This window comes from Hoplias malabaricus, chromosome 17, assembly GCF_029633855.1.
Source record: "Hoplias malabaricus isolate fHopMal1 chromosome 17, fHopMal1.hap1, whole genome shotgun sequence".
NCBI classification, from domain to species: Eukaryota; Metazoa; Chordata; class Actinopteri; order Characiformes; family Erythrinidae; genus Hoplias; species Hoplias malabaricus.
In genome coordinates, this window is record NC_089816.1 from 28708091 (window position 1) to 28780179 (window position 72089).

The window sequence follows — 72089 nt, forward strand, 5'->3', positions numbered from 1 at the left end:
GGTCTTTGTGTTCACACTGCCGTTTAAGATCTATTACAACGTCAGACGCAACTGGCCATTTGGAGACTGGCTCTGTAAGGTCTCTGGAGGAGCCTTCATCACAAACATCTATGGTAGCATGCTCTTCCTCACCTGCATCAGTGTGGACCGCTTCCTGGCCATTGTTTATCCCTTCCGTTCGCGCTCCATACGCACCCGCCGCAATGCTGGCATTGTGTGTGTTCTGATTTGGCTGCTTATCTTGGGTGGAGGTATGTCAGTGACTTTCTTCTCAGCCACCAACCGTGCCAAATCCAGCACAACTTGCTTCGAGGGCTTCTCTCAGAAAACGTGGAAGACATACCTGTCCAAGATCACCATCTTCATTGAAGTAGTGGGATTCCTTATTCCTTTGCTCATCAACCTGGCCTGCTCATCCATGGTGCTACGAACATTGCGCAAGCCTGCGACACTCTGCCAAATTGGCACTAACAAGGAACGTGTGCTCCGCATGATTGTGGTGCATCTGGCCATTTTCATTGTATGCTTTGTGCCTTATAACTCAGTTCTTTTCGTGTATGCCATGGTGCGCACTCAAGCCCTGGCTAGCTGTTGGCTTGAAAGACTGGCACGAACTCTGTACCCTATAACACTATGCGTGGCCACCTTCAACTGCTGCTTTGACCCAGTGGTCTACTACTTCACCTCAGAGTCCTTTCAGAAGTCACTAACCACTGGAAAGTGTCAAACTAAGCAGGACATCTCACTGCGCAGCGAAGTACCTGGGTCTAGCAAAGAGAGCACCAACCCAGAAACAATTGAAAATAATACACTGTCCAGCAATGGAAAAGAACAGATTACAGTGACTCAGTTTTGAGCAGGGTGAAGTGGGACCGTGCTTTGCATAATATACACAGCAGCTTCAGTTTGCGAGTCAAGGGGGGCATTGTTAAGTTCTGTAACATGGCCTTAGCCCCTAAGGATTATGCTCAGTCAGTGGAAATTATTGGAATTTGGACTTTTCTGTCCACACATGGACGTGGAACCTCTTTCGCCAAGAGGCTTATTATTGTTTTTATTTTGTCTGTTCAGGTCTGGTCCAACACTGTCTCTCAGTTTAGGGAACAAACACGTGCTTATTAACGAGATTCCTTTAGTCATGGCACAGTGCCCAGGGCCGCATCACTGTGTCTGTGTAAAGTTGCACCTAGGGTGTGGATAATTATATTTAGCCTTTCAGCAAAATACTGTCATGGTCCTAAAGATTCAGGTCTTCTACAATCAAAATAATTTAGAAATAAAATTAACTACGTAGCATTCCTAACTTAACTGATAGAAATTGTCACTGGACAAGGTTAACTGTTTAAAATTCTTGGTGTGTGCATGCACACATAAATGCACTGAGCTGCAGTAATGTTTCTTATTTTTATTTTTTTGGATGTGCCAGATTTTTATCAGCTCCTAACAAAGCAGCACTTTTATATATTACCTGCCTATTACTGTAGACTCTGCATGATAGGTGATTAAAATGCTTAAGACATGCATTTTTCTCTTCTTTATTGCTTGAAGCACAAATGCTTGAAGATCATATGTCTATTGGTTGCATTTTAAAATCCCTGATTGTAGAGGCGCTAAGCTAACATGACTATGATTTAACACAACAGCTGCAAAAGGGGCCATCAGGATTCAAGCTGTTCACAGGCTTAGGCATACCCATCTGTGCACAACCCAAAACTAGGTGAAAACTAAGAGGTTTAAGGGTTCACAGAGGGGCCACATAGAAGTGATCATGCAATCAGATCCGACTGGCTCCTATGAGTATGTATTAAGGATTGGAAAAGCAAGACTTTGCCTTGTAGAAAGTCTGGTGTTTTCTTGGCCAAATGCTTTTTGTAACTACAGCAATGGGTCATTGTCTCCTTCTGAAAAAGTGTGTTCTAGCTTAATCATGGTCAGGTCTTGGGAGCTGTTTTAATTCTCTTAAATATGTAGTTCCAGGCCCTTTCTGGCACGTAACCCCCATTAGATTAGCGAGCCCACTCTGTCTGAGTCTCGTTCAGTTTGTTTTTGAGCCAAAGCCCTGGAGCCACAAGCGAGACACTGAGATGTCTGGAAAACCATCAGGTTAAACATATGTTTTTAAATTAAATGTACACATTTACGTGGTGAAGCCAGTGTAGCATTAAATGAAGAAAATTGTTTTATACTTCTGTACTGACAGCAGAGCTTAGAGAACAATTGGCGGTGAGGAACACATTCCACACAGTGCTGTAGTGGTCAGTGTTTATATAGTAACCCAGTAGCAGCTCTTCCTCATATTTGACTGGCACTGGCATCTGCATGAAAGAATCGGTACATCGTAAGCAAACTGAGTTACAGCGTTATTCTGACACACTACACTAACGGGAATATGAGCTTAAGAGTGGGAATCACATAACAGCTGTACAGGGGGCTTAAGAACAGCCAGTGTGGCTTTGGAGGAGCAGCACTAGTGTTAGGGTCCTGAGAATATGTGGTAGACAGACCGGAAGAGGAAGCAAGATGATCAGAGGCCAGTGGAAACACACAAGGGACAGGGTGACCCAGGCTTAGCTGGAGGGCTTGCGAGGGCCAAAGGTTGAAGGAATCAGGTTTGTAGCACACAAGGAGATATGTGGCTTCAATATGTTCCTTATGTCCTGTTGGTATTAGGATTTTTGTTGAATTTCAAGACAGATAAGCACTTCCTTGTGGCTGATTCTTGAGATGCACAGTGAAAACTCATTCGGTATTTTAATAAAGTATTTGCTTAAACACCTTTTTTCCATACACCTGTATGATGCTGAAAGTATTCGTAAACAAATATCTGTCATCATACATCCTTATAAAATATTAACAATAATAACTGTACAGGGTGGGCCATTTATATGGATACACCTTAATAAATTGGGAAAGGTTGGTGATATTAACTTCCTGTTTGTGGCGCATTAGTATATGGGAGGGGGGAAACTTTTCAAGATGGGTGTTGACCATGGTGGCCATTTTGAAGTCGGCCATTTTGGATCCAACTTTTGTTTTTTCAATGGGAAGAGGGTCATGTGACACATCAAACTAATTGGGAATTTCACAAGAAAAACAATGGTGTGGTTGGTTTTAAAGTAATTTTTTATTCTTTATTCTTTCATGAGTTATTTACAAGTTTCTGACCACTTATAAAAAGTGTTTAAAGTGCTGCCCATTGTGTAGGCTTGTCAATGCAACCCTCTTCTCCCACTCTTCACACACTGATAGCAACACCGCAGGAGAAATGCTAGCACAGGGTTCCAGTATCCGTAGTTTCAGGTGCTGCACATCTCGTATCTTCACAGCATAGATAATTGCCTTCAGATGACCCCAAAGATAAAAGTCTAAGGGGGTCAGATCGGGAGACCTTGGGGGCCATTCAACTGGCCCACGACGACCAATGCACTTTCCAGGAAACTCTTCATCTAGGAATGCTGACACCCATAATGTGGTGGTGCACCATCTTGCTGGAAAAACTCAGGGAACGGGCCAGCTTCAGTGCATAAAGAGGAAAACACATCATCGTGTAGCAATTTCACATATCCAGTAGCCTTGAGGTTTCCATTGATGAAGAATGGCCCCACTATCTTTGTGCCCCATATACCACACTATACCATCAAAATGTGCAGCACCTGAAACTACGGATACTGGAGGCCTGTGCTAGCATTTCTCCTGCGGTGTTGCTATCAGTGTGTGAAGTGTAAGAAGAGGGTTGCATTGACAATCCAACACAATGGGCAGCATTTTGAACACATTTTATAAGTGGTCAGACACTTGTAAATAACTCATGAAAGAATGAACTTCAAAATGGCCGCCATGGTCACCACCTTGAAAAGTTTCCCCCCTCCCATATACTAATGTGCCACAAACAGGAAGTTAATATCACCAACCATTCCCATTTTATTAAGGTGTATCCATATAAATGGCCCACCCTGTATATATCATTTTACATTTAACAGCATGAACTTATTATTATTCACAATGGCTTTAAGACAGCTTAAAGGAATACTAGGTAAGATTTAGGTTGCTTGCCTCTGGTGCTCCCCCTAGTCATTTAAGAGCACTGTACTGAAATCAGTAGGGAGGGGATGGGGGTCGTTTCCTACCCTCCTCCAAAAGTTACATAGTGCAGTTATTGCAGTGCAGAGCTCAGAGTACAATGACTGTGGCTCTGTTCGTATTACAAGTCAGTGAAGCATCATAATGATTTTAAAGCTGTAATTTTAACAGTGGCGGTTCCTGCGAAATCTCTCAGATGGGCTACTGTTGGGATAACTGCTAAGGTGACTTATTCACTAGACAATTTGGGTATCTGCATACACAGTAAATTCACCAGTGTTAAATCAACACAACACAAACAGTGTTAATTTAATCCTGGTGAATTTACTGTGTACTGTACAGTAATTGTGGAGAGCTCAGGAGTTCATTATAAAGGTCTTCTTTAATAAAGTTATTTGCCTCTAGAGCAAATCAACAATTAGCTGTAGTCATAAACAAATACATTGTCAATGAGCCGCCCTCACAGATATTTTGAAGAGAGATTGGCTTCATCACTACTCATATTAAATCCTTTACATTTATCGCACATTTTATTTTAGGTGCAGGAGTTCCAGAATAAAGAGTATTGTGAAGTTTACGGAAGTCGTACTGATACTGACTGCTCTCTCTACACAGCTCTGGCTGCTCTGGGTATCCGTACAGGGTTGTGCCCAAAACTAATCAGTGCCCTATTCACTATATACTGCACTACATAGTGAGCAATGTAGGGAATAGAGTAGGGGGCCATTTGGAACATGCCTAACCTTGTATATGACAAAAGTATGTTGGGGCGAGCTCACCATCACTGATGGCTCTGCAGCTCGAAAAAGAAAGCCTTAACATGACCCACTGAGAATGTACTGATGGCTCTGCAGCTCGAAAAAGAAAGCCTTAACATGACAGTTTATGAAAGGGTTCTGGGACAATTTTCCAGCCTCTTGAAATTGCCCAAAAATAGAGGCGGGACTATATGGAACAAACCTAACACTGATTGGACTGGTACTTAGAGGTGGGGAAAAGAGTCTGGCAGAGCTTGGTTAATACAGATCCATGGGTTTTCACTGTAGTACAATGAAAAAAAATAATAATAATAAATCCTCCCTTTCCCATTGGTGGTGTGTCACGCCATCGCCCTAATGAACAAACCCCATTACCTGAACTGAAAGGTACAAATATTAACAAGTGTTCCTTTAAGGCAATATAAATTTTACATATCCATTATAAGACATTATAATTAAGGTAAACCTTGTCATTCCATTATGTCTGTGTTTTTTATATCATATCAACTCTATGGTTCAGTCCTTACCTGAGCTGGGAACTGAAGCTTAGCCCTGGGTGTGAAGAGCAGTGGAATATGTACTTTTTCTCAGCTAGACAATTATGTATAGTTTGTATTTAGGCATTAGGCCACTGACCCTGTTGCTTCATGTCTTTGGAATAATACATATTTCTCACACATCAGTCCTGAAACATACTGACAACACCCTTTCTGTCATCCTGAGATACTTACTCACTTTACATCCACTTTATTGATTTTTGAAATACATTCTCTTATAGGCATAGACATTGCAACAGCAGAGATTCATGTCTGAAAGTCAATTACACAGCTGCAAAGTAGTGAATGCACAACCATTATGGCATTTTCTGAAGTACACTATAGTGCCAAGAGGCAAAATTTATGTCTGCTGAAGAAAACATGCTCAAGCAGTTTTAGTATTTATTGTAAGCTTACATTTGTACAGGAATGGATAAATTAAGCTTTGAAATAATTTCAAAGGCAACTATTACCTACAACTTGATTAATGTTGTTCTCTGCTGCACACTCTACTCAGTTTCAGTTGAAGTGGTTGGTGATTGTGAGCCACCAGGGTTGCCAGGTCCAGTCTAAACAATGCTTAAACCCACCCACAGCTAAAACAAACAAATGTGATATTTTTTTTTTCTTTTCTGTGCAGTAAACGTTGATTTATTTGGAATTGTTAGAACAAACAAAAAGATCCCTTCTGTGTGTGTGTGTTTGTAGCTTAATCATATCTCTTGGAAGTCCAGTATTTACAGTTGCATTATATGTTCAAATGTTTATAGACAACTCTTATAAATAGAGAGACACAAGTGTTTAAGTATATAGGCACAGCTTGTATGATCTCCTTAGGAAAGCATGAAATGAAGTGCATGTGGAGCAACGACACATGAATTTATCACCAGTGCCAAGCATGAGTTAGGGTAGTATGAAGCCCAAAGGCTCTGCACTATTGAAGTAGCAGAACTGCGCCCTCTGGTACCTTTGGCACCGGCTGGAGTGGCATTGGGTATCCATATCTAATCACTCATCAGTACTTGAGCTCAGAAATGTTCCCACTCATTAAATACTCACAGAATTATTGCAATATCTAGTGCAAAGACTGGAACATCTTGTGTAAAGTTTTGGAAGAGCCAAGGCTCTTACTGCAGCAAAGCATAACAAAGTCCATATAAACACACTTCATTTCAGAAGACAGGTTGAAAAACAAGTGACCAAAAACTTTTCGCCACATAGTATAAGATCCAATACCATTATTTAATTAGTTTTGGAGCAGAATCAAACAGTGGTGTGCAAAAACAAAATGAGAGCTGATCCTGTGTTATTCCATCTATAAAAAATAATTAAATCATATATAAAATAACTGACTTTGACTATTGGATATGTGTTTTTTTATTTATTCTAATGCTAGATTGTGTTTTTCTACTGGTACGGCACATTTGCTGCCTGTCTGCCTTGGGGCTTTAAGGTTTTAAAAGTAGGACACAGAAACATTATCATTTCTACTGTCTGGAGTCACAATTCTTTTGGTGGATGCAATTTTGCTTTCAAGAAAAACCCAAATAACCACCTTTTGTAATCTCATCATTTTCACCTGAAAAGTGAATTTTCAAACCAGCTAGGTTAAGATGGGAAACTACCAACTTGGCAACCATTAATCATTGATGACTTCTTCTGTCAGAATGTGCCTGTATAACCTGTAGTTACAGCTCTTGATTGCCCTCTAGTGGCGAGAGTCATTATTATTCAGTAAATGTGAAAAGGCAGTAACAGCAAACATCAGTAGATGGTGTTGTTTACCAGCAGTAAATCAAGAAAATAAAAGGAGTGTTTCCACCATCCATTATCTGTAACCGCTTATCCAATTTAGGGTCGCGGGGGGTCCAGAGCCTACCTGGAATCATCGTGCGCAAGGCGGGAATACACCCTGGAGGGGGACGCCAGTCCTTCACAGGGCAACACAGACACACACACATTCACACACTTTCGAGTCGCCAATCCACCTGCAACATGTGTTTTTGGACTGTGGGAGGAAACCGGAGCACCCGGAGGAAACCCACGCGGACACGGGGAGAACACACCAACTCCTCACAGACAGTCACCCGGAGCGGGAATCGAACCCACAACCTCCATGTCCCTAGTGCTGTGTGACTGCGACACTACCTGCTGCACCACCGTGCCATCCTCCATCGTCCATAGAAATCCAATGTTAATTATATTTAACTATATTTTAAATGTATTTGTTTTTTTGTTTTTTTAAACACAAGAGCTGTTGTTATCTTGAGAATTATTGTTTTGTTATCTTGAGATAACAGAAAAATTAAGCCCATACATCAATTCATTTTCTGTTACTGCTTCATCATAATCAGATGTGTTCGAAACCTTCACACATACTCACCCACTCACACTAGTGCAAAGTTGTGCACAGCTGTTGGACAAAGTGTTTGCAGACTCTGGTAGGAAACCCTGTTGCACCTCCACGCCAAAAAAGACAACTGAGGTTTTGTCTTTACATAGACACTGGACTTTACTCAGAGTTATGTAAAAACGAGCACCTTAACCATGCTGAATGATGTGTGATCTATTCATTCTATGATTTAATGTAGTAATAAGTGGAAATATGACTGCAGATGCCCGCCAAGCAGCACCTCATTTACATATCATTTACATTAAGCACTTGACTGTGAATGAATCACGTGCACTGCTTCTTCTGCTGACCAATCATTATAGTGTTAAAATGACAAAAGTAAAATAAGGAAATCAGGGTGTTTTTTTCCTTCTCAGCATCGTTAAACTGTTAAACTTAAAACTGTATACATTAATGTAAGCTATGTGTTGACTGTAGAGTATGCTGCATATAAATTGTAGGGAATGAATAGCAAAAAGTGAAAGTTGCATGTGCACAATTTATGATCAGATGCAATTCTGAAGAATGAATAAGGGCCACTAAGACTATAATCCTTCAACAACAGAGAAAGGCCAGAATTCTACAGCTACAAGAATGGCAAAAAATGTCAGTTTGATTGTTTGAATTTGAACAGGGATTGAACAGGTTTATTAATATCACAAAGAGTAGCTGTAAAAACAAATAGAGCTGTATTGTTTGGATGTCTCATCTATAAATTGAAACTAAGATATTTGGATATCTGTTTTATTTAAGATTTTATATGTTGTAAATGTCCACATTGTGGACTTACCTGTGTTTCATCCATAAGTACCAGAATAACTCAACATTACTGATGTATTACAGTGGATTTACATTATCCAAAATGTCTTACAAATATTAAAGTAAAGTATTTTGCTGTCACACAGCTCCAGGGACCTGGAGGCTGTGGGTTCGAGCCCTGCTCCGCTTCACTCTCTCCGGTTGATTGAGTGTTCTCCCTGTATCCGTGTGGGTTACCTCCGGGTACTCCTTTTACCTCCCATGGTCCAAAAACACACTGGTATGTTGCCTGGCGACTCCATAGGTGTGAGGGTAGGAGTGAATGTGTACAAGCAGAGAAATCTTTCATATTGTAAGGTCTCCTTCATCTGAAGATCAGAAGATGACTTATTAACGTGATCAAATGTTCACAGCAATATTCTGTTATGTAGTTTGAAGCCTTCCTAGAAGAATAGGGGCTGATTATTATTATTATTATTATTATTTAATGCTGCTATTAATTTTAGAAGAAGCATTTAGTGAGAGCGGGTGTATACAAATGTCTAGTAATGAACAGTAGTGCACGTTTGAGTGGGTTACGAAATGAGTTTTGAGAAGTTGAACGTTTGCTGAAATTACCCACACAGCAGGTTAGAACCAAAACATTTCTTTGGTATGAGGGAATTCCAGGATCCTCTGACGTCTGTAGCAGACCACTGATACCATATATTTATATTTAGCTAACTGAATCTTCCACTACTTCCTCCTTACAAAATTATTTGGCAGATATCACTACACTGTTAACTTTCAAACAAGTTTTTCCAAAGTTGCAAAAAAAACAACAGTTTTTTGGACAGATATCTGAGTATCAACAAGGACATTAATCACTAAATAAGATTTTCACAGTGTTACATAGTAAATGTTTACGAGACCAAGAGTGGTCCGCACGATGGTGCGGCAGTTAGTGTTGCAGTCACAGAGCTCCAGGGACCTGGCGGTTGTAGGTTGAAGTCCCGTTCCAGGTGATTGTCTGTGAGGAGTTTGGTGTGTTCTCCCTGTGTCTGCGTGGGTTTTCTCTGGTTTCCTCCCATGGTCCTAAACACGTGTTGGTAGGTGGATTGGCGACTCAAAAGTGTCCGTAGGTGTGAAGTTATGAGTGTGTGCTGCCCTGTGAAGGACTGGGGGTGTTTCCTCTTTTGCGCTCAGTGATTCCGCGACCCTGAACTGGATAAGGGCTTACAGACAATGAATGAATGAATTAACTTCTTTAAGTGGGAAACTCCCATATATGCATATTAAAACTACTGAGCAATAGCAAAGAAACTTGCAGCTCCAAGCTATTTTGCAAGAGAAGGAATTATATTCTTATCTATTAATACTGATGGAAAAACCCCTCTCTACACAGCAAAATCACCAGTGTTAGATCAACACTATTAGTTAGTGTAATCAAAGTTTAAATCTATGCTTAAAAAAACAATGATAATTCAAAATCAAGTTTTTTTTTTTCACACAATGGGCTCAAATCTGACTCTTTGATTTTATTATGGGCATTAAAAATATGATGTCCTTATGTAGTACATTCACAACTGTCATTTACACAGTATCAACAGTATCTTCAAATCTTCATGGCCAGACAAAAACCTTGACAGATAAACCACGTTTTTGAGCTGCCAGTGGACATCCACAGCTCCTAACTCTTTAGAAATAATAATAAAAAAACCTAAAGCATTTATTTTAGCACTAATTGTGACCACATTTGCTTTACATACATCCTGTTGATGTCAGTGTAATTCACTGAAGCTGAACAGTTTTGGGGTGGCACCCTTCTTATTCTTGCTTATTGTGTCATTCTAGAAATTACAGAGAAATGTGCAATGGACAAAACACATTCTTCAGCAGTTTACTGGCGGGGAATATTAATGAGAGGAAAAAACAGAATGGCTCAATGATTTCAAGTTTACTTAATGGTTTATTAGTTTACTAAAATTTTACTAAACGGAGTACTGGACTTTATTGACCCTGTTATTAAAACTGGATGAAACAAAACTGTGTTTGGAGGACACTTTCCTTGGTTGGATGACTCAGAATTACTGTTATGATTTCCAGGAAGTGAAGATCACAGCTTGATGGCAGTGCAGGTAGCAGGTAGTGACTGTCAGTGAGGAGTTTGGTGTGATCTTCCTGTGTCCGCATGGGTTTCCTCCAGGTGCTCAGGTTTCCTCCCACAGTCCAAACACACATGGTGGTAGGTGGATTGGCGACTCAAAAGTATCCATAAGTGTCAGTGCATGAGGGAATGTGTGTGTGTGTGTGTGTGTGCGCGTGTGTCCAGGTAGGTTCCGAACCCACCGTGACCTTGAACTGGATAAGCAGTTACAGACAATGAATTAATAATGAATTAATAAATGTTCATTCATTCATCCATTATCTGTAAGCGCTTATCCAATTTAGGGTCGCGGTGGGTCCAGAGCCTACCTGGAATCATTGGGCGCAAGGCGGGAATACACCCTGGAGGGGGCGCCAGTCCTTCACAGGGCAACACAGACACACACATTCACTCACACACTCACACCTACGGACACTTTTGAGTCGCCAATCCACCTGCAACGTGTGTTTTTGGACTGTGGGAGGAAACCCGAGCACCCGGAGGAAACCCACGCAGACACGGGGAGAACACACCAACTCCTCACAGACAGTCACCCGGAGCGGGAATCGAACCCACAACCTCCAGGCCCCTGGAGCTGTGTGACTGCGACACTACCTGCTGCACCACCGTGCCGCCCTTAATAAATGTTACTTCATTTTATTTTATTATCTTAATTTTATTATTTATTTATTTATTTATTTCTACATGTTTTTCACAGTTATTATACATTCATTAATTTTCTGTACTTTCTGTATTCTGTATAGGGCCGTGTTTATTTTCCAGGGCCTATCTGGAACAATTTGGTGCACTGGATTGTGGGAGAAAACGGGAGCACGGGGAGGAAACCTAAAAAGGCCCCGACCTCCTCACAGACAGTGATCTGAGACAAGGATTGAACACACAATCCCAAGGACCCTGGAAGTGTGTGACAATGACACTACAATGACACTAGTGCCACCATGCTGCCCATTTCAGTCAACTTCCTTATCACACACTCTGCCAGCAGCCTCAGAAGCGGTGAAAGTGAACATGTTCACATGAGACACGAGGCAAGTCTTTTCAAAAAGCCACTAATGCCACACCACTGAACACTTCAGTGCATTGAAAGAGAAAACAAACTTCAGCCGACCGAAGCCTATGCTAACTAGATGTAAATTAGGTTAATTGTGTCTACAACTGAAGAATTATCACCGCAAAACTGTTAGAATGGAGAAATGGGCTTAGAAACAGAACTATACACAATGTTAAAATGCAAAGGTAATGTCCTCACAGGTTCCTCATAGTGACATACACAATGGTCACACTCACTCTTGCCCAAGGCCATAGTCAACATTCGGCCACTTCCACAATGACAGAAGAACAGAATTTTATTTTGTAATTGTTTTTTATTTTTAACCATAAAACCTGCCATTGTGTCTGGTTTATACAATGCTCAAAGAATAAAGGGAACACTAAAATAACACATCCTAGATCTCAATGGATGAAATATTCCAGTTGAAAATCTTAATTCATTGCATAGTGGAATGTGTTTACAACAAAATAACAATAAAAATGGTCAATGTAAATCAAAATTATTATCCCATGGACCTCTGGATTTGGAATCATACTCAAAATAAAAGTGGAAAATTAAATTAAAGGCTCTGGACTCTCCCTTAGAGACAGGGTTAGGAGCTCGGACATCCGGGAGAGACTCGGAGTGGAGCCGCTGCTCCTCCACGTCGAGAGGAGCCAGTTGAGGTGGTTCAGGCATCTGGTCCGGATGCCTCCTGGTGAGGTGTTCCGGGCATGTCCAACGGGGAGGAGGTCCCGGGGCAGACCAAGAACACGCTGGAGAGACTACATGTCTCGACTGGCCTGGGAACACCTCGGTATACCCCCGGAGGAGCTGGAAGCGATGGCTGGGGAGAGGGAGGTCTGGGTTCCTTTGCTCCGACTGCTCCGGATAAGCGGTGGATAATGGATGGATGGATGGATAAATTAAAGGCTGATCAAACTTCAGTGGAAATTCCTCAAGACAAGTTAAAATGAGGCTCAGTAGTGTGTGTGGCCTGTATGACCTCCCTACAACGCCTGGGCAGGCTCCTGATGAGGCGACGGATGTTCTCCTGAGGGATCTCATCCTAGACCTGGATTAAAGCATCAGTCAACTCCTGGACAGTCTGTGGTGCAACATGGTGTTGGTGGAAGGAACGGGACATGATGTATCAGATGTTTGGATTCGCTTGGATTCAGGTCTGGGCCAGTCCATAGCAACAATGCCTTCATCATGCAGGAACTGCTGACACACTTCAGCCACATGAGGCCTAGCATTGTCATGCATCAGAAGGAACCTAGGGCCAACTGCACCAGCATATGGTCTCACAATGGGTCTGAGGATCTCATCCCAGTACCAAATGGCAGTCAGGGTACCTCTGGCTAGTACATGGAGGGCTGTGCGGCCCTCCAAAGAAATGCCTCCCCACACCATTACTGACCCACTGCCAAACCAGTTGTGCTGGATGATGTTGCAGGCAGCAGAACGTTTTCCACAGCATCTCCAGACTCTGTCACGTGGTCAGTGTGAACCTACTCTCATCCGTGAAGAGCCCAGGGCACCAAAGGCGAATCTGCCAATCTGTTCTCTGCCAAATGCCAAGCACCCTGGATGGTGTTGGGCTGTAAGTACAAAATTAGTGTACTTAAAGTACAAATTAGTAACAATTTTTCAATATCACAATAACTTTATATATATATAACTTTTGTAATAGAGAATAGAGCCTCAGTGGCTGCTACGCCAGGCCCACTGTTGGTTTATTGGACAAAACCTCTGAATCACTCTGCAACAGCTTCTTCCCACAAGCCACCAGACTCAACTCCAGACCTGACAGACTTCTCCATACACACACACAAACATTCACCAACTTAATGTGATAAGCAATATTTGCACTTACCCTACTACCTCACACTGCGACCCTGGACTCCTGTTGCACATTTACCTGTGAATTGTTGCACACTGCATATTTTGCACCTTACCTCTTGCACTGAATTACTATTCTGTGGCTGCTACCATGACGACTGCTGTGAAGATCTTCTACAGATAACATTGCACATATTGTCTGCATTTACTTTCCCTGTCCTTATCTGTGTATCTTGACTTTGTACATATATTTGTGCACTTGTACAATGCCTCCCCACACCATTACTGACCCACTGCCAAACTGGCCGTGCTGGATGATGTTGCAGGCAGCAGAACGTTCTCCACAGCATCTCCAGACCCTGTCACGTCTGTCACATGCTCAGTGTGAACCTCCTCTCATCCGTGAAGAGCACAGGGCACCAAGGGCAATCTTGGTGTTTTCTGCCAAATGCCAATCACCTTGAACGGTGTTGGGCTGTAAGTACAAGCCCCACTTGTGGACATCAAGCCCTCATACCACCCTCATGGAGTCTGTTGCACATATACCTGTGCATTGTTGCACACTGCATATTTTGCAGATTACCTATTGCACTGAATTACTATTCTGTGTCTCCTACCATGAAGACTGCTGTGAAGAACTTCTACAGATAACATTGCACATATTGTCTGCATTGTACTTTCCCTGTCCTTATCTGTGTATCTTGACTTTGTACTTATCTTTGTGCACGTGTACAATGCCTCCCCACACCATTACTGACCCACTGCCAAACCGGTAGTGCTGGATGATGTTGCAGGCAGCAGAAGGTTCTCCACAGTGTCTCCGCTTACTTGTACTGTGAGAGTCCATCCCAGCCATCCAGAGAGCAAATTGTTGTTTTTAGATCTTAGGACTCCCAGATTTTGATAGCTGAGACATCACTAGGGATTAAAGTGGTGATCTCCTGGAGACTGCTGCACTTTTGGGACTATAGGGCTGTGTCTTTAAATATTTGTAAGGCACTGCACTGATCCAATAGCAGGTATTCGTGAAGATCAGCAAAAAGTGATGGCTGGGATATTGGAGGGAACAAGAATGAATCCAAACCAAATGGGTGACAAATGTCCATTCTATTAATCATGAAATTTTCACACAATGTTAGGGATGGCTGCTGTGTCAAACTGTATACTAAAATACTAAAATGGAGACATGCTTTTCACTGGACAGTGACATTTGATAAGAAAAAATGTCTTGCCATTTCAATTGTCATTATTTTAGATATGTATTCAAATGGAGAAAATGTTACAGACATTTTCCAAAATTTTAAAGACCCCTCTACTCAGCTTTTCCATCAGACAAATTCAGTACTTGGTACCTGAAACCAGGCTCTTTTTTAGTACCTTCTCACTCTGTGGATCCAATCGATCTGAGTAGGGGCTAAACCATGACATGTAAATCTTGTGAAGTGCTCACTGGCCAGAGAGACTGTTAATCACAACAACATGCCGACAATTACCACAAACTCACTATTTGAAAAATCTCTAAGCGAGAGTAGAGATCACATTCACTTTTCATCTGACTCACAAAAGCAGCTCATACAATTACGCTGAGGCCATTTGAATTGGTACAAATTGTGCTTGACACATTAAACAACAAATAATGCAACAGCTACCGCTGTTGTGGTTTTGAAGGCCAGCGGTTCCAATTTCAGACAGTGTTTTATGATGTCACTGGCTACATTTCGAAAGAAAGCCTCTGTAGTAGAAAACAAGCAGGGTACCAGAGTCCAAACAGCAATTACAGATGGGTAGAGCAGAGCAAAAGTGCCATTAGTGAACTCAGCTATTTTGAGGTGCACCTGTGAAATTGAGATGCTCCAGAGCAGCTGCATATGGGCTTAAGATCACCACACTGTGGCAAATGTGAGCTAGATGGGTATAAAAGCCTGGCAAGGTATAGACAGGAAACCATGGCCTATTGGTTAGAGAAGAGGGCTTAGGACTAGAATGGTTTTGGGATGACTGCTCATCGCTTCTGGTGTGTTCACTGCACATACTGCACCAGTATGTGTTTGAGTGTGTGTGTGTGTGTGCGTATGTGTGTTTTTACTGCAATAGATGGAAGCGGAAGACATATTGTGTTGTACAATGACAAATAATTGCACAAAAATAAAATTTGTTGCGAAAGAATGGAACTTTGTTCTTTAAAGCGATGGAGCTCCAGCCAAACAAATGTATACCATTATTTGTGACAATTTAGCATTTTACAGATCTGAAACCAGCAGGTATATGGTGATATAATTTTAACAAATAATAGCCTGGTGTGAGAGATACTAGCTAAGAAATAAAATGCAAAGGAATATATTACATATATTACACTCCAGGGACCTGAAGGTTGTGGGTTCAAATCCTGCTGCAGGTGACTGTCTGTGAGGAGTTTGGTGTGTTCTCCCCGTGTCTGCGAGGGTTTCCTCCAGGTGCTCCGGTTTCCTCCCACAGGCCAAAAACACATGTTGGTAGGTGGATTGGCGACTCAAAAGTGTCCGTGTGTGAGTGTGTGAGTGAATGTGTGAGTGTGTGTCGCACTGCAAAGGACCAGCGGCCTGTCGAGGTTGGGTTCCTGCCAGTGATTCTGGGTAGGCTCCGGACCCACCGCGGCCCTAACTGGATAAGTGGTTTCAGACAATGAATGAATAAAGAACCATTTTTGCAAATATATTTAAAAGGGGTAAAGGATGGCATCTATTAAAGTTGATACTACCACATGGTATGGCAGAACTCCTACTATTCCTATGGCACTTATATAAAAATCCTATTATTACAGAACTGATTACTGAAATCCTTTTCCACCGAAATAACTTTATTTGGGCCTATAAGAACCTTGGTGATTTTCAGCGAACCCGCCCGCGTTTACACCAATTTTAGTGGAACTGAAGATATGTCACAGAATACGTCATCAACGGACGGGAGTAGACAGAAGTTAGAAGATGGCGGAACGTATAGTCAATCTGCGAGCATTGTGCGGTGGTTACAGACTTTTGTTTTTCTCCAAAAATTGAAAATGGAATAACTTTTGGTGATTAAAATATGCAGAAGACTACACTGTACGCTCTTCGTGGGTGTCGCCATTGCTCCTTGCTTCTGTACAACTAGACACGCCGACAGATGTCGTCACGGTTTGTGATTATAAACCTAATATTCTTTGGTTCCCGCTGCAAACAAACTTACAGTAATAATTAGTAAATCATTAAGTAATAAATCAATAAATAACTTTTAGGAACAACTACGAAACTGACATTTAATTTATGAGCAAATACAGCTTGTTACCATGATATTACTAAAGTATTATCCATTTAATCAATCCTTAATTAATCCTTTAATACCTTATCACCTGTAATTTGCTATTAAACATACAAGCCTTTTCTCAGCATATCCCTCTAGAAATAGACATTAATGTGAGAACACAAATGGCATTCAAAGATAGAGAACTAAAGCAACATGGAAATAACATGAAAAAGTCTAGTGACTGGGGTGTCACCGCAAAGGTTCCCAGTGAAGGAGGTCAAGGAAATACAACATGCCAAGTTCAACAATCAAAAGTTTGTTCAGCGCAGTTTCTAAGCAAGCAACTCACGAATAACTCCTGGTAATGTATAAAATACAGTACTCTCACAAAGTAAACTTCTGTTTTACAGAATTGACAACATTTTCAAAAAATAAAAAATAAAAAATCACCCTTCAGTAAGACCCATCAAGCCTCCAAACTTCCTCTCTGTGCTCTCTATGGGGAAAATTCCAAAAGTAAAAATAGGAAATTAAAGAGAGTCGGACACCGCATGGTTTAACGCTTTTGGAAACCACTGTAAAACAGGATTAACAAAACTATGTGACACGTATATAAGCCCTTAATGAAAACAGACATGGTTATTAAACACAAACACCACTTCAACTCATCTCAACGTTATTATAACGACGCAACAAGACCTTTTCACTTAAGCACTGCTATTCATCAGGGCATATAGTTTCTGACTCATGACGTGTTTGTATATCCTTTTCCAATGACATGACCCAGGGACAATCCATAAAATTCAGATTTTATTTAATGCTATTTTCCTCATAAAGTTTTAGTATACAAACATACTATGGTCAGAAAAATGTTACTCCACGTTCTGCGTTACACTACTGCTCCTGCTGGATAAAGCACCTAATGCCCTCCTCCCCAGGACAGAATAATGGAGTTTAGATTTTCTTCACAGGAATCTTAATCAATATTTGGGAAACTGCCATTCTTCTTCTTACAAAAGTATTAAATAATGTAACAACTTGCACAAAGTATTAAACATAATACAGTATGGCTCTTACAGTTATGGTGCAAGTTCCTTCCAGAGAACACACTTCTGCTGAATCATGGGTGATACACTGTTTTTACCAAACGCATTTTACCAAAACACATGACATGACGCCTCAATGTCACCTGACTTCAGAATGGACAAATGGACCCCAATATAAGCCGTTATATACAGTATGTCCATATAGTTTTCATAGCTTATATATTTCTATGTAAATTGTCATAACAAGCTTATTATTGCAACAAAACTCTGCACACACCTGCGCAACACACACAAACATGCCATCAACATGTCAATGGTGAAAATGACACACTACCAATATATTATATTATAATAAGTGTTGGGTCCTGTGGGAGGCCTGGCCAATGAAGGACCGGGTAAAAAAGGGGCTAACAATGTATGCAGAGCAACAATCTGTAATTGCTGATCTGTAACTACAAACTGCACCAATATGGTAAGAGATGCTGTTATTGGAACACTAGGTAGTATTTTCAACCTTAAAATAACAGCTTCAAAATAAAAAAATTGCGATGTTTCATTGACCAGTAATAGGGCGAAGAACTGCAGAAACTGCACTTGTAACATCTAGAGAGTGTAGGAAACCACTTGAAGTGAGAGGACTAACAGATATTATTGGATGAATCATTTAAGAAATGTTTTATCATCTCATTCCATATATTTTCTGGGATTCTGTTGAATTATGTGAAGAATCATTAACTATGATTATCATCTTTCTTTCATTGCCTTGATCTTTTAAAAAACCAAAGCTGCCAGTCAGGTTCTAGGAATAGGAAAGTCATAACTATTTATAAGCCTTCTTGGGCTCGGCTCTAATATCACACCTCAGACTCCAATATAGCTACAATGTGTGGTACGTACATAAACAAAGCAGTAACCAGTTCGACAGTTTTAGAGGCATGTCACATGGCAGCATTTGAAGACCAAACTCTCAAGTGCCCTGGAGGAGGTGCAGCAAAGGCATATGTGTGTTGCCTGAAGGTGTGTTCTGTTGTGCAGTTTCTCAGCAGTCTAGTTTCTGAAGTGAATGGAGATCCACATTTGCTTAGTTATGGTCTTTTGCACTTGTACATGTACCACAGTGGTTTTCTCTGCTGCTGTTCCAACACAAGACTAACACAACATCAAACACAGACACACTCAGAGCTAAAAAGGGGCTACTTCCTCTTCACTCTGAGAAAAAAAAAAAACAGGAGTGTACAGAGAACAACTCAGCATTTGACACAGCGTTTCCAGCTCTGGAAGTCACCAAACAGACACCTGCAGACTCCAGGTAAGGGCTTTCACAACACATAAAAGCAATATTTTGTCTGCTTCTCTAGACTTTGTTTATTGTGGCTTGCTGTGTATGTAGGCAAATTTGCAAACTTGACAAACTTGCTTGAGGCACAACTGTTTTTCAAGCGTTCTTCAGGAAAGTCGCTAGTTTTTTACAGAACCTTGAACACTGTACAATCAACCCTGTGTCTGGTTACATGGTTCTCTGACAGAAAATCGGACACAAGAGCTTGTTTAAAGAATGGTTCAGTATACAAAATATGGTTCAATACGGTCAATGCTTTGTAAACACCTTATTCGTAAAACAATATTTCCGCTTAGGTTGTTTATTCCTTATTGCTGCAGTAAAGAACTTTCTGTGAGGATTTTATTGAGTCGCAGCTATAGTCAGTCACAGGTCAATAGTGATGTTGGATGAGCAGTTCTGAATCCAGCTCAAAGGTATACCACTGTAGAAGACATTTGGCATTGGAGATGGCATATAACTTTACACTTTTCTCTGGGAACTACAAAACGATTCGTGCATGTGAACATCTATGGTGACATTGAAGGTATAAACAAAGAGCTTAGTTTCATACGTTGTGTCTAAACACAGTGTGGCAGAGAAAACAACCCTTCTCTGCTTATTAAAAAAATATGTGAGAACAAAACACATGCACTTTTATCAGTGGCATTTCTTCAGATATGAATCGAAATATGTATGCTTAAAAAGTATCATTTTTCACGTGCGGTGACCACTGTTTTTTTTCCAATGACAAATGCAACTTCATAAAATCTCTCTGTCTAAAAAACAGGTGGCTCCATTTTGATTTGAGCTACATTTTACTACACCATTTCAACACTGGAGATTTCCTTTGTGCTCTAGTAAGATTTCATGAAGAATGTGCCCATAGTAATGCTCCAATACGACTTGGAAATGACTTTGCACATTAGAACTATGAGATATTTTTTTCTTTTCTTCAGTAAAACTGCCATTTTGGAGATACTTTGTTTTTCTGTAGACAGTGATGGAATGTTGGCTCAAGCTCATCAGCCCAAGATCTCTGCTTCAGTGGTGCATGAATGCAATCTTATTTATCTTAATGTAAATGAAATATAATGCACCGCACTGGTTCTATTCCTATAAGTTTTGAACAAAAATTAGATAGTGCAGATTAAGGACTGGTTTGAGAAATATATGCATTAATGTGCAAAGGTTTGGACACTTTTTCTTGTTTTGTTAATTTGCTGCATTAAAGTGAACATATCTTTTATAAACTTAAATATTGAATATTTGGGAAATGGTTATTGCACACCTTTTATGTAGGAACACTGAGATTATGCATTGAAATAAATAGTATATTATGAAATATTATAAAATACCCCCCACCCCTACCCCTCAATGTATTATATACATATCCAGCATGTAAACATTTCAAAGGTGGTGTGCTTACATTCTCTCAGAAAAAGGAAAAACATAAATATTTGATTGGACCAAGGGCTCCAAATATGTTTGTATCTGCTGAATATGCATAAACAATTAATTTTTGTGAACACAATCAGAATAAATAATTGTTGATACCAATCCTGCACAACCTGGCTTTGGGAGGGATATTTTTGCAGTTGACTTTCCTTTGCAGTAACAATTCAGACAGAAGCATGCCGCAGAAGCATTAACTCATCTGAACTTGTTAAAATCTGTGGGGCATATATGCAGAGCATGATTTCCTTCCCTACTGCACAGAAAAGACATAACATTCAAATAAACCAACCAGTTGAATGCTAGAACCAAAATATGAAAACAATTTCAGACCATACTCTGAGAAAAAAAAGATACCTCTTTGGCACAAACAGTGTATGAACTGAGAAATGGAATAAAAAAGCAACAATGCAAAATAAACCTATGCTCACCCAAATTTCTTCTGAAATGAAAGGCATTACTAGGGAATGTGCTGTACTCTTTGGTAAGGGTTAATACTAGTTGTTGGAAACAATCAATTCTATCATAAATCAATGGTATTCATCTTTAAGAAAATTAGAGAAGTCTTCAACTGTTGGATCAATTGCTAATCAGTTGAATCAGTGCTAATCCAGTTCATCCAAGAAGTCTTGGATGGAGCTCCATATCTCTTTTGCAGAGAGCAAAGTTTCACTGCTTCAAAGCCCAATTCAATTTTGGCTTTGTACCCCTCAAACCATGATCGGTAATGGGTGTAATCAGTGAATTAATCTTTCAACTGTGCATGCAGGGCTTATATAAGATCCCTAGAAAGCCAAAAAAATAAATGGCATGTTTTGGAGCTAAGTTCACTATTGTCAATGCCAAGTGTGAGACAGAAGTGTGTAAAGCCCTCCAGCACTAGGTTTTGGAACAATGGAATTTCACACTGTGACATGATGAGGTACTATAAGGAATACTTAGAGCAGGGGTTCTGAGCCAGAGTAAATCATCCACCATCAATAACTGACATCACATACCATCGCTGTCCAATTAAAATCACGTATTTCTTCATGTAAATCTTCTTAACTTTCAATGGACCTCAATGTAAAAAGATTTTATTTCAAGTAATTTGGAGCATTTCTGTCATTTTTATTCATCATGATCTAACATAATAAGCGTTTACTACTGTGAAAGGGAAACAGACATGTTGAATGAATATGTATTCAGAAATATTTGACCATATGATGTACGGTATATCACATCTTGAATCTCCCCAGCAGTGTTTTCCTCCTACCTGTGCACTCTTGCATATGTTATGCTCTTTTGCTAACCGCAACATAACCCGTTCCCCTTCCCCCTCCATCTCAGCACAGGAAGGGAGTTGGTACTTGTAAAATATGTATTGGGCTTTGGGTGAATGGCAGGAACCCCGTTTGCACCGTGGTTCTCCAGATAAGAGAAAATATCTGTTGATTCCCAACCGCATCCTGTTGTCATTACTGGAAAGCCCAGCGAAAGCAGTCAGCTCATGTTGAAGAGTGTAAATCATGCACAACAGCTCTGGTTGTAAGGGTTTATCAGATTTTTTTTCTAACTGACGTAGTTTTACAACTAGATGTATGTACAAGTGTGTGTGTAAAAGATGGTCTGGTAATTTAGCACTTATACATGTGCATTCCAGAAACCTATTGCTAATGTACAGTTGTGTGTATATGCTTATGGAGATAAGTGAAGAAGTACTGTAAGTTTAAAAAAAAGGTAGTTAATTTGTACAGCAAACAAACTTAACTAAACAAATGTAATTAAGTTTTTCTTTATTACGTTTAACACAAACAAGAATATATTTAGAGGTGGCATGCAGTGTCCACATCTTTAAAAGCATCAGCTTTGAAGCTGAAAAGTGAAAAGTGCACATATATATTTTTATACCGTCTGGCATTCATTTAGACTTCTAAAAACATACCAGTGCAGTCTAAAAGTTGCGTACTATTTCCTTCCACCTTAAAAAATTTAGTTTTTCTAAGTGCTAAATTGAGTTCTTAGAAGTATCAGTTCCAGGTAAAAAAAAAAAAAACACCACAACATTTACACAATCACACTAATAATCACACCATTATATTTAATCTTTTCATTACACCGTAAACAGTGAAGCAGTTACAGGCGCCTGGACAAATCTACCGCATATTTTAAGGTGAAACCAAGCTTCAAGCTGAAGTATAAACAGCTACGTTTGCTCCTTTTTCTTCTATTCCACTTTAAGGACTGCAGCTGTAGCAGAATTCAACAAATGCTGACTTGGATGCTAATCACAAAGATAATTTTGTTAAAACTGTTTATTTATATATTGTTTTTGGAATTAACATTGTTTGTTTACACCTCATTTTGTTCTGTGTTTGGCTGTTTATTCTTAAGCTGAAAAAGGAGGGAGGGTACTAGTGGAGAGTCAGGTGCAATGGTCAAAAAGTGGTCACATTTTGGCTCTGAATTCAGGTAGGAGGGCCCTTTATCGCAATTTCCCTTAGGGCCTCAGGAAAGTCTGGACCGGTTCTGAGTAGAAGTAGTAGTAGTAATAGTATAAAAAACCCAATAAATATTATTATTAAAACATGATTTAGAAGAATGGTGTATAAAATCACTTATTAGTCATTTACTCATTAATTTTCACATTACTAGTATTACTTACTTAACTAGTAGTTAACACTACTATGTGTAATGCTCCCATTTGTTGAATATCACAATTTAAGAGCATCAAACATCATAACAGCTCAAAAAAAAAAATAAACCCTGTCAATTTCAAGATCAATACATTAACGGAATTATTCGGAAATTAGTTTTTTTTTCTCATTAAAAGTGAACATTACATTTCAGGTGAAAAAGATTTAATATATGAACCCTATCTAATTTGCAAATGATTTTCTTGTGCATCTAAGTAACTACAGGTAAATATTTGAGCATAAATAAACATATTGCTGAGTAACCAAAGCACTGAAAAGAAGGTGAAAGCTTAAGGTGTTTGCACGGACTGCAGCCGCAGCGATCAAACACTATGCTGACATGTCATGAGTAAAAAATTAGTAGTTGTGGTGAGGAACCACAAACACCATCATTCTTCGCAGGAGCTTTAAGAGTGCGTCACAAGTGTTGCATAGTGTTATGTTTGTATTTATACACAGCAACACAGAAGATGAGATTAAAAATGAATCATCTGTCACCTTTCCATTAATCTCTATATTACTATGGGCTAAATCGCCTCTCTACCATTAAAATGTATTATATGCCTTCGTTGCTATTTACCTAACAATAATGGCAGTGTGTTATTCTCTAATGAATCTTTTCATTTTAGCATCAGAACCATGTTGCGTTTATAGAACTAGGCAAATTCCATGAGACCAACAACAGCAAAATCAGTGCTAAACACATTTAACCGCCAAATGCATAAAAGTTTAAAAATCCTTTTCAGTATTTACTGTCTTTTCAGTATTTACTGTCCTACAGCTTTATTGCAGCTACCATTCATTTCTGGAGGCTTGATTTCAGTTTTTAAAATAAGCCTTCAGGGATGTACTTTAATCATCTCATAATTCAGGTATTAGAAAGCACATTAAAACTGGACTCTGGGGAATCCATTGCAGCTTCTTTGTCTGATTGTTTGCTTACACATCTTTTTATAGCCATGGCATTTTTTTGTCTAGAAGCATGTAGAGAAACGTGGATTTTACTGATTTTATTTATTTATTTTTGGAAAAGCAGTAGAAGAACTTGATTTTCTCTTGTCTCTCAAAACCACAAGTTTTAAGGAAACCTAGTCCTTCCTAACTTTTGTGTGTAGCTAATCTGTTAAACTGATTTGAATATCTATTAAATTCGTTTCCCTCTAGACAATTTGGTGCCAGCAGTTGCTTTTAAGGGGTGTTTTGGTGTTCAATACTGACAGTCGTAATCTGAGATAATCAGAGGTCTTTTGGTTGGGACATTTGTCAGTTTAAAGCTGCAAGGACAGGTCATATATATGCTCATATTAGTCAACTGCTGAATTGATGAGTAATGATCAATTGATTGAGATGATTAATGAGTTAAAGTCAATTTAAAACAAATAGGCTTCACTGCTCATAAGATTAAAAAGTAAAGTATGTGCACTGCTGGAGCAGATGAATGAATAAATATGCAAATGAACATGGTATGTTTCAATGTAGGACATTCTGTTTTTATTCTTTTTTTTTCTTTTTTGGCAGTTACTGAATTTCAGAGCATTGCATGAGAGGCCAATGACTTAACTACTGAGCCCACAAGGAACTGAGAGCACCAACTACACACCGTCTGTTTTGGCAGTGCATGACTGTGTTTTTCTGCAGACATTTGCACTAGTAGATGAGAGGGCTGACATTAATGTCTCAGTTTGGAAGCAAATGACATACTTTAAAGTAAATGTCCACGTACCATCATGTGCATGTATGTGCTCGATTATTTATTCGCCTGTGTCCTTATTGCATAAGGAATTTATTTTACTGTATATTCATATATACAGTTTATTATGAACAAAGACAAAATATACAAACCAGAAAGAAGAAAACACAAGAAAAAAGCCAAACATTTAAGCAACGAAAACCCAGAACGATAGCAGAGAATATAGAACTGAAACTAAAAGTACAAACTGAGACAGAACAACCTAAGGTATGAACAACAAACAAAAGATAAACCCTTAAAAAATGATAAGAGACTGGCTAAGGGCAAGACAAGACAGGCACAGATCTCTAAGGACAACCTGAAACAAGCAAAAGTGATTTAAACAAGAAAGAATGAAAAACATGTAGCTCAATTTTTTATTTTTCATTCGAGCGCAGCTGTCCTTCACAGTGTGTGAATGGTTTATGATGAATTACTTGTAATACAATCTTTCATGAATTTAATATATATATATATAAATTGAGGATGGCTCTCCAGTGTGTTGAAACTGGGCTAATGTATTTATGAAGCCTCTGTATATGGGTTGAGAAAAAAAAACAAAACAAAAAGAGAAACAGGTCCCAGCCTAGGCTTTCTCTCTCTGCTCACAGCAACGAAAATGGATCTGGTGGACAATATTGGCTTATTTTTGCAGTTTCAGGTTACTTATGTGAAAAAGTCTCCAAATTCAGGACAGAACTAACTGCATAAAAGTAAACAGACCACAAATGCTACAAAACTAAACAACTTGAGTTACAAATAAGTAAAAACTTACAGACCAGTTAAATTCAGCCACTTACAAACAACAACAAAAAAGAAAACTCTTTTTCCCCTCAAACATACCGTTCCACCTTAAAGACTCAGAGCCTCTGAATGTAAACAGTATAGAGAACAGAGAGAACGGTTTCCCCACAATTGTATACGTTCTCTTTAAGGATGGATAAGAGAGCTTGAGAACAGAGGATGGCCAGTTCAATTCCTAAAACTGGCAGAAAAAAATAAAAATTAAGCAAGCCACCTAACCCCCAGACTGCACTCTGGATGCAGGAGTGGGTTGGCCCACTCTGCAGTAGCCCACTGCTCCGGTAGTGTGTGTGTTCACTGCCCCTAATGTGTGTGAAGATTTGCTCACTAGTATGTGTTAGTGTGGTTAAACGGTTGGGTTAAATTTCCCTATATGAACCAATAAAAGGTGATTATTCATCATCATCTTCTAATACAGAAGCATTAAACATCACAACATGCTTGGAGAAGGCTACTGTCAGGTAATACAGGCCTTGTGGGCTGATATGACCAGAATCATCTAATAATGCCCTCTTGGACTCGTGGCTGTTTTGTCAAAGATAAGGGGTTGTAATCCTAAAAAGTGTTTTAAATCAACGTAGCACAACTTCTTTTGCTCCTACAGCAACAGGAAAATGACCATAAGCTTATCAAAATGAAATTGTCCAATGTATGATGCTAAATAGCTGCTCTGTATTCCAGTTACTGTTCCTGAAGAGCTCTGATAAATGAAGCAGGAGTGCCATGATGAATGCCTCATGCCTGGGGGCCAACACGTCCTGCAGCTCTCCACCACCACATAACTGCTCTTACAACATGACAGCATGGGAGGAAAGTATGAATAAACTGTACACCTGCTTCTACCTGTTCATCTTTATCCCAGGCTTAATTGGGAACAGCATTGCTCTCTGGGTGCTCTGCCGCTTCATAAGGTGATAAAACACACACCCACACACACACACATATATATATATATATATATATATATATATACACACACACATATACAATGCAATTTTAAAACTATAATTTTTCTTACTTTGTTCTCTTACGCAATGTGCTGAAAATGTCCTTTCTTAATTTTTTTCAATCAGATTTGCAAGAAGGCAGTTTTCATAATGCAATGTCTGCAGTTTCTTTTAAAGCCTACATCATCACTTTAACAAGTTTTAAGTAAAAACATTTTACCAAAATATACACCCTCATGCTGTGAACCTGTGAAATAAATTAAACCCTGTATATTAATCTAAAGAAAACCATTTAGATTTACACTGCAGTTGTTGTATTGCTCGGACAAACTGCAAAAATGTATTTCCTTCAATTTATTTCTAGGCCTAGATTGATGTTTCTTCCTCAGTAATAGTGAGATTTGAACCTTTTCTTTCTCAGAGTGAATTTGTTGTACACAGAATCTGTATTTCTGTTGGATGAGTCTTTTTGACTTGTAAGCATCTTCTGGTAAGTGTTGAGGATATGGGCTTTGTATTGTACACCCACCTACTTTAGAAATGACTGGAAACTTTCAGTAGGCGTTCTGGAAACCATTCTCGCTCAAAGTATGCCAGATACACTTCTCTTTCTGAAATGGCTCACATGAGCCATGTACCTGTGGGCTACAGCAATAGCATTGTAGCCCTGACCGTTTATTGTTATTTTTTTTATATATATTTATCCATTGGTCTGTATCTCATCACCAAAATAACACAATGAGGAATAACTTAGTAAAACATTACCCTGTATTATCTCACCAAAGTAGTGAAGCAAAGTGTGTAAACTTGATTCCAAAAATCACTGAGGAATCAAACAAGAAAATAGTAATTTACTATTTAGATAAAATCAACCTTCAAAATTAACCAATAAAACATTCTCCTTTTGAAAGCCCACTGCACCAACAAATAGAATTTATTATTCATATTGGGTGACCTGGGGAAGGGGAAGTTGCTAAGTACAAATGGAGTGAAAAACCGAACTATTTAACTAAAACCTGAAACCAAAAATACAAAATTCAAATTCTTAACAATTTTACTAAAAGACTCACAGTCAAACATAGGCTACAATACACACCATAACATCCTGTTATCTGGCTATATTTAAGAACTGTACTGTAATTTTAGGTGTAATTAATTAAAGCACTTATTAACAGATGTGCCCCATTGGTCAGGACTATGGGGAAAGATTGACAAATGTCAGTTTGTTTCTTCTCTTCTCTGTTACAGCAAGAAGACCAAAGCCATCATCTTCATGATCAATTTGGCTACGGCAGACCTGGCCCATGTCCTGTCCTTGCCCCTACGGATCTATTATTACTTAACCCACAACTGGCCATTCGGACAGGGCATGTGCCTGCTGTGCTTCTATCTGAAGTATCTGAACATGTACGCCAGCATCGCTTTCCTGGTGTGCATCAGCATGCAGCGGTGCAACTTCCTCATGCATCCATTCTGCGCCAAAAGCTGGAAGCGCCGCTATGACGTCCGGATAAGTGCGGCTGTATGGATCGTGGTGGGTCTCTGCTGCTCCCCCTTCATCCTGATGAGGATCAAACCATCATCTGAAAACACACAAAACATGACATGCTTCAAAGACTTGCCCATGCGGAGGCTGAGCCTGAGCATCACTGTGACCATGATTGCCTTTGGGGAGCTCCTGGGCTTTGTGATTCCGTTGACCATCATCGGCTTCTGCTCCTACTTAATCGTCCGCTCCTTGCAGCAGAGCACCCACACCAAAAACTCAGTCAATGACAAGAAACGTGCTCTCCGTATGGTCCTGGTCTGCACTGGGGTCTTCCTTTTCTGCTTTGCCCCCTACCATATCAACTTCCTGCTCTACATGTTGGTCTCACAGGGCTTTATTACCCAGTGTACTCTGCAGCAGGCGATCAAACAGTTCCACCCCATCTCCCTCTGCATGGCCAGCCTAAACTGCTGTCTCAACCCCCTCATTTATTACTTCCTCACCACCGAGTTCCGGCAGCAGCTCCGCCGCCAGGGCAGCTCTGTGCTGAGGGGCCGGCTCATGAGCCTGGAGAGCACCTCTTCCTTTAGGGAGTGAGTGACCTCTGTTGGTGACACAGCTCAAGAGGTTGTTCACGTGCAAATGTTTGGACAGCTCCATGGTTTTGTTGCTCTTTGTGGTGTACAATAGGTTCACGAGACCTTAGAAGACTCCTCTCTATTATGGGAAGCGAGATTTTGTGGTGACATCGTTTAAGCTGCAGGTTGTGTGCTAACATTTTGGAACCACTGTTGAATGCTGTGCTTCTGATGCTCTTTGAGGCCAACAGTTTGTAAGTGAATGGGTTGTCAGCAATCAACAAGCTTTCCGCACATTTCAGCATTCACATTCTATTAGCCTGACAAGTATATACTGAACAACAGCCTTGATACTTGTAACTGAGAAATGAAATGAAACTGTATGCGGACTTGTATTCTCTGCAGGAAGAGTACTTAGTGACACTTCAAAAATAAATTTAACCTGAAGTTTTGCTCAAGACACCACCTCAGTTATACATTAGCATACAGCACACCGCTTTGGTGCAAGCTGCAGTATGACTAGGATGTTTGCTGAAGTTTAGTTGTAATATTTCAGTCTGTGAGAACAGTCTCAGTGCTGTAGATCACTGAAGATGGGTCTCATTCACGCTAGGCTCATATCATGAATTCCATGTAAGCGTTTGGTTACCAAACAGGAGAGAGGAGTGAGATTTTCAGAAACACCTGCTGTAGCACACTATGGTGAAAAGAAAGGTTCAAAACCAGATACAGTTTGCCAGATACAGTTTGCCCAAAAGATGTTTTTGTCACTGGATCATTTGAAATATGAGATCATGAAATATTAACCATGTTACATATATATTGCAAGCAAGCTAATGTACTTGCTGGCAGAAAGGAAAAATCCATGAAAAACAAGACTTATTTTAAACGTAAACATCATTAAACAACAATCCCAGATGTTTATAACACAATTTGTACTTGGCTATTGTATTTAGTGACATTCTGAGGATAATAAGTCTATAGTTCTATAGGTGTTCATAATAACAACAGGGATTGTTGAAAATCTCATTCATTTCTATCATTCAGAAATGGATCTTACACCCAGAATTCATAATATGTGCCTAAAAATGATTATAAAAATATAAAACATACAAAGGAATGATTCTTGGAATTTGCTTTATTTCAGTGTGTACACTGGTTCCAATTGTCAAGACCTATGCTGACATGTTTACTCAAGTCAGCACCAACACACACATTTAAATCAAGTAATATTATTAGGTGGCAAATATAATGTAAACATAATATAGCATTTTTTCGTTCCCTCTGTATATTAGAGAAAAAACTGTCACAAGGATCACTATGAAAGTGGACACCTGAGAAAATACAGGACCAAAATCAAAATATAAATCAGTATATTCAAATCAAAATATATCTTACTCTTAAATTCGTTTAAAATTGTGACCTGTCTTTTAATTAAATATAAAGATAAGGTGCTGGATCCTATGTAAAACTTAGCCCAGTAGAAAGCTCTTAATATGTGATTGCACTGCACTCAGTGGAAGTTGCACTAAAACAAACCTGTTGAAAGCTGACAAAACATGCTCCTCAAACATATACCTTCTTTATCCTACATAAAAGGATTCTTTATACTTTTCAGGACAACTGATTAATCCTATAGGGCCACCTATGAATTAGCACTTCCTGTGGTTATGAATTCCATTGTCAATGACGTTAAAATATGATAACTGATTTTATTTACTTCTTATTTTTAAGCAGAATATCCTATCTGCATTTTCATCTTTTGACTTAATCTTCAGCAGATCTTTAAACTGTTTCACAATTTGATAAAGTTTCATAATTCTGAAAATACCTTTGGCTTTAGCTTATATTGAATGTTAAGAATGATTTTATCCCCCTGATGTTTGATGTTTGTCCTACAACAGTGAAACATAAATGCACACCATTTAAAAAAAAGAATTCTGAATAAGGCAGTGTTTTCACAAAGAACACTGAAGGTAAAAGTCCAAATGCATTAAACTGTGCTGTTAGATTTTTAGATTTGCAAACAATAAGAAAGAGAAATTTAGGAAACAGTACAAATAGAAAAAAAAGTGATTGCACTAATTTTCTGCACATTTAATGTGCACTTTCTTTATCCATTGCATATATACATATTAACATTTAGGGAATAAATATAGAGGAAGAATATAGCAATCTAATAATATGTCCATTTTTATGCATACGTAGCTTCAGTGAGTAATTCAGGTTCAAACCTATCACAGCTCTCAACACAGCCGACACAGCTCTAGAAATGTACTTCATTCTGAATCTCTCCTAATCTCTTAATGTGAAGAATACTTGTGTGTTCACTGAGCCACCTTTTTAAACGTAGATGAGGTATTTAACTGCCGTAACTTTGAAATGATCTTTTTAGGTATTATCATGTTGCAGACAGTTAAGAAAACAGTTGGTTCAGAGATGTCAGTGTTCTGAAATGAGGTGTAATAGTGAGATTACTTATATCTTAAATAGTCTAATCATATCACACCAGGACTTCATTTATAAACTACTCAAACAGACACATTTGATCTTACAAAGTTCATAAGTGAAAATTATCGAAGTAATTAATGTGAATTAAATGTAAAATATTAAGTTTACAGGTTGTTAGAGGAATAACAGCTCCATTACAGTGTTCAATTTGTAAACATTAGGCTTTTATAAATTATTTTTTTGCATATGCTGAGACCTTAACTTGTGAAATAATTTAGGATGAAATTCAAGTTTCATTTTATAAAAATGTGGTGCCAGAAGCTGCTAATTTATTACACACCTTTGTATGTATGTGTGTGTGAGGTAGATATAGTTGATTATTGCGATAGGGTGTAGAAATTATGAATAGAATTTGGTAAGTATTATTTGCTGATGAATTTAAGAGGTACAAAAGAAGCCATATAGTAGGTTATATAAGTCTAAAACATTCATTCATTCATTCATTCCAGACCCTGAACTGGATAAGCGGTTACAGATAATGAATGAATGAATATATATATATATAATTGAGAATCAATATAAATAATAATAGTATTGATATAGTTCTGATATATGCAATTACAGTGGAGGTTATAACATTCAAAACAGTATAATTACTGTCCCATGGCCGCTCCACACCAACCCCAGTGACGATTATCTCTATAACTCAGAAATGAGTAAAATGCATAGACAGTTCTTAAGTTGGTTGAATGGCTCTTCAAAATGGTTCCACTGAGTATTTCTGTATTATGTCATTAGTTTTGAGAGGCTTATATATATGTGATTTACACCTACAAACACTGAGCTTCAGATACATATTGCCCTTATTTTTAAAAACTGGGGTAAAGTCACTTTTTTATTTTTTTTAATCACATTTTTAAAAGTTCTTTTTTATTTTGTTTGGAAATTTAAAGTACTTTTAATATTTTAAATTACACAATTTAAAAATAAGTTTCTCAAATGTCCATGCCTATCAGTTGATATCTGCAACTTTTATTTTTTATTTATTTAGTTTTAATTAAAAACTTATAACTAAACTAAATGCAACAACGTGTAAAATGAACCTGCTCTAAATTTCATCAAAATGTTTTTATCATCACATATAAGAAGAATTCCACTTTAAAGTGAGTATGTTTTTCCCTCAAAAAGGACTTTCCCCTGGCAGTATTGCAGTGATAATGATAATAATAATAAGCTAAACCAATAATGAGCATGTGTTTGTTTCATATCAGTGTTACAAAATTTATAAAGTCCATTACAAATGTTAGAAAACCATTTCTATGAATTGTACATTGTTATGTGCTGTATTTAAAAAAAATATGAAAGACATTTGTGAAACTACTGTAAATAAAAAACCATACTGTTTGTGTGGTTTCCTTTTATAGATTCAGATGTGTTTGTTATTTGCATTACACGCCTGCAAATGTTCTTTCCATTTAGCTGAATGTGGTAAAGTTGCTATCCAGGTGGTTACCCTGATGCTCTTGAGAAATACAGATTTTCTTAATCTTTTCCATGACTCACTCTATCAGCCAATTTCACTTTATAATGATGTTCTTAGTGGAGCAATCGATGGGAGAGAGATGAGATGTGTATCATGCCGAGATGTATATCATGTATATCTCAGCACCAACAGCAGTGACCACCAGGAACCCAGCAAGAGTTTAAATATTTGCCAAAAAGTTTTAAGAATGTTTGAGCAGGACATGACTCTAACATTTAAAGGAATTCCATTGCTACTAAAGGTTTGCCTTCTAGGATTTTAAATTTGACAAACATCAAATGTAAAAACAACACAGTCAAATGTAAAAATGCTATGAAAATGCTCCTAAATAACCTCAAAAAAGAATTCAACTCCCGGGAGGAGTTGTCAAAATGTATCGTAATGGCACTCATTGATAGATTCATGTACTAAAGACACTACATTACAAGGACATAGTCAGGAACCAAATAATACTGTATTCAGCAAATGCTTTCATTAATAAGTAAATGGTGTAAAATATACTACATTGAAAAATACTTTATAATTTATTGTATATTACAAAATGTGTTCATGAAAAAAATCATCACATATCGCAATAAATGCTAAAAAGACAAAGCCCTATAAATTGAAACTTCAGTCTTCAGTCAATCATCTATGCTGTCATAAAAATGAAAAAGGAGTCATACATAATGCAACATGATTGATATTTATTCCCTGAGAATATTAATTGTGTTTGTAGTATTTTTCCCCAATTCATTATATTAATCACTGAGGAATGTATAGAATCGATATCTGTGTATTTAAAAATACTCCGTAATTATATTAATGTGAATATGATATGAATCTTTATGTACATGTAGCAAACATTACCAAAGTTAGGAATTGTATTAAGTTACTGTATTTCAAATATAAAGCTTATGTTATGACATCAATGATATTTAGTAATTTGTGCTTTATAGGAAAAGGAACAAATATCTTTCATGTCAATAAGCCATTTTTTAAAATAAAATATATTATGTCATCCTGCTAATGGTAACATTATAAAGTCCCTTTGTAGGGATACTTCAGATAATATGTTACCAAAAGTCCCTGGTCTCTCATTTTACACCGTATTAAATTGTGTCCTGTTATGGAGACTTCAAGTACGAGTGCAGCTGTCACCCTAGAAACGTCTGGTGTGTAAAAGGTAAACAATAATGCAAGAGAAGCAGCTGCTAAACTAGGAGGAAGTGGCAGATGGATATGTGCCAGGACCTAAAGGTGGCAGTTAAACTGACATTACTAACATACACTAACCACAGTGTGTATACACAGACATTCATACTTTTTATCTGCTAGGAAATTCCATGTGAAAACAGTAGTCACACAAAACTTCATCCCAACTCAAATCTCCACCCCTCAGAGGAGATCCATATACTATTTCTACAGGTTAAACTTAAAACTGTGACAGTTGTATGAAGAAGATAAGATGATGTTATTTTACTCACTCATTCATTTATAAATTATTTCACCTCTTCAACAGGCAGTACATTTATTAATGTCACTTCTGATGCAAAACATGTAACGAAACGTACTGTAGCCTTAGCATTGGCTACATTTTAAAGTTGATTTTCTCAGCACTATAACATTCATCAAATAAACAGTAGATATGCACCCAAATGTTTATATGTGTGTTTTTGTAAAAGACAATGCGTGCTAATGCTCACTCTGAAAATCACAAAACCTTGCATTTGACCAAGAGTACACAAACGTTTGCACACAGCTGTAGATATACCGTTTTCAGAAAAACAACTCTAATGAAAACTAAGCAGAAAACACTCGTGCCGTTGTGGTTTGCAGAGGCCTGAATGACACCTTGCCTTGAGTGACATGACATTTTGAGACGTGTCCTTTGCTCTATATTGAAATGTCACAAGTGAATGTGGTTTATTACAACTAACCCAGAGGAGAACGAAAAATGGTGCTGAAATGTTTATATACACAAAGAACTTAAAATACTCATTCAGTTTCAGGTACTCAGAATTGTTTTATAATGACAACAAAACTAGCCATATCTGTTTAAATCTGAATCTTGTCCATCACCTTTAAAGTGAACATATTATGGAATATATCACTTTTTCAATATCTCCGCATATTCATTTGGGCATCTGAACCCTACCAACTCACAGACTGTGAAACAAGACTGTCCAGTCAGTTTTTGAGGCCTGCCAAATTCAGAAGACATGGGATAAAATAAGTCATTCTAATACTGTGGTGCAGGCATTTTAGTATTGTCCCACCTCCTTGTCTGAGTCATTAGCTATGTTAAAGTGGGAGCACAAAGACAAGGGTAAATGCTGCAAAACCAACACAACCAGCACAAAGAAGAGAATGGTTTATATTTTAGAAAATACTTTAAAGAGAGAAGAAAGAAAAACAGGGAAATGACTCAAATCAAGAGCTTCTGCTCCTTGCTCCTCACTCCTGGGCTCTCGCACTGAACTGAACTGTGGCTCATTCGTTCTCATTTAAAGGAACATGCACTGAAACAGGGCTTACTATGCCAGGGTGTGGGTGGTGGTGGTGCTGTGCTTGTTTGATTCTTGTCACAAGAAACACAAACATTTCATTCAGACCCCATGTATTCATGTGGAAAAGGGTTACAAACTAGCTGTTGCCCTGACTAATAGTATGCACTAGTAGGACAGCACCATGCAAGCCGTATGATGTGTGTGAGAGGAGTAGCAGATTTTCATTAAACCTCAGTGAAACCCCCAGAATACTAAATTTAGACTAAAAATGTCAACCAATATATGGATAATTTTACATGCTATACAGAAATCTTAAAGAGGCTTGAGGCTTAGTTTGAGTATTTGAGCAATGACAGGAGACATGGCCTAACCACAAAGCGAACCACTGCTTAAAACACTATTAGAAATGGGCGGATCACCAGAAGAGCAGCTGCTAAAACACGGCAGATTAAACCAGCATCTAGAAATAGGGCTGCGGACCCTTACACAAAATCTCTGATGTTCTCTAGCCACCCCTAATAAGTAGTGATCTTTAATAGATTTGGGGTGCACCCATTGCTGTGCACACACAGCTTGTAGAAGTTTCACAGAAAAATGAAAAATGAAACCGGATGCTGTTGGCTTGTTGTACATGTGATTAATTTCAACTTGTCAAGCATGGGCAAGAGGGGTTAAAAGAAGCACAGCTTTGTTTTCTGGAGTGATAAAGCTGTATTGAATACCATTAAGCTGAGTTCTAGTGGTATTTGTGATCTAAAAATATTAATCGAACATAGGAACATGACAACCAATGCTGTTGTGTCTAACTGCAATCCACTCATAGATTTTAACATCAAGTATCAAGACTTCCCACAAATAATGCCCTTGATTTTGGAATACATTTTCTCAAAATCTGGGTTTTGAGATATATTTCTGTATGCAAGATTCCATATACACAGAAGAAGCTTCAAAGCACTGACTGCAAGATACTAATTCTATCTCCTCTGCTGCATTTTAGTGTACTGGGATTGGTGTCATTTTGGCTGCACTGTAACACTGACTATCATAATTTCTATTGTGCATTGTCAGAGCGAGCCCACTGGAGATTATCTTCTGAAGGCTTATCCAACAATAAGTTTTAAATTCAAGAATAGAGAAGACTTCATAGGTCAACAGAGTAATTCCTGTTGTGCACATTCAGTGAATTATTGACCACCAGAGACACCACAATACATTCTGACCCTTTCATTCCTTTTCTTCAACATCTGTTTTTAAAACGCTAATAATAACTCCTTTTTTAAACATAAACTGTAGGGCAATTGTATTCAGCACTTTCCTTGATACTCCTTTTAGGGATTTAGGGCTTTGATTCCAAAACTAGATCAAAACCATTCTCTGTAAATCTGTGTGCTTAAACACTATTCATTTTTTGTGGTCATTTATGCATTTATTTGAAAAATCGTCTTTATTTCTTAGCAGCACATTATTTAAAATCATTATTTATTAACCGCTAAAACTAGGTATTGAATGATAACCTCAAATAATATTCACTTCCACAAGAAGAGATTTGGAAAAAGTTAAACCAACACATTCACACACAGAATATCACACTCACTGAAATAATGTTATATGATTTTATTCTAAATGTTGGGCGTTATTTGTATTTTTTAGTAAATAAACACTTACTGCTCAGATAAATAGCTTTTTAAATCTCATAATATCTGGTGCCTAAAACAGTACTCTGTGTGTGCTTGTGTGTGTTTGTGTGTGTGTGTATACCCACACACAGTACTGTTTTAGCAACAGATGATCCTGTGGGTTTCCTGACCACTGAACAAAAGGGTGAAAGTGAGTAAACAGTTGGAAACTGTAGAACTACAAAATGTCTTGAACGATCAGTGGAGCAGAGAGAATGAACAATAAGTGTGATTCTGATATGACATAATACATTTTCAGAAGTCCACCCCACCTTTCCTATATATGCAAAATATATCACACAGACATTTTCAAAAGATACCAAGGTTGACATAGAAAGCTAGTCTAGATATGTATTTATTAAACAAACAAACAAATAATAAAGGTATTCCTTCAGGTAATTTTTAAAAATTAAACAGTCTTTAGTCTTTAGGACTGCAGTATAAAAATGGCAAGGGGTCTTACATACAAGGTTGAGTTATGGGCAACCTCCCAGGGCTCTAAGGGTTAATATTTTTCCTTAAGCCATCATATAAAATGAGTTTTATTTCAAAGAGAATAACAGATCCATGTAATCAGACATTGACAAATTTCAGAATTAAAATGATAATTTTACTTGTTTCAATTCTAAATATGTCCTTTGTCTTAAATCGTTTTTATGGGTGTAATCTGCAAATTACCAGTTTAGTGTGAGCCCTCCAAATAACAAATCTATAAAAATAAATCTTCCAAGACAATCATATCAGATTTGCAAAAACAAACAAACAAAATAAAAATGTAAAAAAAAATCCCAAATGATGATTATTTACACCTCGATCACAGCTATGTATCAGCAGATGTAAGATAAAATAAACGACATCATTTGGCAACAAAGAAACACGTTGACCCAGAAGGCCTGTAGTGGCATCTAGTGGCCAAAATAATGGTTATATTTTGTGAAGCTGAAACTATAAGTGCTGTTTGGAATAATACTCAATACCACAAAGAATTCCCACTGAAAAAGCCCTAGATGGATGGATGGACAAATAGACCTTTTGTCATTGTTAAAAAATAATGAGATTCTGTGCGTTTTTCTGCCAAGACTTGAATCCATTACGGTTACAATATATAATAAATGTATATATTACGTGTGCAAGGTTCATAGAATATAAAATAAAATTTGATAAAAAAATGCAAAAGAATGTAAACAAAAATGTAAATTCATTACATACAACAGTGTGGAGTAAACATAGGTAAAACTTTGAGTTCAGTGTACGTCATGAACACATTACATAAACGGTATGTTATAATGTGCAGTATGCATTAGGTAAATACTATTATGGAATTCTGTGATGACGTCAGTGAGTCTGCCCTATCACCAAGACGGTTAGACTTACATTAACGAACTTACGTTTGTATTATTGTGTCTTTCGTCAAGTTCCCGGAAGTTACGGGCTGTCTGTTGAGCCGAATGGCCCAAGGTGAAGTATAGAGAGGGGGGAGAGAGCTGGATACGGGAACCTGCAAAACAGAAAAAGTAAACAAGTAAAAACAACTATATACATATGTAAATATTCACCGGTGAAGTAGGAGTAAGATGTGTATTTAATATCTGTCAACTGTAGTATCACTGAGTATGAATGTCCTCCTGCAGTTGCCCTGTAGCCAGAGTTGGATTAGTCCAATTAGAAGAGGGGCGGGGCTAAGTTGCTAACGCGACAGAAACCTGCAGTAGGGGGAGCTGAGGGGAATAGATAGAAGGTCGTAGAACCACTTTTTCACCCGTACTCACCACACTCCAGTTTAAACATCACCACAAATTCATATTGTAAATGCAGTGTTATTTCTGTGCAGGTATAGGCAGTTATCTTCTCATACAGAGAGTGTATTAATATGTGTGTACTCAGGATTAGAGTTTATTACAGTTTACTTTCATAACCAGTCCTTACCATATATGGTGTGAAAGATATTTACCAAAAAAAAAAGAATGTGAGAATTATACAGTAATTATGAAGTACATACACCAATCCACCATAACATTATAACCCCCTACTTGTGTCTAAACTCATCCATTCTCTCAGCTCCACTGCAATAGACGAGCTCTTTGTAGTTCTACTGGAGTCCATCTGTTGCTCTGAATATATTGTTTGCCCTTTTTCGCCCTGTTCTTCAATAGTCAGGACCCCTACAAGTCCAACAGATGAGCTACTCTCTTTGACTTTACATCTATACGGAGCCCCTAAAGTCTCAGGGTGGAAAAATACTATTTAGAGACTTAATTCATTCATTCATTATCTGTAAGCGCTTATTCAGTTTAGGGTCGCGGTGGGTCCAGAGCCTACCTGGAATCATTGGGCGCAAGGCTACCACTAAAACTGGTGCAAACGCGGGCGGGTTCGCTGAAAATCACCAAGGTTCTTATAGGCCCAAATAATGTTATTTCGGTGGAAAAGGATTTCAGTAATCAGTTCTGTAATAATAGGATTTGTATATAAGTGCCATAGGAATAATAGGAGTTCTGTCATACCGTATGGTAGTATCGCTGTAAAATACACATTCACTTGTTTATTCAGGTACAAATTATTGTGAAGTTACATGGAATACTCTCAAAAATGAAGGTGCTACAAAGGCAACTTTAATAGATGCCATCCTTTACCCCTTTTAAATATATTTGCAAAAATGGTTCTTTATTCATTCATTGTCTGAAACCACTTAGGGTTGCGGTGGGTCCGGAGCCTACCCAGAATCACTGGCAGGAACCCAACCTCGACAGGCCGCTGGTCCTTTGCAGTGCGACACACACTCACACATTCACTCACACGGACACTTTTGAGTCGCTAATCCACCTACCAACGTGTGTTTTTGGACTGTGGTAGGAAACCGGAGCACCCGGAAGAAACCCACGCGGACACGGGGAGAACACACCAACTCCTCACAGACAGTCACCCGGAGCTGGACTCGAACCCACAAACTCCAGGTCCCTGGATCTGTGTGACTGCGACACTACCTGCTGTGCCACCGTGCTGCCTGAGACTTAATTCGTTCACTCAATTTAGTAATTCGTTCACTCAATTTAGTAATTTGTTCACTCAATTTACAGACATGACACAGGCTATGCAGGGACACACGTTTGATCTCTCCTGTCCATTACTTTTTTTATACATGACAACCACTTTTCATAGACTAAAACACTAAAAGTTCAGGTCGAGGAGGGAGTGAATCTGATGGGACTCCATTTTGTTTTTAACTGAGCGAGTTCAGTTAGGCACATTCAGCAGGAGGTGGGATAGTGGGCTCCTGTTGTGCAGCACATAGGCGTGGCCAAAATCACATCTCATTCTCAAGCAAATTATTCAGTAAAATCCAATTGACCTGTTATGTCTTTATTTACCGATAACCACATAAAAAGTGAAAAAAAGCGTAACGGGGTTTTTGTGGACAGGATTAAGCCTCAACCAAGGAAAATGAGATTAGACAATACCTCATATCGTCCACAAGATTTAATTTGACACCTCATTCAACGTAATGGGGGCATTGCGTGATAATATGATATTTCGCGGATTTGTGACCCCGAAAAAGGACACAGTTACAGACCTAGTGAGTCCATTATTGCTGGTCAGAACATAATATTGGCCAATTTGCCATGTCCATAACACAATCCATGCAATGTATGTTTGTAATTAATATTCACATAAATTACACTACTCCCAAGGAAAAAGGACAATTCCAGCTTTCATATGTCACCCTCATCTTGTATCTGTTTATTAAAAGTATTGTACCTTTATTTTGTAGGCTAGGCTTTGCTAGCCTGTGTAATGTCTGTTTAAATTGAGGGAACGAATTAATAAATTGAGGGGATGAATTACTAAGTTGAGGGAACAAAGTCTCTAAATAATATTTTTCCACCATGAGACTTTAGGGGCTCCGTACATCTACAAGGTGGACCAATGAGGTAGGCATGTCTAACAGTGGACAGTAAGTGGACGCAGTATTTAAAAACCCCAGCAGCGCTGCTGTGTCTGATCCATTTGCTCCAGCACAACGCACATCACCAGTTAGTTAGTGTCACTGCAGCGCTGAGAATCATCCACCAACCAAATGCTCTGTGGTCCTGTGCCAGTCCCAGACTGTTACTACAGTCTGTAATTATAAGTGCTCCTGTATGGTCAGTGGAGCTCAGAGAATGGACAGTGAGAGTAGAAACAGGGAGGTGGTCATAATGTTATGGCTGATCAGTGCATGTTTGATAGGTTGATATGAGTTGTAGCTTTGATTGACTTCAAGCAGTGACATAATAACATAATATCTATAGTTTTGGTCTAGACTTTTACACTTCTCAGTTTTAGATCCTGTGAAATAAATATAATAAAAATAAATCATGTGAGTATATGGCCAAGAGTGTGTTAAAAGATAGCTAGTCTTTCTTTATGAATAGTATCAACTTCTAAGTTTCCAGGACGTCTTTAGAACAGATGTTTGAACACTTCTGAGAGGATTTAGTAATATTCAACCAGAAGAGCTTTGGGCAGGTCAGCTGCACCTCTACAAATCATTAAAACAAAAGTACTGGACCATGCTGCAGAAACTGCAGGTTCACTGCTCCTTTTATATTTCCTTCTTTCTAAAATCAGTATAAAAGCATATTGGAACATGAATGTACAGTAGATGTATTTTAAAATAGCTAATTTCATGGTTATAAGCGGCGTTCTAAAATCCTCGAACTTCAGGACGTACAGTGTTGTATGTAGTATCAGTCATACAGCATTAAAAAGGGAAACAAACAAACAAAACAAAAATAATGCAACAGGAAACAGGAAACACATACCACTGCTTTATGCAAATCCAACTATTCACACTATTTGCTGCTCTCTGGAGTATGCTTATCCTGACTGGGAGCCCAGATTAATGACACTTAGTCACAGATCTAAACTGAGATAGGACTAGTTATTAGTATCTTTGTGTTAGACTGTTCTCAAGCATTTACCAAATGGCCACAAATGCCCATTTGTGTCTATCAGCTACGGAAGCAGCGGAGACCAAAAAATAGCAGAAGTAGGAGAGTTTGAGCGAGCGTCATGTCTCTTGGTACACGCCCCCACACAAGGGGAGAGGAAACAATCAGAAGTGATAAACGAGAGAGTCTGAGATAACAGGGAGCAAAAGAAAGTGGAGAAAAATATAGCGGACAAAAGTGGGGGCTGATGAAAAAGTAAGCTAAGTCAGAAAACGGCTGGTGGAAAGGAGGCACAAAGTGAGAGGACTTCGAAAAGTGAAGGAGGAAGGCAAGGACGGTCTTGGCTGTCACAGTCATCCAGCACTGACAGTTCTGTTGGAGATCACATGGGTTTATGTCACCTCTATCTTCATTTTATTTCCAACCAATAAGAAAGGAGTGTTACATGTTCATGTTGACAACATACATAAGGTAAGATATGATCTTTCTTTCATCTTTTCATCTGTTTTTCATTTTTAAACAGTTGTTAAAACTGACACGTTTGGTTGTGAAGGACAATGGAGAGGGTCTAGGCTGAGATTTGTACCAAAAAATGGAGGAATTCTAAATATTTCAGCACTGCTGAACAGAGTGAGGTACTGCGGGGGGATAATGGGGCCTGTATGCTGCTGTTGTCCAGGAAACAGGGAAGATGTGTGTGTGTGTGTGTGTGTGTGTAGGGGCAACAACCTCATTGCTCCTTTGATAAGTTAAAAGGAAAACCCCTCTCCCTCCCTTCTTCTGGGCCATGGTTAAAGAATTGGGGCAACAGTAGTATATTTTTAGCCTAGAATGTGATAACCTGATAGACTTATCAGCATATAAACATCAGCAACATAAACTGAGTGACACACAGGCGTAAGTGATGGATTCATTGAAGAGGCCTGAAGAGACATTCTTAAAAATCACACTACAACAACAAAGCAACAAAGAAGTTTTGTTAAACCCATAAACCCATAAATAAGTCTTGTAGCATGGTTACATGAGGTGACTCAGTTTTTACAGAGCTGGGGTGAATTTCCAATCCTACTCTTATAGCTTATCACATGATCTTGGAAACTACTCAACTGGTTACCCGATCTGCAACCAAAAAAAAAAAAAAACCCACACAATCACAAACCAATCGGCACAATTTAACATCAAGCGAGTGGAGAGCAAACGGAAAGGGCGATGATTCATCTGTTTAGTTCATATGTCAGAGTCCCCAAACTAAAAGTGACACATTCAACAAAGGGAGTTCCCACAGACACTCTCAATCAAACCAATTAGGCGCCATGCTCACATGTCAAATGCGGGGGAGCGTATTCAGCAAAGCTACGGTTCAGAGCGCTGCCGTTCCGAGATGTAGGGGAGGGAGCAGTTCACTTCTGAGAACTATCTTGCAGTCTCGTTGCTTCATTGGGCTGACCTTTTGGGTCAAGGGGGGAAAGATCCAACCAAAAGAAGATTACATTATTTTTGCTGGATTTCAGCAGCTCATCTCCTTAGAGCCCATTCTGAACATCCTCAGTGGCTCCCCTTTCCCCTATATAAGGTCCACACGGATATCTGAAATCCTCAAGGGTCTGCTCCATCAGAAAGAGGTCTTACGGCCATCTCCCAAAGCCCTCTCCTCTCCCAAAGCGCCAGAGAGCTCGACTCTGTCGCCTAAATCAAACATCACCTCTGGATTAAAGGCCAGTAGAATGAGATGGAACGTGATAAACACAATGCAACATAACAGAAGGAAAGAAAGAGGGAAAGAAACTGAGCAATTGCTGGAGGGAGTGACAAGCTGAACACAAGCAGCAGGGGTGAAGTTAAGAAATTCCATGATAAGGACCAGTGAAGTAAAGCCTTATCTCTGGAGTGTCTGCTTTTGTGTTGGCTAGAAAGTCATAGAGAGCCCTAACACAGTCAGTGACTTCTGTTACACTACACATTTTTGCTGTGAGTCACACATACACTGAACAGTCCATATGTGGCCATGAATACTTTGTATACCCCTTTTCAATGGTCAGGACTCCCACAGGAACACCAAAAATCAGGGATGATTGGCTGGTGGGTCATTCTCAGTGCTGCAGTGGCACTAACGTGGTGGTGTGTTAGTGTGTGTTGTGCCTGTATGAGTGGATCAGACACAGCAGTGCTGCTGGAGTTTTTAAATACTGTGCCCATTCATGGTCTGTTAGACCTTGTTGGTCCACCTTGTAAATGTAAAGTCAGAGACAGTAGCTCATCTGTTGCTGCACAGTTTGTGTTGGTCGTCCTCTAGCCCTTTATCAATTGTCATAAGTCGATGTTGGCTAAATATTTTGATTTGGTGGAAACTGAGGTGTTTAACAATTCCAGTGTCACTGCTGTGTCTGATCCACTTGTATCAGCACAACACACAATAACACACCACAACAAAATCATTGTCACTGCTCTCTATGTAAGTTATTGACTGAAGGCCTGGGTAGTGTTTAAGATGAACTGCGCTAAGCACAAGAAAATACAAAGCAATTGTTTTGGCTTAGTCTACATATGCACACCACCAAATTGTCAGTCTTGGTTGAATTCTCACAATCAAAACAGCTGCGAACTGATCAAAATTTAATAAAAGAAACCTGGTTTCTGGACTTATACACAGTACAGTATATCTGAAAAAATCCCATGAAAATTAAATGCTTGTTCATCATCCTAAATTTATTAAAGACAAAGGTTTTTAAAACCACAATAGGCCTCTGCATTAGGCCTCTGCCTTTGTGTCTGATCTGAAAACAAAGTGCTAATTATAAATATGTATATACTGTAGTGGCAGGCGAGTGAATGATCTATATTTTAAAGGGGACATATCAGGCAAAACTCACTTCATGCATTCTTTAGTATTTCCACTTGGGTCTCTAATGCTCCTATAAACAAGTGTGAAAACAAAAATAAATAATCCATCAATTTTCTGTCAGTTGAAAGAGTCTGATGTCGGGAATCATATGCTTCTAGAAACCTTTTGGATGGCTCCCTTATTGTGACGTCACAATAAGGATATTTGCATAAAACCTCCCTGGCACCACCCCTCACCTGTGCAAACATGGGATGAGTGGGGCTTGGCCAGCAACAGCTTATTTGCATAAAAGTGACAGAGCCCTTAAATGGCTCATTCTGAAAGGGACGGAAACTGGCAAGAATAGAGCTGGTGAAATCTGAGAGTGATTTTGTGCAAAGAACTCCATAAACGTGTTTTGTATACCCCATAGACCCGTTCTAACTTGTTTAAAAAGAGGTATAATATGTCCCCTTTAAAAACACGTAACAAAGATAAACCTTCCATCCTGGAACTGTTTTAAACCACTTTAAACGTAAACAAACTGATGAGATAAAGAATGGATATACAGTAATGCTAAATAAAACCCAAACCTCTTTGGCAATGACGTGGCTGAACTAGAGTGTAACAGGAGTTCCATAACTATGTACAAATGTAAATAGCCTTTCAGAACTCGCTATGGATGAAATGCACTATAGATAAGGTTAGTTGAAGGATTACACACTTAAAAATGACCATTCGTCAAGGGTACTAAAGCAAATAAACTGTTCTATATAGAACCATGAACACTTAAAAAGCCCTTTGCATGATGTAAGGATTCTTTGCATTGTGAAAGCCTTCTTCATATTAATGGAAACTGTGCTAAGGGTTCTGTATTGCACCAAAAAGGGTTCTTCTATAGCTACAGTTTCAAGCTTGTCACAATAGAGAAATCTGTTTTTGTTGCCATACAGAAACCCTTTCTAAAAGGTGCTATAGCACATTCTCTATCAATGTAAAAACCCTGTATAAAAAACCAAATATATTTACAAAGGGTTGTTAGCCCCGTCACTACCCATTAATCCTGGAACTAATGTTCTTGTGACTGAATGTCATCAGATCTTCACAGTAATGTTCAGTAATCTCTTGTAAAGCCATCCCAGAACAGCGGAAAATGTAAACCACTGTAAAAAATAAACAATGAAATAAAAATAAGCTATCTACAATACAGAATTAGAGTAGAACTGCATTTTCCTAAATTTCAAATCCACAGCTCATTTCAGTTTAAAATAACCCTAACATGAATAGACAGCATGTAATTGTGGTGTATTTAATCATTTTTACAGCATTTATTTGTTAATTCATCTTTGATTGCTTTATCTGGTTCAATGTCATGGTGGGCAGTGGAATACAATGTATTTATCACCATTTATGACCCTTCAGAGATTCTCAATTGGGTTCAGATCAGATTCTGTGCCAGTGATTTCATTAATTCTTGTCTACAGTTTTAAGGAAACACACAAACATAATAATTAAATAAACACCACCACCAAGAACAACAACAATAAAAGAGACACGTCATGCTGAAGGAGGTTTTCCATTAGACCTAACTTAAACAACCTTGCACTTATAATTAAAATGAACCTTGAACCAGTTCTCCTGCGTTCACACAACATCCTCCTCTGCAATGGTTGGTCTTGTTTGTCTGTTGTTTCTGCCTTTAGACACTGTGGTGACAGAACAATGCCCTTTTAGCAGTGAATTCTTCATCACAGATATATGTACCATGCTGTTCTCTTATACATTACTCATGTGGAAGACCAGAATATTTGGAGACATGAATAATTTCCTGTAATAATTAGCGTAAAGCTTTGATATCCAGAAATAACACTCGAAAAGACCCACTTCTCATATAATGGATAATTGCATAATTTCTTTCAGCCAAATTTGTTTATAGGGTACGTCAGGTAATTAAAGACATAAGCATCAATAATTGATGTATCCCAAATTGGTCTTTAAGTCCTTGTCTGAAACAGTGTTTAAGCTATTATTAAGCACAGTATGCCAATTGTAAGACTGTCCACTATTGTGAAATAAAGGTGAATCATTAAAAATGACATGGAATGTAAACGCATATCCCGTATCTACACAATATTAAATAGCATCTCTGTATGTATAAGATGCATCCAGAATCTTATAGAATGAATGTCATTTTTTAAAATGGATCTAACAAATGTATGACTTTATGTTAAACATGCTATAGTCATCTGCACACAGGAGTACAAGACAGTATACCTGCTCTCTCTGGATGAATAGGATGGTCTTCCCTCTTCCCATCAATAAACACCACACTAGTCAGTAAGGCCAGTGCGTTGAACTTAAATAATATGTTGTTAGCAGAAGTTAGAAAAGAAGTGTCTGGTTTAATGCCTCATTGGAAGCAAGTACTAGGCTTTAAGCTCTTAACACCAACAGCTTAGGTTTAATTTGTTAATCTCTTTTTCTCCTGGGGTTGATATAGGGTCTGGTGTTGAATACATTTGCAATGAATAAGTTGCTGTTGTACGTTTTATCATTTCTTATTTTGCCCCACATCCTGCCAAGGTGAAAAAACTGTGAAAACCTACAGCCGTCGCTTACACCCCTGGTCACTGCATCATTTCACAGAATCTCTAGAGTATACCTATCATGATACAGAGAACACTGCTTTGAAAACTTTCTCATGACCAACATTATTTTTCTCACGCTTACATGCACAGGGAACCATACAGCGAGGAGCCTAAACAAACAAACTGCAGTTCCAAATCATCCACATCTTGTGGTCACTAACATGTAGCATAAGCCTGTAGCAGTGCATATAAAAAAAACCTAAACAACGTTTGTGAAGGTATCTGGAAAACATGCAGGTATCTGAAATGCTGCAGTCAGGCTGAGACAAGCTCTGGAAAATCCTCTCTGGAAGATTCAACTGCTATCTTGATAAGGATTATTTATAGAGCACCTTTCATACAAGTGCAATTCAAAGAATAAGAAACATAAGCGTCATTTACAACAATTGCAGTAGTGCAATAAAAGAAAATGCATAAAAGGAGTAAAAGAAAACATGATTTAAATTATTTTAACTATTAAAATGATGGGTGGCACGGTGGTGTGTTCTCCTCGTGTCCGCATGGGTTTCCTCCGGGTGCTCCGGTTTCCTCCCACAGTCCAAAAACACACGTTGGTAGGTAGATTGTTGACTCAAAAGTGTCCGTAGGTGTGAGTGTGTGTGTTACCCTGTGAAGGACTGCCGCCCCCTCCAATGATTCCAGGTTGGCTCTGGACCCACCGCGACCCTGAACTGGATAAGCACTTACAGATAATGAATGAATGAACATTAAAATGATAGCATAGTAGCTGAACACTGCTTCTCCATGTTTTCACCTGAGGGAAGCTAGTGAATTGCTTGAAAACATTTTCTGAATGATTTTGCCAATGATTGGTAAATTAGAAATTGGTCTGCAGTTACTTATCTGAGATGATTCAACATTTAATTTTTTTAGAAGAGACTTTACAACTGCAGTTTTTAGATCACATATTCACTCTAACACTGCTACTAGAGTGAGCAAGAAAGCAAAAGCTTCTTTTATGCGTTGTGTTCTTTCACTATAAGAAGGCCTTTGACAGCACAGGTTTGCAGTCCCCCAAGGAGCAAGAAGTTGTAGTGCAGCATGTAGACAGCTATAGGAAGACAGGGTCCCATCCTGGTTCAGAAAGGCATCAAGCAAGGAGGCACCAGGAGAATGCAAATGTTGTGCGAAAAGCCACTCAGATGGCCTCAATGACAATGGGAGGACAAGATACAGCAAGATCTGGCAAAAGACTGGCAAGATCAAACAAGCAATGGATGAAATGGTGTGACCAGAGGTGCCAAAACGCCAACTGATTTCTTGGTCAGTCAAGGAGTCAAGGGTTGTATAGTCAGAGCCGGTCCAGAATTTCCTGGGGCCCTAAAAAATGTTCATAAGGGGCCCTCGTACCTAAACTCTGAGCCAAAATGGGACCACTTCTTAACAGTTGCACCTGACTCTCCACTAGTACCCTCCCTCCTTTTTTGGCTTAAGAATAAACAGCCATTTACAGAACAAAATGAGGTGTAACAAAAAATTTAGTGTTTGAATTTATTCAAAAAGCAATATATGAACAACTTTAACACAATTAACTTTGTGATCATCCCTCCAGCATCCAAGTCAGCATTTGTCGAATTCTGTTACAGCTGCAGTCCTTAAGGTGGAATAGAATAAAAAGAAGCAAACGTAGCTTTTTAAACTCCAGCTTGCAGCTTTGCGTTACCTTAAATTATGCGGTAGTTTTGTCCAGGCGCGTGTAACTGCTTCACTGTCTAATGAAAACGTCAAATATGCTGGTGTTGGTTTGATTGTGTGAATATTGTGGCAGCATTTAAGTTGGAACTGAAACTTTGAAGAACTCAACTTAGCACTTGGACATAACTACATCAGTTTTAAAGGTGCAATGAAATAGTAAGCAAATTTTAGACTGTACTGGTGTGTTTTGGGAAGTTTAACAATCCAACCTCATGAAGAACAGTCACAGGTTTACCTCACTGCTATTCCCACAGCTCAGCATCATGGAATCTTTTTCTCCTCTTTTCATTTCCTGAAGGATGGTTTCTCTTCATCGTGTGATGATACACAAACACTCTCTTGAGATGAGGGGGGCTTCGTTAATTTGCAGGGCCCTACGCAACACATGTAGTAAGCGTATAGGGCGGTCTGGCTCTGAATATAGTATAATATAGTATTGGTACAGCATTCACTGTCTGTAACTGCTTATCCAGTTCAGGGTCGTGGTGGGCCCGGAGCCTACCCGGAATCACTGGGCGCAAGGCGGGAACACAGTGCACCTATCAATGTTTGTTTTTGGACTGTGGGAGGAATATGGAACAACCGGAGGAAACCAATACTGTCCACATCTCTGAATCTGTGTGACATCGACACTATATTTGTATTGATTTTGATATAAATGACAAAAATACATAGTTTTTACTGGCAGAAACACTTAAAGTTTAGGGAGGGAAAATTTTAAGAGTTTGCTAAGGTGCGTAATACTTTTGCATAGACATGTACATCTCTATTTATGTATATGGTCAGCACAGCACTTCCTACATCCTGTTGAGATTTGCAGTCATGATTAAAAGCGGAGGACTTCAACTGTCTCTGTAATGTCTTTGCAAACTGTGGCTTGTGCATTTTTCCTCTTTCAGTGATAACAGTGCAAATGAATGCAACCATTTTCAGGGTGGCCTTAGTCCACTAAATCGTAGTTGTATTTCAGCTAAATCTTGTGTTTACTCGAGACCTCCTAACGTAATGCACAGACATGTCTACATTCTGAGAATTTTCTAATGATCCATCACACACTGTGGTCCTAGAAGTTATAGACTGAACATCCAACTAAACTAAAAGCCTAGGTTAATAATAGCAAGAAGAATAAATAGCATGTGATAGACGCTGAATTTAAAACGTTTTTTTCAAGTAACAGGATGTGGCTATGCTGTGGCTTGTTGAAAGTTTTTTGTTAGATGGACAGTAGTTAGCAAGAGTGTTTCTACATTAGGTCTTAGAGGGCTTCGCTACGTCATATGTTGCTCTGGAGTAGTGCACGACATGATCCATAATTCAATAAAGTAACATATAGTTGCTGTCCAATTTAAAATATGTCTATTTTTTTGTCAATTTGTAGTTTACTAAATCTGTTGAACACAGCAGCTGTCCATTACATTGTATAACAAGGAACTTCTATTTTTCTATTTCTAGTTACTAGAAGTATGCCATGATACATACGGATTCTTCATTTATGCTTGAATTTTGGGTAGATTAATTACTTTAGTGTTGGTGTTTATTGCTGTTTCATTTTTACCTATCGATTACTGTATGCTGCAGGAAATAATACAAATGGAGGAAAATAGAAAATCCCTTTAAGGCCTGTGTTCAAGGTACCATGGTAATACATGAGATATTTTTTTTCCTGGCCTGGAAAGGCTGAATTGTATACAAGATAAATGTGAAACAATATACTCCTTTTCCACAAGTTAACACAGATTGCCATAACTATTATGCACAATAGCACTACCGCAAATCATCCAGATCGAATGAAGTACAAACATAGTTGGTTACCAGCCAACAGGTGGGAAGAAACATGATTGGTTAATACTAAATAAGCACCATAAACCAATAAACTCTACCACAGGGAGTCCCTGTGTTTCCCCTGATCTGAATGTCTTTGGAAAGAATAACTATACAAAATAAGTGTTTTGTTACTGTTTTTCTTCTGTTTCACAATTGGTTGGAGGTTTTGCAAAAATCTCAGTATTTCGTTTTTCTTGAATGGAAGAAAATGTAACTTGCTACCTCTGAGAGAGCTGCAGACTTTTATAAAATAATGCCCTGCTGACTGACAATGCTTTACTGCCTCTGAGGCAGTGCATAAGACATAATGGAATAATACACACCCTGCTGCCTGTGAAGCATGTGCACAGGCAAAGTGGTATAACACAGAGATGCTGCTTCTGAGGAAGCTGCAGAATCCACATGCTTCACAGACAGCAGATCATGTGTTATTCCACAGTCTTAGCTTCTGCCTTAGAGGCAACAGAGTATTATAACATTGTGCAACTTGCTTAGAGGCAGCAGGTTACATTATCCTGTATTCAAGCAAAAACAATACAGAATTTATTTTTGCAACAATTCTGACACTTTATAAAAGTATATAATCTAGCAGTTTATGGCATGCCCCCCCACCACACCCAAAACCACACACGCTGAAGCGCACAGCAATGAGTCAAGGTGCAGAAGCTCGTTTGCCTTTTTGCTTAGCTGTATTCCTTCTCCTTTCTTGTTTTCACAATTTGTATTTGGTTTCTGCAGTCTAAACCTGCATTTTATACTCTCATTTATGCACTGTTACTGGGAATACTCATAGGGGGCAGAATTCTAACATCTCCACATTTAATGCCAGACGTGAAAAAAATCAATCTGTCTCATTTTCCCCCATGTTTTCAGACTTAGGCAGTCAGGAAAAAACTGGATTATCTTTATTCAAATATATGAGTCAGTAGGCTTCAGACACACAAGATGAAAAAGAGATATTTTTCATAATATATCTGCATAAACAAACATGGCAAATTAAAATATAGGGATTATTTGAATACTAAATTAAATATAGTGCTTGGTTATTACAGCAAGGTTGAATAAACATATACACTGTATTGAGGCTTAGAGTCAAGACAGACGTACAATTCTGTCAATGTGGTCAAACCATTTCACATTCTTTATGTAAAAATGTCTAGACATGTAACATTACAGTGTGATATTCTTATAAAACTATTTCTCATTGTAATATAGCTGATATTACACTGGTTATATATAACAATGTTTTGAATTTTAATAACACCATCTGGCCATTTGTTAATGTCTTAACTGTTTTAATAGTTTTTCAAAACACTGTACATTTTCAGTAAAACCACAACTGCTGAACATACTGTTACACGTGCCGTGCAAGCTAGTGCAACAATATGGTGCAGACAGCTGTGAAAATGGAAAGTCCCATATTCTGAGGTGTGAAGTGTTGGTGGAAAAGAGATGCAACATTTTATCTTTTCAAGACCACAAACTGACAAATGGAAAGCCTGAAAATGGGAAAATCAAGCAGAAGAAAGTCACATAGCCCACCTGAGTATAAGTCATGGTGTACATATGGTGTGAGTATTTATGGCAGCAACTGGTTATATATACTATTCAAAGAAGCATTTTCAACCATTTTGGTCACAGACAGTTGTAAACTCACTCTTCCTTTAATATTAATTATATTTAAATTTGAAAAATAAAGTTAATAATAATTGTTTTATTATGGTTTGTTATCAGTGTACAAGACAAAGTACTAATACTGCATGTAAATATTTTAGTGATAATATAAATACAATCATATTAACCACATACACTTGGCCTATTCAAGTACAAACTTTCTGGAAAAGCTGGGATATTTTTTAAAATGCAATAACAAGAATCTTTGATTTGTTAATTCTCTTTTGTTAATTTTAATGGTCAAATTTACAAAGAAAACATTTCCAATACACTTCTTTAGTTATTTTGTAACATAAACATTAGAGTTGATGCCTGAAGCACTCCATAAAAGTGGGGATGGGGCAAAATTAGGGTGAAAAATTGACAGAATATACAATTATATATAAAATTTATATATATATATATATATATATATATATATATATATATATATATATATATACAACAAATTTAATATAAAAAATGCAACTGCAGTATAAACAAAGACTTAAAAACAGGTTGTAGCTCACGTCTTTGTTCTAAACTTTGAAAAAGAATTGTCAGGTTCGTGTAGCACTCGACACTAGATTGTTATCAGTGAATGGTGTAAATATCAGCCTCTAGCATGGTGTGGGGGTGCAACCACAGTGTACAAACCCAATTTCCAGAAAAGCAGGGCATGCTTTGCAAAGTGTAAATATAATTACAACACAATGATATATAAATCATGTAAAAACTTTAATTAAAAATAGTGCAAAGACTATATTTCATATGTTGTTACTGAGAATTTGAATGTTTTTTTTTTTTTTAAATTAATATATGTTTATATTGAATTTGATGCCAACAACATGTTTCAAGCTCCAAACTGGGATGGAGCAACAAAATATTAGGTTAATTGGCAACAGGTCAATGACATGATCAGGTTTCAAAACAGAAGAGAGGCAGAGTTTTTCAGAAATAAATATGGGGAGGTATTCACCACTCTGTGTGGGCACAAAGTTCAACAGTTCAAGAAAACCTTTTTTCAGCTTAAGAAGACAAGAATCCAGAGACATCTCTATACGCAAGAGACAATTCCTAAAACCAGTACTGGCCTGCTGTGGTATTTGGGCCATAAAGTGGCACTGAATTAAAAAAGATTCTGTAGAAATAATCACTGCAGGGGCTCATAAAAACTTCCAAAACCACTGTCTGTGAGTAGAATTCACTGCTGCATCAACAAATCCCAATTAAAATCATCCAAAGAGAAACCAATATAAGAACAGGATCCAGAAAAACAGCCACCTTCTTTGGGCTGGAGCTTTTTTGAAATGGATGTTGCATCCTCTGAGCTAAAGAGGAGAGGGATTATTCAGCTTATTATAAATGCACAGTCTAAAGCCAGCACCCCTGATAGTTTGGGAGTGCATTAGTGGACATGGCATGAGTGACATGCACATCTGAGAAGGCACCGTTAATGCTGAACAATATATACATATATACAACAACATATATATAATATATACATACATATATATACACACACACTCACAGGGTGGGCTATTTTTATGGATACACCTTAATAAATTGGGAAAGTTTGGTGATATTAACTTCCTGTTTGTGGCCCATTAGTATATGGGAGGGGGGAAACTTTTCAAGATGAGTGGTGCTTATGGTGGCCATTTTGAAGTTGGCCATTTTGTATCATGTTCTAAACACAGGATTTGTATCCATATAAATGGCCCACACTGTATGGATGTGTATATATATATATTTTTTTTTTCCCTCTTTTCATAGACCTCAAGTGTCAGAGGGAATTTAAGGTAATGTTTAATTCAGGGTATGCAAATTCCTTTTGAAGGAATGTGAACTGTTCCTTTTGCCTGACTGAAGTTACTGTGTGATTCAGTGGGAGAGTGATATCTAACACTCGCTAATTTGCATATTCTTATAGTTCCTCATCAACATATTCAAAAAACATACAAATAAATTATTCACCCATTTACACCAGTGCTTTCATTCGACTTAAACAGTATGCACAACAGCTGTTTTATGATCACCACTGATGCAAATCCTGTGTTTAGAACATGATACATTTCAACCAAGCAGACTTGAGCCTACCTACTTAGTTACACTGTTTCTAATGCACATTGCTTCTGTGCTGTCTTTCAGGAATGGATGCATCAAGGTGAAAGCATTTCAATGCTAGAAAATTAAAGACGGACTCATGGAACAATATCATGGAACATAATGGAACACTTTTCTCATCACGGAAGACGAGTGGATAATCACTTGGATTTGCAAGATAATCTCAGCAGCTATTTCAGAATGACCTCAGGATAAACAAATAAGTGTCTTCATTCTTCGGACCTTCAGGACTAATCCTTAGATCTGGACAAATGAGAGGAAAATGAATGAAAATCTATGTGGAAATGGAACGATACATGAAATCAAACTATTTCAGCATTACATCTATGCAATCATCTACAGTGTAATCCTAGTCCCAGGGCTGATCAGTAATGTTCTGGCACTCTGGGTTTTCCATGTGTACATAAAAGAGACAAAAAAGGCTGTAATCTTCATGATCAACTTGGCCATCGCGGATTTGTTGCAAGTACTTTCGTTACCTTTACGAATTTACTACTACCTGAATAAATCCTGGCCTTTTGGTCATGGCATGTGCATGTTTTGCTTCTACCTGAAATATGTTAACATGTACGCCAGCATCTACTTCTTGGTGTGCATCAGCGTGAGACGCTGCCTGCTCATCATCAGCCCACTGCGCTACAGTTCAACAAAAAGGCGGCGGGACAGGTGTTGGTCTGCACTAGGATGGTTCATTGTGTGTATTGGATGTCTGCCATTTCCCTTGCTGAGACAAAGCCCTACTTCGAAAGATATTTGCTTCTCTGAGCTGCCCATGATGCCATTGACCTTGGCTAGTGGAGTGACTCTTGTAACAATAGCTGAATTAATAGGATTCCTCCTGCCACTGGGTGTAGTTCTTACCTGCACATGGTTAACTGCTGCAAGCTTGCGTGAAAAGAACTGCATTTTGCAAGATTCTGGTGAAAAACGCAAAGCGCTTAAGATGGTCTTGAGTTGTGCTTGCGTCTTCCTGGTCTGTTTTATGCCATACAACATCACCTTGCCTTTGGACTTCTTGGCTAAGTCAAACATGAAAATTAGCTGTGCGTTAAAGAATGCCATCCTACGTGCCCATCCCATAACCTTGTGCCTGGCAAGCTTTAACTCTTGTCTAGATCCAGTCATGTATTACTTCACCACTGATGAATTCAAACGGCGTCTCTCTAGGCCAGAGTTGCCAGAAAGTTTCCATTTGCACCGCAGGATTTCCAGCGCAACCACTGAAGTGACAGCATTGCAGTCCGAGCAAAAATCTGAGGATACCCCTTAGGAAAAAGTAAAGACTTTTGCAAAGATCTTGGGACATTCCGCTTTACTGCAGTTGTCATGTTTAAGCCCAAAAAAACCTGCAGATTCTGCTTGAGAAAAAATAAGAAGGGCTGCTTAAGCCCTTTATATTTAAAGTCAGCATACCTTATCCAAGGGATTACTGTGAAAGAATAAAATACAAACCCCATTTACACATAGTTCACTGCTACATCCACAAATGCAAAAAAATAAAAAATAAAGAGAGGGAAAAAAACATATACCAATAGGGTCTAGAAACACTAGTGCCTTCCCTGAGCCCAAGATCATTTAAGAATTATTATTCTGAAATGGAAATGTGTCCTGTGGTCCAACAGATCAAACTTTAAACTTTTGTTTGGAAATCATGGATGGTGTGTCTTCGGGGCTAAAAAAAAAAAAAGGGAACCGTTCGGATTGTTATAAACACATAGTTGAAAAGCCAGCATCTATTATGGCATTAGTGCACATGGAACGGTTGACTTGCACATTATGTCGGCATTGTTAAGACTAAATGATATATAAAGGTTAGGAGCAACATGCTACCATCTAGACAACATTATTTTTCCGGGAAGTTATTGCTTATTTCTGCAGGACAATGCCAAACCACATTCATCATGGAATAAGGCAGCTCTGTGCTCTTTAGTATAAGTCCAGGTCCTGAAATATTCCAGGTCTGTCACCAATAAAAAAAAAAAAAAAAAATTAAAATAATGGACACATTACAAAACAACAAACACTATAACCGAGAGCACAGGCTGTTGAGTTTCTGAAATCCTATAACAAACAAGAATCTGAAAAATTCACTTTCAAAAGTACAGCAGTTGGTCTCCTCAGTTCCCAAACGTTTACAGAGTGTTGTGAAAAGAAGAGCTGAGGCAACGCAGTGGTAAATGTGCAAATAGTGTTTGTATACAATATAACAGCCTATGCAATGTGAGTCCAGTAATGTAAAACAATCAATGCAGATTATTTAAGAATGAATACAGTAAAGCCCTGTTTAATGGGCCCTAGGTGTGTTTGTTATATGTTGTTGAAGCATCTAATGTGTCCATATTTACATTTTTCTTTTGATAATGTAATAAAATCATGCCAATATTTAAAAGCTACAAAATAGTTCAAGAGACATGTTTTTTGTAAGTATGGGGAACAAAAAGATTTTGTAATACTGAAATCTTGTGAATTACGAATAATAAAGCATCAGAGTCTCATACAAAAACACACTAATAACATGTATCAAAAATATCATATGACCGGCTTTTTTTACTTTTAGAAAAAAGGATGCATCAATCAAATGGGAAAAAATAAAATGAAAAAGTTTTTAAATGGGCTGCATTTATTTATAGCATGGAATGCTTTCCCCCCCTTGTGACAGGGTGCTATTTCTGAGGAAGCTGAGTTGATGCAATTCATTGCAAAACAAAGCACTGCAAACTGTGGTATGCAAAGGGGTCTTTCAAAATGAGCATATTTATGAGCACTTAAAGATGTATTAATAACAGCATGATTTTAATTACTAAAAACAATACTGCACGTGTATCACAGTCAGTTTCACAGTCATATCGAAGCTTGACAATTTAGCTAATAAATCCTTATTTAGTAAAATAATCTGTCAGTAAACAGCAGTTCCCAAAAGTTTTGAGATTATAAGGACCCGCTTACATTTGAAAATGAACTTTTCTTGAATTTAAGACATTTAAATGGAGCCTTTCCATTCAAAGATCTGTTTGTATGTTTAAATATTATATCTGCAAATAAAAACAAGCTTAAATGGAAACATCTCCATTCATATAAAGAAAATTAGGGATTATATATTCAGTTTTATTCACAGTTATATTCACATCTAATCTGACATCTTAAAAATCATAGTTTTAGGATGTGTTTCTGTGAGTTGGCAGTATGTGTACAGTAAATAGAAACACATTTGAAACTGTAAGATTAAAATGTATATTTATGTGCACTGGATATTTGATTGAGAAAATTTATTGGTGATCAATAGAGTAGGGAATCTAGAAGCCTACTCTACTGATGAGCAAAATTTGGCAGTTAAGCTATTACTTAAAAAGGAAGCTAATTTTATTGCTAGCCTATTATTTGTGAATAATAACCCTTACATATGAAGATATTACTTTTTACCTGTAGTAATTTTAATTTTACAAAAAGGCTTGCAAACCATTTCAGCTTCTTTACAAAGCTCTGTCAACAACCAACTACTGAGCTAGGAGACATGGTTAAACAATAAGATTCTCCCATACGTTACTGACACAGATTTCACTTTTTACCAACTGATTATTCTTACATAAATATTATAAACAAAAATACACAGCATTGCTAATAAGAGTAAAGAGTAAAAAAAAGGAGACAATTAGCATAGAACACTGAAAAGAAAAAAAAACACATAGATAAATCAAAACCAAAAAGATCTCAAAACATATTTTTGACTGAGGTGCAAAGCCTACCAAGAGTGACTTTACAGTCATTTTGTTCATGTTCACACATCCTACATGCAGTTGTTTGGAAATGGACGAATTTCCCATGTATTCATTCATTTAAGAGACTGACTGTAGTTAAACAAAAATGCAAGTAATGAAAATATGTGGCTGGGATGATCAACAGCATTGTTTTTTCTTAAACCTATAACTTTATTCCAAGGAAAGGACTCCTAATTATTTTGAAAATGCTGAAAGAATAAGCTACTCACCGTCAAAACAATTTGCTTTTAGGACAAGTTTGGTTTAAAAGTAACAGACCATATTCATTTCTGTAACATAAGTCCAACTCTACAAATAAAAAAAAAAAACCTTTAAACTTAACACAGAATAAACAGAAAATAATACTTTATTTTGGATAACACCATGTTGATGTCCTGGAAGCATGCAATGTCTAGTTCACACGATATGAAATTGAAGTCTTGCAAGTATGCAGTAAATAGGAATAGCATCTAAAAGTTCTTAAATACTGAGCTGTATGAAGATCAGCAGTAGTGATCTTGACACAGTTCACATCCTACTGCTTTTGGTAACACCAGAAAGAATACCAGTGCTGTTTCACAGAACTAGTAAGAGAACTGAAACCACTCACATGATGCATGTGAATTTGAAGTTTGAAAAAATAAAACTAACAAAAAAACCTTGGTGCCACTGAAATTTCAGTTCTTTTCCCACATTAATGGGCTAAACATAGAAATACCAAGACTGGAGTTATAAAACAAACGCAGCAATATGGCCCACAGTCTATCCTGAGGGTTCAAATCAAATCAAATGTTTGTGTAAATTATCGTCAAAAATATGAACTAGGCATCTGAGCACATCCCATCAAAGTAAAGTCAGCAAAGAGGTTGAGGGGCTAACGTTATATGTTGGCAACAGTTTACATCAAACATTTTAAAACTTCCGATCTATATGCTGGTTGATTCAGAGACACTAATTTTGTCTGTCACAAAAATGTCTAAATTCTTGGCTTTTTAAACTGTACAGATTTTTAATTTCTCCCACCAACTAGCTCTGCTAAAGAGCATTAAGAACTCTGCATGAAGCCTGTTAACAAGAAAAGGACTGGCCAAACTTCAGACAAAAGCCTACACCCTGGAGTGGCCTTGTCATGTAAAGTTATTGCCACAATCACCAGAAGTGTGCTCCCGCTGACTGCCGTTCTGCATATATCATTTCACAAAAGTATGTCTGAAACATCATTGCCAGCTCTAGACAAAAGTTATGACACTAGAAAACGTGTAGTAATGCATACAATGAATGTCTTGTTCTTGTACACATGTCAGATATAAAATGTGATCAGAAAACTGTGGGATATTCTGTTTAAAAATGTAAAATAATGTAAATGTCCAGTAACAAGCTTCAGGTACAAACAAATCTTAGGAGCATTTCAATTCTAAAATGTTGACAGGACATTACCTCCACCCAATCTTACACAGAGTGTACTAATCACAGTGTCAGCTAAATGTTACAGTAAACCATTAGACTTTAAAGTGGTTTCCTTTGAGATGCTAGAGCGTAGATTCAAATAAATGATGAAAACAAGCAAGTAAAGAAACGCATTTTTATTTTGATGATGCACAAAATCTGTTTCAGTCAGCAGTTTAACATGACAGCAATTCATTGTGCTTTAATACAGTTTAGCATCATTCAGGCCTGTTGATCTGCAGGAAGACAGCAACAGGCTTCAGTCTTGATTGTCATTCTAAGAGCGCAGTCACACTACTGAACTTTCCAAAATCCTCGATAAATTAGTTTACAATGCAGGAGATTCCAAATAAACAACAAAAGAAAAACAAACAAACAAACAAAATTAGACATGGTCTCCCGTGGGATTTTTCTTGAATTAACAAAGTTACAATGGGAAACCCATCAGGAAGAGGCAGGCGCAGGAGCATCGGGAATATTTACAGCAATACTGAGCAAATGCATGTTTACATTGACCTGCATAAACAGATTTTCAGCATGACCCATCTGCGAGCCAGTCGCTATTCAGCATCTCCTGCTGCTCCATAAGTAACAATGTCCAGGCTTTTGAAATCACACCACATTATTAGTTGAGGGGAATGTTGCTGGTCTTCTAGCTTTTACACCACTTTGTAGCATCCCAATAACAGTGGATGAGTGAGATCTAAAAGCCCTTTTCAAAGATTAAAAAGGCATGAACAGAGGCTGGATTCAAGTAACTGATCAGTTGAGTGATGACTAACACCACTGGTCTCTGCTCTGGGGAGATTACACTGAGGACGCCGGTGACAGACGAGCCACAATCCAGAGCTCGTATGATGAGAGTAGATGAAGAAAAGCAGAGAGAGACGGCCAGGCTAGACCGCTCTGCATCTGAAACTGCTCTGGCTAGGACAAGCATATTCATGTGGTCAAATAAATAAAGCACCTTGCACTGCTGAGCTGAGAACTTTTACTGCTGTGGGAACAATCCCTTGTTATTACCAAAGTGACTTCACATGACCAAAAAAAAAAAAAAAAATAATAAATAAAAAATAACAACCCCCCCACCCCTTTGCTCATTATGCAATTTAAATATTACAAAATTGTTTGAGAAGTTCAGATCATTTCAAATTTTAACAAAGTGCAAAGTTATATGGGCATTTTTAAGTTATGCAACGTAGTAACAAAAATAGACAGACGTTTGCAAGACAGCAACAATATTTCTTCATATTGTCTGGCCAGGGAAATGTCTGTGACATTATAGATGTCCATAATAAATTTAATATACCACAACTTGGCCTTTGAAAGCTGTCAATTGGCTATTTTGAGCATCAGCAGGGAACAGGCTTTCTTCCATAAGCAATGCTACATACAGTACACCAAGAGTTATGGGTCGCATGTGACATGATATGTTCAGTTAGTCAAACGATTGAACACAAAGGGAAAGCAGTTAAAACACATACCTATCAGAGTGCTAGCCATCATATGGGCACATGTGGAACTGTGGAATATTAAGAAATAAAGTACAGCCAGGAGAAGAGGCTGGTCACTGTGTACTTCAATAGTAATACTCACTTCTGCCAAGAAAGCATTAATAGTCAAAACGCATCATGGATGAAACGCACAAGATATTTAGGATACAACACAAAAACTCATCCACATAAAAATCTTGACTAGCACAGGGAGAGAAAAACCAATGCACTGAAAACAAGGTTATAGCAGCCCCGAGGCTGTAGGTGGTAGCCATGGAGGACGGTGAAAAAGCTGTTAGAAATTACACAAAATGCTTTAGGAGATCTACGTCACTAGGACCTAAGGAGAAGAGAAATGTCTGCTGTTGCTCTGAAATACAAACCACCCTAAGCTAAGCACTACAGCAGGAGTTGGAAGACAGGCCACTTCCTCTCAGCCCTCCCTCCCTCCCTACCTCAGCTCATTTCCCCTCACCTCACCCTCCCCTGCAATGAGGGGGAGGGGGAGGAGGCTCCACTGTTGTCATGTCTGTCCCCTCCTGACTTCCTGCTCACTCAGGCTCGGCAGATCTTGGTTTCAGTAACAAACCTGTTCTCAAAGTGGCGAATTTTGAAGCACTCCTCCACAGAGCGCTTCTGAATGCCTGTGGGAGGGGAAAAAAACAAAACAAAAACAAAAAACATTTACATAACTCCTCCCTGTAAAATTACAAATATATACAGTATTATATTTAATATACAGTTATAAATATTAATATTTATTCTCATACACCAAAGTTTCTACACAATTCTCCAGCAGACGGCAGTAAAGAAACATGCCCAGGCTAGTAACAATAGAATGAGACTGGATTTTTTTTTGTAGCATTAATATTCCTGTACATTTTTTTAATTGCTCAAAAATACATTACAACTTTGAATAATTTGAATTTACTTAAAGCTGCTTGTCTTTATACAACTTTCTTTTTTTCTCCCTTTTTCTACTTTAAAATCTTTGTCACCATGAAATAACAACAATAACAATTTGACTGATAGTACATTCACAGTATAAGCTAAAGCTTTATTAATTTGACAAAATTTTATGTTTAATGTCACTGTAAAACTGAGCTTGAACAATACATGCACACACATGCCCAAGGTTAGCGACGGAAAGGCTTCAAAACCATCCAAACAGAAGAAAGTCATTTACCCATAATCTCACTGCGACGCTGCATCTTGTAGGTGGCTTTGCCCTCACACAGATTGTAAATGTAATAACCCAGAGAGGTGAGGTCATCAATGCGTTCAGTCACCACCAGATCCTCATGAACCAAGTAAGTCTGGTAAGGTCCAGACTGAACAGACACACACACAAAAAAACAAGCCTTGTATTACCCTTTTTTGGACACTCATGTGACATCTACAGTACAGATATTCCAGGATGACACAATGACTTCATCACAAAAAAAACCCCTTCCTTCTAATATCCATCCACTCTGTACTGTATTAGTCAGTACTTTCACATGCATGTGGAAGAATGAATAGCCCTACTGTAGCCACATTTAAAAAAAGTTTCTGAGCCACAAGACTCCACACATACCATGAGCTGCATAAACAGATAAATAATGTCTTCAGGGGGCATCACAACTGAGGTGTTGAGAGGGATCACAAAACACGTCCTCAGGGTCAGATCTAGGTAAGCAGTCTGCTTCTGTTTGTAGAAAAAATAAGAAAATGATTACAGTAAATACTGGCTGACTGTTTATATGCTCAGGATTAGTGCTTTCAGCATGAACATGCTGATTAATCACTGCACGAATATAGAACACAACTTCTCAAATGCGGTGGGGGGAGGAAAATAATAATAATAATAATAATAATAATAATAATAATAATAAAAGGCCACTAAAATCAAGCTTCTGAGGATCTTAGATATACGACTCCTGGTCATTTCAACAACTGACTTTATATAACTACCATCATGTTGAGAAGTTAGCAGTTTAACTGCAGTACTTACCCTCTTAAAGTCATGGAGAATGTAAGCTGGGTCCCCATCCCCAAAGCGAGGGGCAGGAACATTAATGATGGCTACGTTGTCGTGGATCTCCACGTCCTCATCAATACGAGGCAGGTAGTAAGGCTCCCGCTCCACATCCATGGGCATATCGGCACTGTCCATTTCGGTGAATTGCATGGAACCATGGTACAGTTTCTGAAATGCAAACAGAGTAACATTACCAAACTACTGCTACCACAGTAGCAGTGGCCAAAGCTGAAAGTAAAAAGAGGAAGCAGAGTTCTTTGGAGTAGCTTGTTCACATGCCAATTCATTTTGCTTTCAAGAACAAAACAGAACAAGAAACTGAGTGTTGAAAATACAGACAAAACACAAACTATCATGTTAAATGACAGCAAGAAAGCTGTTCACGGTTCTCCTCAAGTTTTATGCATTCTCTTCGAGGTGAGGAGAGAAACAAGGAGAGGGAAGAGAAACACACTAGAGTGCTAATGGATCATAATTTATATATTTATTTATTAAACTGGGTACCAATATTGCTGCAATTTTTGACTTGGGGAAACAAGAGTTTAAGGCAACAGCTTCTCTCATTAATACTTAGTTATTTTTACATACAACAGGGGGCACTATTTAAACCGTACTCACCCAGATTAACTCCCCTGCAAGCTCAATTTTATTTCTTTTAGATATTTATTTGCATAATTGAAGTATAAAAGGTGTAAACAAATTTTTGCAGATGGGCTTTGTAAATCATTTAGTTCTAGAGAAACCTGTCAGGTCAGAATTGTGCACAGAGTTGGCATTCTACTTAATGCCTTTAAAAGCTACCTCACAAAATAACACTACATGAAATTTACATTTACATTTATGCATTTGGCAGATGCTTTTATCCAAACATTCTAACATTCAAACTACAACACAAATAATACAAAATACCTTACATTGAGTGCAATATGCAGGAAGTAATAAGTGCATTAAAGAAAGACTTTCAGTGCAAAAGATACTCTCGGAAGAGCTGGGTTTTCAATGATTTCTTGAATGCGGAGAGGGTTCCTGTGGCTCTGATAGTGCTTGGAAGCTCGTTCCACCAGCGTGGTACCAGAGATGAGAATAGCCTCGACTGACCTGTACGGGGGGGTTGGCCATGTTAGTTGGCGCTCCTTTGAGGAACGGAGAGGGCGGGCGCTAACGTATGGTTTTAAGAGTCTATTGAGGGAGATGGGAGCAGAGACAGTGAATACTCTGAAGGCCATCAGGAAATTGTAAGGAATATTTTGCCTGATTCCTTAAACACTTATTTCTGATTCTACCTAAGCATTAGCTCAAGAGTTTTTTAAAAAATTAATTCAGGGCAGATGTGGCAGCTTTTTTTTCCACATTTCTCGCAGTTATGCACTGAAGACAAAACTGCTTTCACTGATAGTTTTTAAAGTAATTAAAATGCCCATAAACGTGTTGTACATTTCACACCCACTGGTTCCTATGAGCACCATTCTAAAATAAATGTAGGGACCTCCCAGGAGGAAGTGCGAACATGTGGAAAAAGATTTTGTAACGACAGTTGTGCTTTGGACACATTCCTCACTTCCCAGAGAGAAAAGTAAAAACTTAAGACATACCGAAAAGTTGGAAAAAAAATATTTTTGGAATCATTTTGTAAAATATCTGTGATTTGTTAATATTCTAGAACCTTAATTTAATGGAGCATCTAAGATAGGATGTGGCTAATCATTACGCCAAACTCAGTCATTCATTATTGCGTTGTCTATAACTGCTTATATCCAGTTTAGGGCCATTGTGGGTCCAGAGCCTACCCAGAATCACTGAGCACGAGGCAAGAAAACAGCCAGGACTGAGCTCCAATCCACTACAGGGCATTTGTCCAACTTCACAAGAGAACTGTCACACCATTCTAACAGAACATTTTCAATGCAAGACTGCAAACATGTTAACTCTTTCACCAATTACTGTACATAATATTGTGAAAATATTCAGAACATAGACACAGAGTCATACATCAGTTCTATGCAGAAACACTGCAGACTTCTCTGGAGTCAAGCTCACCTCAGTTCATGTGAAAAACTGTGGAAACAAGTTCTGTGGTCAGATGAAAGGGAACATCCTGACTGTTATCAGCTAAACATGTAAAAAGCAAACATCCATCATGTCACGGAGGTTCATCAATGCCCATGGAATGGGTGATGTGCACATACAGGTAAATGATCTACAACTGTCAACATACAGTACTGTGCAGAAATCTTAGGCACCTAAGATAATTTTATATATATTTAAAGTAATGCCTTCTCAGTAAGCGTGGTGCTTGTATAAAGTTATATACATATATATACATATATAAAGTATATATATTCACAGTAAATAAATATTAATAATATAAAACAAATAAGAAATGTAAGATTTTTTTCTATAAAGTAGTAGGCGCAAGTTAGTGATGTGTTGGTCGCGAACGAACCGGTTCAAAGAGCCGGCTCTTTTATGTGAACGATGAGAGCCGGTTCCCGTCTAAGACCGAGCCATTTTTTTCTAAGGCTTGTCATTCAACCAATCAGAGAACAACAAGCAAAAGAAGACCATTCAAAGGCCTCAGTTTACCCACGGCTAGTCAAGGTGATGGCAGGGCGACTGTGTATTGTAGCGACATCAGTACCCTCTGAAAGGATCTTTTCAAAAACTGGGCAGATATTAACAGAGAGAAAAAACCGAATCAACCCCTCCGAGCTGAGACACTTGGTTTTCCTGAATGCCAATCTGCCTTCCAAAACATAGTTGAAGAAAATGTTAAATCAGTTAAATGTTTGTTGACAGTTGTGGTTGTTTTAAGCACTTCCATTGAATGCTGCTGTTTTGCACTTTGCAGAGTATTTGTTTATTTTATTACCCAGAAATCGATGATTATTTAATTTAATAAGCTATTTTCCATTGGCTATATTTCAGAGTTTACAAGAGATTTTTTATGAAGGTGTTTAAATAAAAATCCAGTTATTTATACAAGTGAATGTGTGAGTGCAATCAGTGAGTTATTACAAGACAGCCATAAAAACAATTGGCCATTACAACACTATTTATTATTTTTAATATTGAACAATAATATTTTGTCCATATAGTCATGTAAAATGTAGGTAATATTGTTCTGTACCAGTGAAAATAAGTGGTAAAACAAAGAGCCATTTAGGAGCCGAAAGAGCCGGTTCTTTATGAAGAGCCGAGCCAAAAGAGCCGGCTCCCCAAAAAGAGCCGAAATTCACATCACTAGTGTAAGTGTTACATAAAATGAATGACTGAATCATCATAACTGGTGCTCAGATATTTACCTTCGGGGTGAAATAGCGGTAAATACAGGCACCTCCGACGATGAGGCCTGACAAGATGAAGGCAAGACCTAGTAGAGTGAGCAGACAGCGGCCTGTGGAGCTCTCATTGCTGTACACTGAACCAGTCTCTGGATCCTACACAAAAACAAATACACACCCAAAAATTTACATAAATCAAAATGCATTTCAGTGCTGCACACCGTACCCACCTCTGGATCACAACAGAAATTAATGTAGTAATTGTCTGAGAATACACAGGTGAAAAAATAATAAACAAATAAATAATCTGATAATAAATATGGGAATAAAGTGCCATTATATCCACTAAAATACAGTATTTTGCGTAAAATGATCCAAAATGAGGCATCACCCTTTATGAGTTTCAAACATTTCGATTTTAGGGGTTTAGATGAGCGCAGGGGGTGCCTAAATGCCACGCATTTTTTTCCTCTTTAAAAGGAAACGTAGTTAATTTTGCACCAAACGTCGTCAGGGTCTGCACTAACACGGTCATCACCGGTCTGTGTGATGCTGCGGGTCAGAGGAGCGGTGAGGAGCAGCGATTTGAGTGCTCATGAGTCCAAGAGTGATGACCGGGGGAGGAGGAGGAGGAGGAGGGAGCTTGAAGAACTCAAATAAATGCCCGTCAGATATCAAAACGCTTTCTCCAGCAGAAAGGGCGCTTTTGTCATCCAGGGCCAAAGGGCTGGTGATTGAGCGCCACTAGGGGTCAATCTGTGCACGTGCATGCTTAACAATTAATCATTCATCCTGCACATCAACAGCAGCTTGTTATCTATACAGGGACTTGACCTAATGTTGAAATATTATTCCTGAAATAATCATTGAACTGCAGAATTCTTTATAGAAATTATAACTTAATTCCCAAACAGCAGGTATAGTTCTCTACATACTGAACTACACACAGCATTACCTAAATAAGGACTTTATTGTTTAACTAGATTATAGAATTCATTCTTTAAATATCGACATTGTAGATTCATCTTTTACAATACTGGTTTTATTTCGGGAAAAAATACCCACTTCATTATCTAAATAAGGACTTAACTTTCAATCTACCAAACAAACAAACGACACACTTTAAATGGCCTAACATTGTTTTGCAAATGCGGTACTGAACGCAGAAAGCCCACTTCAGTGAACTGTGTATGCCGTCTCTAAAACGCCTCAGTTAACCGTTAGACTCAGAAGCGCTTCACCGTTAACAGCTGGCAGCGGTTTAAAATGGAGCCCAAAAACACGGATTAATCTCTTATCTTTTCAGCCTTTACAACCTCTGACTCTGCTGAAAGCAAGTCCATCTCCAAGCGTATACATAACCACGTGATGAGCTCTGAAACACATTTTCATTGTGAATATAAGCTATATTTGTCTGTGTTTATGTTTGAACTGTAATGTCGCCGGTTAGGCCCGAGTTAAATGCCTCCGCCTGACGCTCACCTTCTCGGAGACCAGCGCGTCTTTCCCCAGAGCCTTCTGCGCCAGAGCAGAATTAAACGCTATCTTCACCATCTTTTCAGTGCAGAAACGAGTGGGTTATATTATATATATATTCTATCAGCGTGTTATTATCGTCTCTGCTGAACTAAAGTACCGTCTACCGCAGCTCCCGGAGCACAGCGAGTGACGCACTTTTGTTTGCAATTCCATGCAATACGTTTCCGGTCGGGTTTCTCCATAAAAACAGTGAAGGGGAGGAGTGACGAGGGTCAGTTACATTCCACAAGAAAAGAGCCCTGCTTACTTCCCCTAGCCCCTCCTCGGTGTTTTATCCTAGATAATGGGTGGACTTCACAATGACTAAACTGGGCAGAAAATTGTGTACCGCTTTATATTCAAAACCTTCTTAATCTAAATATAAAATGGTTCCCTAATTCCAACACAGTGCACTGCTTAGGCATTAAAATAATGGGGCATGTGCTAAAAGTTCAACCCTTGCGAAGTGCACTAAATAGAGAGTAGGGACGTATTTTTAATTCATATTAAAAATAATAAATAGATGTGCTTACTTTTTTTTATATCAAACTTATTTTCCATACATTAAATCGTTGAAAATGTAATAAATTGGCAGTTATTTATTATGGAGATTAATATTGTGTGTGTGTGTGTGTGTGTGTGTGTTTTCTTCTCCCTCAGTATCCACGGCCTAATACCCTGCTCCACAGGCGGTATGACTAACACCCGACTACTCCAGCTATGTGTGTGCACACTGACCCTAGTTTGTGAGAACTAAAAATTGTACACTAGTGTTTATTAAACGCAGAGATTTAATTTCCCCAAGAGGATCAGTAAAATATCTCTTCATTTTCCATGTGCTGCAGACAGTTTCTCCGAGAGAGGGCGCTAGTGTGTCTGTTTGCTCTATGCACAAAAATGCAATTCCTTACAGAATACACGAACCTATAGATCTCCACTAAATTACTAGAACAGTGTTTTTATTGTGTGTAATTCCTACCCTACGTATCTGACACCAGGCTCTGAGTATGAGTAACTGAGCTACAAGAAGTAAACTACAGGAGTGTGGGGTCCTACAAACAGTTTAAGTATTATTTGTGAATAAAAATGTTTTAAAATCAGTGGTTTCCCTTACTCCAAGCTTCAGCACTGTAGAGCAATATATATTTTAAAAAATATATCACAAATCTGTGTGTCTGCGTGGGTTTCCTCCAGGATCTCCGGTTTCTTCCCACAGCCCAAAACATGGAGGTTAATTGAAATGTCCTGGTATGAGTAAATGAGTGTGTTTGCCCAGATATGGATTGGTATTCTCTCCTGGGTGAAACCCCTAGTGTCTGATGCAATCCACCTGGTAGATGGTTGTTCCTGGTTTTAAAGCATCCTTAGATGTCTAGAAAGTTACTATATACATTCATTCATTCATTCATTGTCTGTAACCCTTATCCAATTCAGGGTCGCAGTGGGTCCAGAGCCTACCTGGAATCATTGGGCGCAAGGTGGGAATACACCCTGGAGGGGGCGCCAGTCCTTCACAGGGCAACACAGACATTCGGACACTTTTGAGTCCAATCCGGAGCGGGAATCGAACCCACAACCTCCTGGTCCCTGGAACTGTGTGACCGCGAAACTACCTGCTGCGCCACCGTGCCGCCCTACTATATACATGTAACTATAAATACAATTTGTTAGCCAATAACACCTTGTAAACTCCTAGACTCACCTACTATTCTCATTATAAACATTTTTAATTAGTAAAAGGTGTATTTATCTAAGATGAAATCAAATATCCCAAGATGAAGAAAAATTGTAAATAAATAAGTAAATTAAAGAATGTGTAAATGATAGGAACCTCAGTGTAGTCCATGTGTACATATAAAAAAGTTTTCCTTGATCCAAATTATGCCAATAATTTACTGGAGGTTCAAATATTGTTCTAACGCACCATTCTTTGTCCACTGCCATGTGATAGATGTACAGAAATTTTCCTCCATTTGGTTTCTTATTATTTTAGCCACCACAACCATGTAGGGTGTAATTTATTTTGGCCTATGGCCCTGAAAACTGCAGGTGTCTTGGAAAGTATGAAACGCTTTAAAAGCTTCTCTGTGTGTCAGTGAAAAGGTAGTAAAATGCAAAAATAAAGTCATTTGGGTAAATATTTGTGTAAGACAACAATGTGGAACAATGTGAGAAAAAAAGATTTAAGTTAATAACAAAATAGATATGAAAGAGTGCATTTATATAATGAAAGGACTGATACTGAATCAAGTGTGAACTGCTGAAAAATAAATAAATTAATTAATTAACGTGAGTGTAATTCACTCCATCTTAGAATGTTTATAGAAACCACAAAGCCAAGTTGGAAAAAATATGAATATTCTGGTAAAACATTAAAAAACAAACAAACAAAAACATTTTTGAAAGATTCATCTTACATTTGTTATTTAAGATACTTTTTTGAAAAATTCCAGTCTAAAATAACCCCCTCAAATCATTTAAAAAAAAATATGTTCTATGATGTCATTTTCAGAATAATTGTACATGTAAAACACAGTGAGATACACAGGGTAACGTGAAATGTCATTGTAAAAATGTAACTGAAATAAATATCAAACTGTATTTACAAATGCTTCATGTTTATTTACATTTCATCTACTGCCTTGATTTTTAATTGAGTTTAAATAAAAAGAGATAAACACTAAATAGTTATAAATGCCTCGTTTATACACAGGATATAATGGAAAATGTAATTAAATAAATAAAAAACTTTTATTGCTAAAAACCTTTATTTCCTGTGAAGGTTGCTAACCCAATGAAACAGAAGAGATAGATTATTTTGGGTATTTTGGTTCTTTATCATTACAAGGTTTATGTCTTGTTTTTATTTTCAGTGTTTTTCAAAACTCCAAAATATAATCATTTGTAATTTTAAAACCATTAGCAGATTGTTGATATTTTCATAAATCTGGGCATTGTTTGGTCATTTACTGGACTACAAACCAAGTAATATCTTTTGGAAAAATGACATTAAGATGCCCTATCAAGTTAAAAGACCTGGTCATTGTCACTCACTAAAATTTCAACTGAATGACAGAAAGAATAACTCCTGCTGATTGTTGTTACATGTGTGTCATGTTTGTTGTGGAGACTAAATTATTATAATTTCATCATTACAATGAGTCAGATTTTGGACCATATTTTAAACGGGATTATTCTCGGATGCTTTGTAACATTAAAGAGACATTAAAAAAAGAAAAAAACTTTAAATATATGAAAGTAAAATATATTACGTAGCGTACTTACAAACAAACAAATTAAATAAAAAGCATAATTACAAATAAAATAGTACTGATAGAAAGAAATATGAAATGTAAAAAATTAGACAGGATAATTGCTTTTTGATACTGGTGAATCTTGAACGATGTTTTTTATTGTTTCAGACAAATATACAGGATCATGTCATTTGCGCAAAATGTGTTTTTCAGCATATCGTATCATTACAGAGTGTAAGTTCAGTTTTTTTTTATTTGTGTAATTAACACATATGTATATGGAATATATGGTTAACTTTTTATATGCAAGTGCATTTAAAGAAGAAATTAAGAAGACAGAGAGAAAAGAGAAAAAGACCCCACAGAGTTAAATTAAGCTATAGTTTCTGTCTCATTCACCTTTTCTATTTCATTTCCTCCAGGACACATGAGTCCTCCATAAAGCACTACAACTTCAGAAACAGGATTTATTTAAAACCTCCTCCTCTGAAAATCATGTCCTTGTGGGGTATTTTATATTCTAGAAGAAGTATCACGAGAGAAGGAAGCATTCATTGCCATGGCTAAGGATTTCAGATTTAAAGCTGCAGAGGATCCAAGACAGTAAAACAAGCAA

General features: G+C 38.1%; 4 protein-coding genes across 4 annotated transcripts in view; 3 read left to right on the plus strand and 1 right to left on the minus strand.

Moving 5' to 3' along the window:
* The window catches only part of lpar4 (lysophosphatidic acid receptor 4), a 4495-nt gene extending 3048 nt beyond the window's left edge, over positions 1-1447 (plus strand). Inside the window, exon 3 of the mRNA XM_066649747.1 lies at positions 1-1447. This exon is cut by the window's left edge and continues 390 nt beyond it. Coding sequence (XP_066505844.1) covers positions 1-856 — 856 coding nt within the window. The 3' untranslated portion in view covers positions 857-1447.
* Positions 1448-18901: 17454 nt separating this feature from the next.
* On the plus strand, positions 18902-32773 carry p2ry10 (P2Y receptor family member 10). The gene is made up of 3 exons (XM_066650035.1): positions 18902-19162; positions 26516-26745; positions 28030-32773. Exons 2-3 carry the CDS (start codon positions 26558-26560, stop codon positions 28865-28867), a joined length of 1026 nt encoding a protein of 341 aa, XP_066506132.1. The 5' UTR covers positions 18902-19162; positions 26516-26557; the 3' UTR covers positions 28868-32773.
* A 9327-nt stretch (positions 32774-42100) lies between these two features.
* On the plus strand, positions 42101-57284 carry gpr174 (G protein-coupled receptor 174). Its single transcript, XM_066649700.1, has 2 exons — positions 42101-42409; positions 54731-57284. Exon 2 carries the CDS (start codon positions 54969-54971, stop codon positions 55974-55976), a length of 1008 nt encoding a protein of 335 aa, XP_066505797.1. The 5' UTR covers positions 42101-42409; positions 54731-54968; the 3' UTR covers positions 55977-57284.
* Positions 57285-60041: 2757 nt separating this feature from the next.
* Positions 60042-68404, minus strand: LOC136673951 (integral membrane protein 2A-like). The gene is made up of 6 exons (XM_066649750.1): positions 68184-68404; positions 66723-66857; positions 63394-63588; positions 62977-63087; positions 62587-62731; positions 60042-62044 (listed from the first exon to the last, which is right to left on the minus strand). Exons 1-6 carry the CDS (start codon positions 68253-68255, stop codon positions 61956-61958), a joined length of 747 nt encoding a protein of 248 aa, XP_066505847.1. The 5' UTR covers positions 68256-68404; the 3' UTR covers positions 60042-61955.
* Positions 68405-72089: the final 3685 nt, after the last annotated feature.

What these genes read in the sequence shown, in the direction of transcription:
- p2ry10 (XM_066650035.1), top strand. Translation starts at nt 26,558, where the DNA reads ATGATGAATGCCTCATGCCTGGGGGCCAACACGTCCTGCAGCTCTCCA. An exon ending in GTGCTCTGCCGCTTCATAAG is followed by an intron (nt 26,746 to 28,029) that starts GTGATAAAACAC and finishes TCTCTGTTACAG; the next exon opens with CAAGAAGACCAAAGCCATCA.
- gpr174 (XM_066649700.1), top strand. Translation starts at nt 54,969, where the DNA reads ATGAATGAAAATCTATGTGGAAATGGAACGATACATGAAATCAAACTA.
- LOC136673951 (XM_066649750.1), bottom strand. Translation starts at nt 68,255, where the DNA reads ATGGTGAAGATAGCGTTTAATTCTGCTCTGGCGCAGAAGGCTCTGGGG. An exon ending in TTCTCCATGACTTTAAGAGG is followed by an intron (nt 63,088 to 63,393) that starts GTAAGTACTGCA and finishes TTCTACAAACAG; the next exon opens with AAGCAGACTGCTTACCTAGA. An exon ending in GCGTCGCAGTGAGATTATGG is followed by an intron (nt 62,045 to 62,586) that starts GTAAATGACTTT and finishes CCCCTCCCACAG; the next exon opens with GCATTCAGAAGCGCTCTGTG.